The sequence below is a fragment of the Mercenaria mercenaria genome, unplaced genomic scaffold, assembly GCF_021730395.1.
Source record: "Mercenaria mercenaria strain notata unplaced genomic scaffold, MADL_Memer_1 contig_3076, whole genome shotgun sequence".
NCBI lineage: Eukaryota > Metazoa > Mollusca > Bivalvia > Venerida > Veneridae > Mercenaria > Mercenaria mercenaria.
In genome coordinates this window covers 2,264-74,352 of record NW_026461182.1, presented here as the reverse complement: position 1 = coordinate 74,352, position 72,089 = coordinate 2,264, and the positions used below count along the sequence as shown (strand labels likewise).

Below are 72,089 nucleotides of genomic sequence, written 5' to 3'. Positions count from 1 at the left end.
ATTATCGATCCCGGTCACAAAAATAAATGATATATGAAGGTCTAATAAAACATACTCTATTAATGACAACTGAAAGGGAAATTTCTGTTACATTTTTATCTAAGTATTCATAAATACCATAAATGTTACTGAATTTTACATTTTTTACATTTTCATGCTGGCATATAACAAAATCTCCCACTTATGTGCACACCACCTGACTCGATGTTTTATTCAGAATGTTTATCTTACTTTCAAATTACGCTCTATTGACGTAAGTTCTTTCAAACAAGACATCTTGCACGAAATACGTTTCCAGAAGGCACAGACTTGGATCAGCTAGTAAATGAATATTCAAAAGGATTATCCTTACTGATAGATAAACATGTTCCCTTACGCACAAAAACTATCGTTCTTCGATCTAGCTGTCCGTAGTTTACAGACGAACTTCATGAGGCTAAACACTTAAAACGCAAGCTTGAGCGGAAATGGCGTAAATCTAAACTAACAATCGACCATCAACTTTATAGGGACCAATGTGCTACCGTGAATAAACGCGTAATTCAAGCCCGAACCGACTACTTCTCTGATAAGGTGAAGTTGTGTGGCACTGACCACAAAAGTTTGGCCAAGATAACCAAAAATCTACTAGGAGACAGCCATGATGCTTCCCGTCCCTCTAACTCATCATCAAATGAACTTGCGCAGAAGTTTAGTGACTTTTTCATCGAGAAAATAGAAAACATTAGGAATGACATTATTTCGCATAGCCAAACTGATTGTGATTCAGTAGACTTGCATTGTTCAGAACACCAGGAAGTAGCAAACTGTCTTATTGATCTGGCTCCTGCAACGATAGAAGAGGTAAAACAAATCATACAAAAATCTCCAAACACATCCTGAGAACTTGACCCTTTACCAACATGACTTTTGAAGAAATGTCTTGATGAGCTCTTGCCGTTGATAACAAAACATCATAAATACATCAATGGAATTAGGTTATGTACAAAAGAGTTTAAAAATGCTAGGATAAGACCCCTGCTTAAGAAACCAGGTCTTGAACCAAACATTCTCAAAAACTACAGGCCTGTGTCTAACCTCCATTTCATTTCAAAAATCTTAGAAAAGGTAGTAGATGCGCGTCTTGAGCGGCACTTGAGTGAAAATAAGCTACATGAGGGACTGCAGTCTGCTTACAGAAAGTTTCGTTTAACTGAGTCGGCTTTGATAAAGGCACAGAATGACATCCTCACATCTCTCGACCAAAATTCTGTAAAAGTCATCATATCTTAGTAACCGGTACCAAACTGTGTGCGTTGATGGTGAGTTGTCGACGCCTATGATGATGAAATACAGTGTGCCCAAGGGATCAGTGTTTGGTCCAAAGAACTATTTCATGTACTGTCAGAATAATTTGTATGTTTGATATATTGATAACGTAACACATTAAGCACAGATAATGCTTGACTCACTTTATATGCTATCATTGCTACAATTATTGTTGAATTGCTGTTAAATATAGAATTTGGGTCATTTATGGCTGATTTGGGTTCATTATATGGATAGCTGGGTCTCAGCATCACACATTATGTCATATACAAAAGTTAAAGGGAACCAGATATTTGATAGAGCAAGTACTCGTTGTAAAACGCTATGTTTAAATTTGGAACAATCAGAAACAAGTTCTAAAAATAGCACGTCTGCTGGGGTATAAATAGGTAGATGGATGACAGAGAGCTCATTCGGTGTCCAGCGGTCGAAGAAGACACATCGAGGATTCAACTAATAATTTATCCCAGTACCTTGATAAGGAGACTATTGCAGTTACCCTGTCAGGGCGGATAAATTATTAAAAAGAAGACTTTGGAAGTTCGTAGACTAAAGAAGAGTTGTAGAATTTCAACCAGGTTTCGAGCTATAGGGCCAGCGCATAAACGTTTTACCTTAAGGGTAGTTGAATGCTATATACGATAGCATATGTAGGCCGAGCATCGGGAAGCTGAGATAGAGACCCAACTTTTGGTAATCTACTGAGATAGAAAGAGAGTTCCAGCTTATAGACGGTTCAGCATTACTGGCGAAGTACAGCCAAGGCATCGGGGATATACCTATAGGGTAGTTGAATGCTACATATGATAGCATATAGTCGCTGAGCATCCAGGAGTCATATAGAGTTGAGAGGACAGAGGCCGAGCATCTATGCGATAGGACTCGTATGTTGTTGATTCAAAGACATTGTCTCAAGGGAACTGCAACAAAAAGACCAGTCAAGTATAGAGTCTCCAGCCTATAGGAGTTTGAGCTAATTGAAAATTGTAAGTTTGAAACATTTAGTGATTTGCCTGATCCCTGGAATTGTCTAGCTCATAATTAAAATCATGTACGAATCATTGGTACACAAATCATTTAGGCAAGGTAGCCAGAGGAAAATTCTATATATGAGATATTTGGTCTCACCAGCTCTACGTTTTAACAAAGGACATTCTACATCGTTTGTCAGTCAGTCTAAAATAGAAAAAGTAGAAACTTCACAGGTCGCTCAACACGACAAAAACGAAAATGTTGCAGGCTCGGTTTGATTGAGCCTGTTCATGGACGGTAGTGGAAATGCATGCTACCGTCCACGCCCTCTAGCCCCGGGTTGAGCAGAACTCAACATTTACACATGCTAAAAGTACAAAAAGCAATTTAGAGACATCCGCAGATGTATTTAAGACATGCCGATGACTCTCAATTAGACATTGTCGGTTTATGTGAAGTCTGACTGTGAACATCGAATACGGACTGTCTAGGGAGCGTTTCAAAACACATTTATTCATTTGTTGGTTTGTTTTGGTAAGCGCCGTTTTTTACAGTATTTCTGTTATGTAACGGCAGGCAGTTGGCCTAACCAGTGTTCCTGGATTGTTTACCGGTACAAGTTAACCTGTTCTCAGCAAGTAACTGTTGCTGTTTTTTTTTTTTCATGGAAAATGTTATGCCTAAAATGTACCAAGCAAACTATTTTTAAGTTGCTTTAACACAGTGACAAATCGCACCCATTAACTGTGCATACTGAAATTAGACTGATCGGAGACCATGTTATTACAGTTTGGTGATCATCTGAAGTTCACTTTAAGCTAGTGTTGAAATTTTTAAACTCTCACTTTTTATAAATGTGTATCCATAGTTGATGAAACTGGTAGAAGCCGTGCATTTCATTTTCATGTGCTTAAAGTGCGCAATCCTAAACAAATTATCCTCTTTTTTACATTATTTTCTCGATAGTCTCTTATACATGAAAGTGCTCTTCCATATATAATCATGCTTGAGAGATATTTCATAAACGATTTTTCTCTCTTGCTGAGAAAATAAAACGGGGAAAGTAATGTTAACTTCCCAACAATGAAACATATACTGTAAGGGCGTAGCAAGCGGTGAGAAGGGAGGGGTGCGACGGGTGCGATCGCACTCCTTTTTCGGCAAAGCTTCCATTTTTCATTATATCAAAATATCCTTGGATGTCCATTCTTTTTTATTCGGCTCGCTACGCTCGCCAACTTGCCTATATTTACTATTATTGACGCTGTAACCTTTATATAAAGTTTGATGATGATTCTTTATATTATAGAATATGATTTTTAGAAAGGTCAGAGCATTACTTTTATGCGAAACTGATTAATAATGTATAACTATTTACCTTTTCACAATAGCTGAATGAAATGTATATAAAATGACAGTTTACATTTACATTAAGTTTCTAAAAAACGATGTAAAATAAATAATGTAAACTTTGTAACTGAATACTGAATGAAATTTTTAACGGTGTTATGTGAACTTTAGTTCATATATCAGTGAAAAATTGTTTAGCGGCAGGACCCATACCTAGGTTTGCTACTCATTTTATTCAAAAATTATTTTAAGAGAAATAACTCCGCAAACAATATTTCGAGCGGACGTGCCAATGATATGCTCAACAAGGCTTTATACCAAGCACTTCCTACTATCATTGAAAGCTGGACTAGAATTTTGAAATGAAGCGTTGACAAAAATTTCTAGCAGGGCTTTTTCCCCTATAAATCTACCTCCAGTAAAAGGAGGTAATCCCAAAGCAAAGAAAGTATTTTTTCCACAATTCTGAATTTAGTATACCCAAATTAGTGTTCTGCTCAACCTGGGCTAGAGGGCGTGGACGGTAGCATGCATTTCCACTACCGTCCATGAACAGGCTCAATCAAACCGAGCCTGCAACATTTTCGTTTTTGTCGTGTTGAGCGACCTGTGAAGTTTCCACTTTTCTCTATTTTACCTTTCTGAAATGCAGTCCATTAATATTTTAAACAAAAATATCTTTACATAGATTTTGTTTATTTGCAAATTTTCTCAAATAAAACAATTTTCAAGAGGATTTTCCTAATTCCACTGGTGTTGATGACGTTCCCAAAATGATGAAAAAGGACCTGTCTACATAATTTTTATCTCTAATAATGAATTAATATTAATTCGTCAAATCATTCAACGTACAATCCATAACTGATGAATAATATAGACCCGCAACTATCATTCCTAAGACGTTTCAGTCAAATCATACAAACAGTATAATAGGAGTAGTCCGAACATTTTTTTCCAGTAAAATGAATAATGCACATAAGTCCGAGAAAATATTTAGAGCAGTATGTACCAACGATATGCACATCTTATTTCAATAAATCCCTTAGGCTTCAATGAAATTTGGAGATGAATTACAGAAAAAATCTCTTCATAGACTTATGTATGATAATCAAATGGCCATTACTCAGTACAAGATCATTTAAATATGAACCTCGTGATACATGCTCAGCTAGAATTTGTACGGATCATTCCTATGAAATTTGTTTCAAATCCTGCTAATTATAAAGCAGTTTGGACAAATTTCATTCAAAAACTACTTTTAAGGGACCCTTACTCCACAAAAAACCGAGGATACGCACAACAAGGCTTCATAATATCATTTCTGTGAAGTTTAAATCCTAGCAGAGGATTTTGAGAAGCTAGATCAGGCTATATGAAGACGGACAAACGGACTTACATATGACGAAGGCAGAAACGAAATGTATCAAATGAAATGGGAAACACAGTGTATGGAACTTTTGTAGAATTATTATCTTTTTTTTAAAGAAATCTTATTCTAAGTACATGTACATTTTGGAGAGCTCTTGATAAAACACTTTACTCATGCTTGGTTAAAGCAACTCTTCTAATGTCTTATGAGAACATTCCTTTACTAACATTCATTTATATTGTCCCAAATTTAATTACTTCCTATACAAACATAGAACATAACCAAGACTCAGTTCCATTCAGTCTGTTTATATAATACTTGAAGACGTTCTGTCATGAACAATGTCAGCTAATGTAAGTTACTAACAGTGAATGAAATATTAGTATGCCTTGAGAAGACCCCGAGTATTTACAGCACATTCACAGTTCATTGTCCACATCAACTTAAGCCGACAATATCTATTATACCTATCATTTAAGCCGATAGAGACTGTGGCTAGAAGTGAGGCTTTGCGCCGCATTAAGAGCTGTCTGGCTGAAACTGCCCCGTGGATGCATTGCAACATGCTGAAGGTCAATGCTGATAAAACGGAGGTAATGCTATTCACATCGAAGCGTAACTCCAAGTACATTGATGACGTATCTGTGAAGGTCGGTGACTCTGTGATAAAATCCACAAAATGTGTTAGGAATCTTGTTTCAGTATTTGACAACAGTATGGATATGGAACAACACGTCAACTCTGTGTGCCGGGCTGGATATGCACAACTACGCAGAATAGGTCACATCAGACGGTATCTTACCAGTGATGCCACAAAGACCCTTATCAACAGCCTGGTTACTTCACGGTTAGACTACTGTAATGCCTTGTTAATTGGTATTCCAAACAGCACACTAAACAAGTTTCAACATGTCCAGAACACTAATCTGACACTTACATGTCATCACTAAGACGCCCCGTCGCAGTTCTGAAGGAGCTTCATTGGTTGCCAGTAAAAGACATGGTAGAGTACAAGGTTCTGACACATACTTTTAAGGCTTTACACAATCAGTTCCCTGCCTATATTAGGGATATGATAGAAGTATATAAACCGGTCAGAAGCCTAAGATCACAAGACACGCTGTCACTGGTTATGCCAAAAACTAAAACCATGATGAAAGGCAATCGCAGCTTTTCGTCCAAAGCTTTGGAACTCCCTTCCCGTCAAGATCAGGGAAGCTCACACGCTAGCTGCTTTCAAAAGCCTGCTAAAATCCCACTTGTTTGTACAATATTTCGTTAACTGACCGATACATTGATGATTGTTTTCTCTTCTTCATAAAACAGCGTAGAACAGTATTTTATCCTAGGGTCACTTAAATATTGTATGTTTGTCTTCTTTTATCTATATGTTTTACATTCATGATTTTTGCTAATGTGGAATGCATTATTTTTGTATGCGTATTTATTTGAATTGTTTGCAATTTATTCTGTAAAGCACTTTTGAACGCGTACATGTGCATGAAAAGAGTGCTATATAAATGTGGTGTAATAATAATAATAATATATATTCTTTATAACATTTACACTCTCCTGAGAGATGTCAAACATACATTTAAAGAAACAATTACTAGCCTTATGTAGAGCTTATGTATCTTGTAAAGGACATTTTTGTCTGACAGGTCAACACTATGGAACATCTTTAAAGCTGACAGTTAAAATATGGTTATGAACACATATGTTATCATTGATTCCACGTAAGACTGTCTAGCTCCAAAATGCACTTTGGTGAAAAATCATCTTGTATGTTGTTTAATATTACTGTGCTGTGTTGAAAGTACAAAGCCTCTAAGAGGTAAAAATCTACATGGGTGCACTATGCTAATTGAAAGTACATTTTTAAATGATGTTATTTAACGGTTCTGAAATTTCCAAAACCAGATACGTTACTATCAAGCTCTTTGTAATACGGGGAAGTTATTTTAGTATCATCTATAACTGAAATAAAACTTTATATTTGTCATAATACAGATTTTTCAAACTGTGTAGGCATGTCTTACTTTTCCATTTCTAGTTAACCTTATGTTTACTAAGCTCTCAGATTAAAGGAAAAATTAAATTATTGAAGTCTATTGCAGGCCAAAAAAGTTTTGTCAAATAAGAGTAGTGGATTCTAAACAAAAGTAGCACCTTTAACATCATTATATAGTATTATCATTATCACAGTTCAAGTTCAATTATGCCTGATGTGAATTCGTGAACTATGGGTGCGCACATCAATAAATTAGGTATTTAGTAACGTATCTGACACTATTCAAAACGGATTTACGTACTGCATAAAAATGTTAATAATTAAAATCATGTGTTTTGGAAACCATATGTAACCGCTAAAAAAGTAAAAATTCAAAAAAGTTTTGGTTAAAAACTTCGATATAGAATCCAAAGGTAACGTATTTGGTTATTTCTCAAACATATTATTAATGGTTTCAATTTGTTCATTTACAGTTATGTATGATATGTACGATCTTTTCAACAGTAAACTTGATCTCATTTAGGCAAGCCAGTTCAGTTAGTTTAAGGATTCTAGTTTTGATTCACATTTTTCCTCTGGGCTTATTTCAGCCGTTCAGAAAAGTAAGTACCAGAAAAATATTTTTTTTATATTGTAAGATGATATTTAATCAGATATGTTATTTTGAAGTCATTGCTCTTCAAACACATTTATGATAAATAACATGAAAAATTAAACTATCTATTTTATACAAATTCTTAAAGTTACATTTCAATTTAATTCTCAATTCTCAAATTACCTTTTATCAATGATTTATCTATTATTGCCTATCAATTGTAAATGGTAGGCAGGTAAAGATGTAAATATAAGTGAATACACTTTTGTTGATATTGTGGGATGTAATGTTATTTTTTTTTATTTGGTATCGGGTTCCGTGTTTTCTATCATTGGAGATTTTTTCATTGATAATATAGCAGACTGTACGCATTTACCAGTAGTGTGTTCTTTAAAAGTGCCTATTATGCCTGCGGAAGTTTTAAGAGAGAAACCTAACTGGCAGGAAGAAAAAGTACCTTATAAATTTTCTGGGTACGAGGATGAATTGAAATTTAGAGAGAATATACGGAATAGCATTTTCAATGGTGACTTTGATGAATTGGAAAACCATATACAAAACCCTTCGGCAGATGTAAATGTTACAATTAACATATTTGAAAATTTAATATTAGAATGTTCTAAAGAAGTAAAAAAGTTCATTGTGAAGCGAAAGCACAAAATTAATCATCGTAAATGGTTTGATAGCAGTTGTAAACAGATGAAGCTAAACAGAAATAGAACATTAAGAAAGTTTAGACAAACAAGAAAACTTAGTGACCTTGACTCTTATTTAGCTGTTAAAAAGGAGTTTAACCATAAGTGCAGAATGAAAGAACGAGAATATAATAGACGAGTGTTAAATTCAATATCTGAAAGTGTACATGATCAAAAACAATTTTGGAAAAAAGTAAATAGTTCACAACAAAACCATAAAGATATAAACAATATAGCTACATCAGACTGGTATGAACATTTTAAAAACGTTTTCCAACAGGGTGAAATCGAAGACGTGCATTATCCTCAAGAAAATGACCTTGAAGAAAGGGAAACTCAAAATATAGAAAATATGACTGAACTAGAAAGTATTTTACCAAATGACCCTATAACCGATGATGAAATATTGAATACAGTTAAAGAATTAAAAAAAGGAAAAGCGTGTTCAGGGAGCCTAATATAAGAGCATATTATTTACACTGTTGATATTTTGTTGCCGTATTTACGTAAATTTTACAACAGAATTTTTGTCGACGGAGTTTTTCCTGACAAATGGTCTCTTGCAGTTCTTACACATGTACATAAGAAAGGTTCTCTGAATAATCCGGATAATTGCAGAGGAATAGCATTATTAGATATTTTAAGCAAAATTTATGTTAGTATTTTAAATAAACGTTTAACTTTTTATGCAGATGTGTTTAGTAAAATCACGGAAGCCAAAGGTGGATTCAGGTCAGGTTATTCTACGATTGATAATGGTTTTATTCTATACTCTATTGTTAAGAAATACTTATGTCAGAAGCGCAGAAAATTGTACGTAGCATTTATAGATTTCAAAAAAGCCTTTGATAGTGTCGACAGAGTAAAACTGTATTCTGCACTTTTTCGTCATGGAGTTCAGGGTAATTTGAAAATGATTATATGACGTTATTGCACAAAGTAATATACATAGTATACAGTTGACACCTGACATTGTTGAAATTTTCTTGCTTATGTTTGCTGATGATGTAGCGTTAACCTCAGATACTATTAATGGTTTACAGAGACAGCTTGATATACTATGTAACTATTGTAGAGAGTGGAAGCTAACACTCAATGTCCAAAAATCTAAAATTGTGGTTTTTTAAAAATGGTGGACAACTTTCGAAACATGAGAAGTGGTTTTATAAGGGTAATAAACTTGAAGTGGTAAATGGCTTCAACTATGTTGGACTTTTTTTCGGCGACGCCGTCTAAATTCGTTTTCGTTACCTATGCCACGTGACTTCAGTTTGCAAATCAAACTACTTGATAACGCATTATAGATAATTTATCAAAATGGAAGATTTATGCAACACTCTGCCTGATTGGACGAGAGTGTCAATTTCTTTCACTCTGTTGATTGTGCTACGCTGAGTGAAATGTAGACAAAGCGTTTATCCTAAACGACGCTGTTCACAGTTTTAAAGCTAACTTTGGCTTAGTATATTTAGCAAGAATATTGATATATCTCAAAATGATAAGTAAGTTTAATAAATATGATAAAAACCTGTTCAAATACCTACATATATCAAATTAAAGAAAGAGCTGAATACGGTCTGCGTATCACATGAATAAGGGTGTGATAAGAGTCTTTTATGTAGAGAAGTGCTTTTTAAAAGATTTTCCTTGTTACAATTGTCGTCTATATGAAAAGGTTTCTTGCTTTTGTGACTTATTCAGATTGCATATTAAAATGAGTGCTTGTTTGCTTTGATATATTTGTTATAAATTATTTAACTGATTTATTATATATGAATATTTTTCTTTAGTATGTTATGCAAATATTGAACTCAGCTGAAATCTGTTTTATTATATATATGCTATATAATGACTGAATCTCATTACACTGAAATGAAGGTACGCTGCATACAGTTTATCTATGTGATATGACTACGGTCAAACTTTAGTTTAAACAGTATTTATTTCAATCAATTAAGTACACACTACATAAACATCATTGTAACAAATACAGTTATGATTAGGAAAAAAGTTACAAGGTAACTTATATGAATCCATTTCCTAATACATACAAATAAATTTTTGTTATGACAGGTTGCAACAAGATTAATACTGTTAAATGATTAACGTCGTAGAAAAATGAACTTAGAAGAAAATTGAAGTAGAAACTGGTAAAAACTGAGCAATTTTTCAACCTAATGTAGACGGATGAAAAAAATACGAAAATAGAAGAAAGTAATGTAAAATATATATATATTCAGCTACTCGGGGACCCCCACTCATCAACCGTTGTGACTCGGATCAAAACGACCTGTCGCTGCTATGAACTGCTGAGCTTTGATTATGACATGCTTATTTTGTTCAAAAGACAGATGCTCGTTGCCGAACAGAAGGTTCTCAATCGTAGCGGGACACGGGAGGTTAGTCAAAAGATTTTGCCTTTGCTGGGTGTAGTTGGGGTAGGATAAATAGAAATGACTAACAGTTTCGACTAAGCCACAACTACACAATGGAGAGTCAATTAGTGAACGCCGATGGAGATCAAAGTTGAATGAACTACAACCCAGTCTTAGGCGAGTATGAAGCATCTGGAGCTTGCGCTGACCAATTTTAAACAGAGCGTTGGGTTTCAGATTGCTTCTATCATTTAAAGCATTTGTGAAAGAATGGATGGTCGTTTGGTCTGTAATAGAAGCTAGTAAACTGTTCCATTCCCGTATAGCAGAGGGTAAGAAAGATGTTCTATAGAACTCTGTTCTACATTGTATCAACGGTAACCTTTGAGAGTGTCTTAGTTCAAACCTATGATCAACTCTGGGAGGAATCAAATTGCATAAGTAGCTCGGCACTAGTTCATTTTTCATTTTAAATAAAAGGGAAAGTTTATGTTTTCTACGTCTCTTAACTAAGGGCTCAATACTGGATTCGTTGTAAAGTTTATTTAAGTTACAATATTTAGTTGCTCCCGTTATTATTCTTAATGCTTCAATTTGAACGGACTCTAATTCTGATTTTAAGTAGTCGGAACAATTGTCCCAGACGACATCGCCGTATTCAAGTAGAGGACGAATAAACGAGACATATAGTCGTTCAAGATTCTGCCTAGTTAAAAGGTATTTAAAGGAACGTAGAAGTGCAAGCCGTTGCCAGGCTTTATTGACTGTGTTTGTGATATGTGCATTCCACTTGCAGTCTTCCGACAATGTTAGACCTAGATGTTTGTGTGTACTTACAGGATTTAACAAGACATTATCAAAATATAGGTCAGGATGTACAGGTTTTGTCGTTTTTCTAGAGAAGGTGAGAGTCTCAGTTCTGGAAGGATTAAAAGTGACAGCCAAGTCCTAGACCATTTCCGAACTGTCTCGAGATCTTGGTTTAAGGATGCTGCCGACGTAGCAGGACATACTAGTGTCGTCAGCGAACAACCTCACATTTGAACGTAAATTGAGAATAATGTCGTTTATGTAGACAAGAAATAGAGCAGGTCCGAGGATTGAGCCTTGAGGGACACCAGCATTGATGGATGACCAATCAGACGAGGTATTGGCAAATACCACTCTTTGCTTTCGAAGAGTGAGATACGATCTGAACCACTGAAGTAGGTTACCACAGACACCAATTGTAGACAATTTAAAAAGAAGACCTTTATGCCATACTCGGTCAAAGGCTTTGGAGATGTCGCAAAATACTACTCTTACTTCTTTACCGTCATCCATAGCCTTGCAAATGTCATTGTAGATATACACAAGCTGATTAATTGTGGAATCACCACGTATAAATTCTGATTGATAAATACTGAGTATTTTATTTTGTGTAAGAAAATTGAAAAAATGTTTGTGTATACATCGTTCCATAAGCTTCCCAACACAGCTAAGAAGAGATATTGGTCGGTAGTTTTGAGGGTCTGATGGATTAGACTTTTTGTAAATTGGAGTAACATTTGCTGTCTTCCAGACTGAGGGGAAGTACGACTTGGTAATTAGTTTATTAAAAAATATAGCAAGCGGTGCAGCTAGGACGGAGGAGCCTTCTTTTAGAAGCCTTGGACTGACCATGTCCGGACCACAGGATTTAGATGGATTAATAGTCGATATTGCATCTGTAACATCTTGTTGTGAGATATGAATAGATGACATAATATGGGATGGTTGTTCTGGGCTAGCAGGTAGTGAGTGGTTGCTGTCGTTAATGTTTGATTGTTCGCAGAAATACGAATTAAGAATATTGACCTTGTCTGTGTCTTCAGACGCTCTCCTACCATTGTAAGACAATACAGGTAAAACAGTTGACTTGGATTTATTGGTAATTTTCTTAGAAAGTTTGAAACATTTTTAGTATCAAAATTTTCTTGATTAATTTTCTCAATGATTTTATTTTTAAAGTCGCTTTTGGCTTTTCTTAGTTTTCGGTCAAACTTTGCTTATGAAACAGAAATATTGAAATAATTACAATTGTATGTTTTGCTTGACCTTCACTTTTTTATAGGTGTGACGTCATTGTCCAAAGATTCATGAATAGCGAATATGCTATTTGTTAAAGCGGGATCAGTTGGCCTATTTTAGAAATAAATAAAAATAATAAATAAAAAAATCCTTTAATTGATTTTTGCTCATGTATTCTAATCAAACTTGATTTGTAGCATCTTTATTAGGCCCGCAGGCAACTTTGTTCAGCTGGGACATTTGACCCCTTTTAGGGGCAGCTAGAGGTAAAACTAGAAATGCCTTTATACAGCGTCTCATGAACAGCTTGGTGGATCTTTGTCATACTTGGTCTAGAGCATCATTATAAAATCTGGAAAGTAGATCCCTCGGAAGCACCGAGAACAAGGCAAACAGTGAAAATTGCAGAATCGGTTTGATTGAGTCTGTTCATGAGCAGTAATGTAAAATGCAACACTGCCAACGCCCTCTAGCACCGGCTTAAGCAGTATTCAATCTTCAAATCTAAATGAGTTGAAATAAGGTCCTCTTCCAAATTTATTTATATAGGAACTTGGGCCCTATTAGGGACCACTATAGCTAAAAGTAGATGTGCCTTTCTTCGCATTAACCACTAAAATGTAATGGATTTTTATCAAACTCGATGTATAACAATATCGTAAGGTCTCCTGCTATTTTGTTACAAATGGGGATAGGGACCAATTTAGCTAAAATATAAACACGATTAATGACCTCTTCTCATGAACCGCTTCATGAATCTTCATCAAACTACTGCTGTAATTATTCGTCTAAGGATAAACGAAACAAAATTGCAACCCTACGAAACCTTTGCGAAAAATTAAAAGAGAACCATTTAAATTGTTAAAGTGCGGTGTTTAGTTTTGTAATTTGAAAAATGTTAGATGAAAGATGAATGTTAGATGAAAAATTCATAAACTTCTTTCCTTATTACAATTCGCCGACCATCATTTTTAAAGATATTTCTTGTTCACAAGTAAAATGTCATTGTTTAAAATGTCAGAGAGTATGGCTGTGAAAGCTAAGAGGGTTTTGATACCACTATTGTCCTCTTTAAATCACCTGATGCCTATGCCAAGACATGTGTTTTTAAATTGTTTGATGTAAAAATTGTACCGATTTTATTATACGGATCCGAAATATGGGAAGTTCACCGTATGGAACATACTGAAAGAGTTCAAACATATGCTTGTAAACGATTTATGTCAGCTCCTCTTCGAGCATGTAATGCTGCAGTTATGGGCGATTGTGAAAGATATCCGAATATCCGATGCAAATTATTGCTGCTAAACGTTGTATCAAGTATAAGCTTAGAATTGTGACTTTGCCTCCAGACAGATATGTTAGAAAATGCTATAATATGTTTTATATTATGATAGTATTGGCTACAAAAACTGGGTAACAGACGTAAAACTCTATTTGTATAAAAATGGATTTGGCTATATATGGGAGAATCAGTGTGCTCCAAATGAAAACTTGTTTTTATATCAGTATGTTCAAAGACTAAAAGAACAGTATATCCAATTATGGAACAATGAATGCAGTAATAGTTCAAAACTCATGTCTTATAGATATTTTAAGACCTCTTTTAATTATGAAAAGTATCTTGACGTGTTAGATAATAAAAAATTTAGATATCAATTTGTTGCATTTCGGACATCATCTCGTACACTAATGATTGAGAAGGGTAGGCATATTGGCATAGAAAGAGAGCAACGGTACTGTTTCTATTGTGAAAATATTGTAGAAAATGAATACCACTTCTTATTGGTTTGTCCGTTTTATACTTATAAAATCTGTACTCATTCATCATTATCTCATAATATTTATCTGCAAATATATATAATCGAAATTCTAATTATGAAATATACATTTTGGTAAATGGTACTTTACTAGAATTTGTTTTATCTCATGTTTGTTATATACTGTGTACAGTCACACACACATTTGTGTTTATTATTTATGATTGTATTGTATATGTGTATGGGCTGGAGCCCTTTAACGCAATAAACTAGTTTGAGTTTGAGTTTGAGTTTGAGTTTATCTAAATAATCAAATTCTTGTTATTTATATATAAAATAATATGACTATGTTATTTACAGTGCAAGTAGATGTTCCTTCTGTCTATTCTAGCATATTTTTTTTTCAAATGTTGACTTTGAGATAAAATTTAATTAGTTATTTCTAAATAAGATTTGTAACAGTTTAACTGATGTCAAAAAAAAACAAAGACAAATATCAAACAGGGAATGCCACGTACCAAAATCGCAGCCTCCCTAAAACGAAACCTACAGCACGCAGACGTGCACACCACACACACACACACATACACGCACACACACACACAAAGTCAACACACGAGGATAAAACGAACAAACAAAGGAACACACACACAAACACGCGCACACGCACAAAGCCTACACAAGAGGACAAAACGAACAAACAAAGGAACACAGTGGGGCACCGCCTTGGAACGGTCAGTGGCAAAAACACCACTGGGGAGCTTAAACCGGTTTATGGTGCGCACCCAACCTCACTCTTACCCCCACCATGTTCCAAAGACACGGGACAGTGTAAATAAAAGTAATCCCCTCCAGGTGAATCTCTAACACACGTAATGGAAACAAAAAGGCATGGCATGTAAAACACAAAAATGCTCGTGTATAAAAATATAAAAAGCAAACCTTTAGAACCAAAAACGTAAGTACTCAATGCCTTTTCAGAAGACAGAGCAACAAGAGTCACACCCTTAAGGGCCCGACGAAACAGGCCAGAAGACAGATATCAAAACAGTTCAGTCCTGGTAGGATTTAAAAACTGCTTATCATAGAGTCCTCCCCCTCTTCCGTCAGACACAATCAAAGAGGGAAGCGTAGTGTCCAACTGTAAACGGGTTGAACACTAAACATGCGGTATGTCTCAAAACAGTTGGGTCGTAACCTCTTTTAATAAAACGTTTTATAAGTTTACCAAATACATTTGGAAAATTACCATGACCCAAGATTTTACGAAGTTTGTAAGTTTACTTGAGTAGCATGTTTCTTGAGATGTCAGATACGTATAATAGTAGTTAAATCATGAATCTTACACTATTTGCGTAACATAAACAACTGGTAACAATTAAAACCTAAATAGGTTTGAGGAATTCTCATAAATAGATTAGAAATCTGATAGGTGTTGTTAGATTTTGACCAAGAATGCATTTATTTGAACCAGATCCTAAAATTGCATGTAAAATTAAGAGATGTCATTTTCTTGTACACTACCCGTTTCTGAAACATTTATTGTATCCCTTCAGTGAATATCTGATATTAAGTCCATCACTTAAATATTCCTAAAGGACAGAATACATTCCGAATTTAAAATATCGGTAATGTATCTGGTCATCGTGTATCTGGTTTCACCATCTAAATTCTTTTTTCTTTTTCATTCCATTTACTTAAAGATACAGTTAGTGATAGTATATAGGCAATTCTCCACTCCAGTTCTATGAGAGAAAATAAAAAACTCGATTGCTGATTGTGAAGTTATTCAGCAATCATTCAGTAATGTATTTGGCTTTTGTTATCGTAACATACTGTTGTCAAAATTTAAAATCATATCATAAATGTTGTCTGTAATGGGCGACAGTAATATTTTATTTTTTAACTTCAGTAGACTCATATCTTTCAAAAAGATGATTTTCACATTTGTTTTACTTTTTAGTAATTTAACAAAAGATGGCAACGAAACTGATGAAGACTTTGGCGGCTAAATATTATTGAATGCACGGGCAAAACAGTTATGTGCCAATGAATGCAGTATATTTTAATCAATGTTTGAGTTGTACAAAGTGAAGTAAGTTGAAAATATAACAATTAAGTATTGCAGCGACTGGAAAATTATCATCACTTCTTGAACCACTCAAAATGTGACATACTAATATTACTATTTCAGCATAATTTTGCTCATCACACAGCTAATTACATAATGCAATTGATGATTTATTAAGAATTGTGGTAAGTCATGCACACAGTTTAAAAATATTACCGGAAGATTCGTTATACTGTGTAACAAAAAATTAGGCAATTTTAACACTCTTACGTGGAATCAATGTAATAAGGTTCAATTACATTTCTGTTAATGCAAAATGTCTCCTTGAAAATGCTACCAAAATGTCAAGTATATGTCCACAATGATGTAAAAACAGGAAGGAACTAGCTTACAGATAAAAAATATAAATGACACTTTAACTGGGGAAAAAGATATTTTTTCTTTTTGTCATTTTGTGACTAGCCCAAAAGTGTTGCTTGATTACCTATTTAGTACTTAAATACCTTTAACGAACTGCAACACTAAAACGCTTAAAACGACTCCTTATTATATAGAAGATTAGAATTACTTGCTATATACACAATCTACTAAATTTATTGGACACAATGTGACCATGACATAATGTGACAATTCAGACATGTATCCTTGGAACACTGTAGAAATCACGCATAAACATTTACAAGTCACGTGTGAAGCAATATAAATAATCGCAGTGTATTTTCCGTAAATTTCTACAACAACAGACCTGTTTAAATACATAAATGTCTTATTTCGAACCTTGGACTCAATGTGACCACACTATAATATTTCAACAACAAAAAATCACCTCTTCAAAAATCTATGCAGGGTAAAGGGGAAAACGACAACAGTCACACTGCAAAATAATACATCGAAGGAACCGTAAACTTGTTGGCTGGAACATGGTCGGTAAAATTTTTTAAATATGATAAGAAATAGCAGAAAAATAGGGAGTACTCTCTACTCCATGTTAGCAGCCATTGAAGTGGACACAATGTGATCATAAACAAAGGTCATGTGATCACCCTACCTGATACATGTATATTATATTGAAAAATAGTTTAATCCTAACAAAGTTGAAGGACATTAAAATGGTAGCCAAAGAGGTACGGAATTTAGTCGTAATTGTAAAATTAGAGTAGAAAAGATAACAACAATAATAACAAGTGAATGAAGTATTGCCATGCAATACAAAGTCCCTTACTGGAAGGCACCTAATTTTCTCTATTGCAGTATAAGATAATGAACTGATATCTGTCAATGATGTATAAACAATATTGTACTATACTAAGTATATACAATATATTATGACAACACACTTGGATTAAAATGTGCATATAAATAAAAACCCACAGTTGTTTTCATATTGAATTTTTTCGGCCGATTATAAAGAAGTTATCATGTAAGTTATTTATAGTAATAAACAAAGGGAAATTAATCCTAATTTTTTTTTTTTTTGTTAAAAATCAAAAAAAATCTATATAATATAAGTCCACAAGAAACTCTTTACCAGGTAGAGATAGGTCAAAATACACCTAAAATTGGATGTAACGTGCATGTTCTACCACAGGAAAGTGGTCTCGATTTTTCTCTACGGCCAGTAATAAAAAAGTTACAATATAATCCATTTATAGTAACAACAAAGGGACATATTTCTAAAAACAAGGCCTCATGGTGGTGAACATTTGGTCCAAGTACATCAAAATCCCTCCATGTATGAAGAAGAAATGCTCCCAACAAAGTCATTCTTGAATTTGACGTTTGGCGTCTTGTGCATGACAATTCGTCTTATGTTGGTGAACATTTGTGCCAAGTTACATCAAAATTCCTCCATGCATGAGAGGAAATGTTCCAGACAAAGTCATTCTGGTGTCTGACCTTTGGTCTCTAAGTGTGACCTTGACATTAGACCTTGGGCCCGGGTTTTGCGCGTGACATGTTGTCTCATCCATGGAAATATTTGTGCCAACTGATATTTAAATCCTGTTTTGCATGACAAAGTTATAGACCGGACAGGAAGAAAATTATATTGACCTTTGTGTGACCTTGACCTTTAAGTTAGGGTTCTTGGTGTTGCGCATGGTCCGTCGTCTCATCATGGTGAACATTTATCCCAAGTAATATTGTAATCCCTTCATGGATGACAGAGTTCTGGATCGGACAGGAAAAAAACCTTACTGACCTTCGACCTCCAATTGTGACCTTGACTTATGAGCTAAGCGGGTTTTGTGCATGACACATTGTCTCATCATGGGGAACATTTAAGCCATGTAATATTAAAATCCCTTCACGGATGGCAGAGTTATGGACCGGACAGGAAAAAAACTCTGTTGACCTTCGACCCCCAATTGTGACCTTGATCTTTGAGCTAGGGGTCCGGGATTTGTGCATGATATGTCGTCTTATGCCGGGTAATATTAAAATCCCTTAATGAATGTCTGAGATATGGACTGGACACGAAACAGACCCTGTTCATGCTATGTTAACATTTGACTGCTAAGTGTGACCTTGACCTTTGAGCTAGGGGTCTGAAAGTTGTGCATGACACATCGTCTTATTATGAGGTACATTTGTGCCAATTTATATTAAAATCCCTTCATGGATGGGAGAGTTATGGACCGGACAGGAAAAAAAACATGTTGACCTTTGACCTCCAATTGTGACCTTGACCTTTAAGCTACGGGTCCGTCTCATCATGGGGAACATTTGTGCCAAGTAATATTAAAATCCATTCATGGATGACAGAGTTATGGACCGGACGGACAGACGGAATGACGGAAAAGCGCATTCCTATAGTCCCCGAAACTGGTTTTCAATCAGTAGGGGACTAATAATGATAATAATTATAATAGTTATAATAATGATAATAAAAACAACAAAAATAATAAAAATAATAAATAATGATAATAATTTTATTAGAAAAGCTAGATCCAAAGTGAACGAATTAAATCAATATGATTGCAACAGTTATGAAAGGGAAAGACATATATTAACTCTAATTCATTCTAACTAGTTTTCAATCAATAACAACACTTTTTCAATAAATACCTTAATAAAAAGGTACATAATTTCATCAAAATAATCGCAAGAGTTATGTCATGCTGATGTGATGATGAAGACAACATGTGTGAAGTTTGAAACATCTTTAATGAATAAGAACACATACATGAGTTGTTTTAAATCGTTTACAAAAGCTGAAATTCAAAAACCCATCCTTTCAATATGGATTTGAAAATGTTTGAAGGGAGCTTTGATAGAAAATTAGAAAAAAATAAGGCTATGGAAAATAATGAATTATTGCCTAACAAACGTTAAATGTAAATAAAAAAATTCAAAGAAATGCAGTTTCAAAGGTTAGCAGAAAACACTCAATGATCTGGCAACGAACCAGTCGCAGACATGTTGATCCGAAAATAAGAAATCAAAGTGAAAATAGCTGAAACATATGAAGAACAATTTAGATATTTACTTGCTGGTAATGATATCATTTTAGATGTTCAAGTGAAGTAAAAATAAGACATGATAATTTTGATAGTCACAGTGTAAATGAGTTTAATAACGATTTATTAATGGAAGTAGTTGAACTAGCTATAAATTCATCACTTAAAAAAGTTAAAAGTGGAGGAAATAATTTAACTTGAATGTAAATAATTATTGATACTGGAGTGTTATTGATTATTCCGTTTTAAATGTATTCGTATAGTATATATTTTTCAGGTTGGACACAAGGAATGGTTGTACCAGTCCCTTAAAGTGTGAGTTTTTGTTGGGTTTAACGTCACAACGACTCATTTATGGGACATGACAATTTTCCTGCTTTTGATGGTGTAGGAAGACCCCGGTGCCCATCTTGGCATTATTTCATCACGAGCAGGTACCTGGATAGAACCATCGACTTTACGTAAGCCACATTGATTTCGTCCTCACATGAAAGAATTTTACACCACAAATGAGCCTTTTATACTTACCAAAGATAATAGATAAGGGTAGATTTCAAACAAGGGGGTCATTTTAATTTTGGTATTGTAAATTTACCCCATTCGGCTGGGGATGTACCCCAGGTAACATCTTATAGGATATATATTTATCAATTGATTCGGTTTGCAGGAGCATGTAATCATGTTGAGGATTTCAAAACGTAATCAATGTATTACAAATAAGCTTCTTCAAATAAGGCTACCGTTATTATAAATTACGTAATTTCTTTGCTAAATTCCACTATCGTGATTCAGATTTTAATCCTTAAAATATAGTAGTGCCCGCCATTGCCTGTAATAATGCCATGAGAGGCACTTGGGGTCTTCCTCCATCATCAAGTAATGGAAAGTCGCCAAATGACCTATATTTGTGCCGTTGTGACGTTAAACCGAACAATAACAAAAAATGAACCAGGTGTTGAATTTATAGTGTACAATAAAAATGGGGTGGTTTTATGTTTGTTGAATAATGAAAAATATTTAGGCATGTTATGGCGGCTATATTTTGATTTATCTTCTAGCCTGTTTCGTCGGGTCCTTAAGAGTGTTTCCCTTGTTGTATTCTACAAAAGCAATGAGTACATGCGTTTTAAGTTCTTAAGGATTTCTATAAATATTCAAGAGCAAATTTGTGTTTTACATAACATGCCTTCTGCTGTCATTGTGTATGTTAGGGTTTCACATGGCGGGAATAATTACACTGTCCTTAGACTTTGGAACATGGTGGGGGTAAGAGCACTATAAACCGGTTTTAGCTCCCCAGTGGTGGTTTTGCCGCTGACCGTTCCAAGGCGGTGCCCCACTGTGCTCCTTTATTTGTTTGTTTTGTCCTACCGTTTGCTTTGTGTAAGTGTATTTGTTCGTCGTATGCACGTCTGCGTGCTTGAATAATGTTTGGGCAGGCTGCGTATTTGGAACGTGGATTTCCCTGCTGGATATTTAATCCTTGTTTTTACCCACTATACTGTTCAGGGTCAACAAAAGGAGGCATATTATAAATCATGGGGTATAACTGTAAACATAGATAAAACTGTTGTTACACTATATAAACGATGCAATAGAATTTAAACAAGAGGGCCATAAATGGCATGTATAGCTCACCTTATATTATTCTTATCCACAGATAACCTTGTACCTGATTATATCTGGATTCCATTAAAACAAACATTCCGCCCAAGTTTACCTGTATACAAATGTATCCTAGATCTAACATAGACATATATCTTGACCTAATGTTATAAAGGTCAGGTAGAAAATGTTGTCTCTTCAGTTTTAACAAGGTTTTTCTATGATTTTTATGATGATCAGATGCAAGATATGGCCTCTAAAGTGTTAAAAATGTGTTTCTATTATTTGACATAGTGAACTAGTTTTTGTTTTGACTTTATATAATCCAGTTTCAAACTATTTAGATTTTACAGACACAAAAAATCTACCAAAGTCTTATAAATCAAGTGGAAAATATGGCCTCTGTGTTTCTATTGTGGCAGTCTTGATTTTAAGGCTTTGGATTAAGTAGTTGTTTTAGCTAAGTTATCTCCCTTTAACCATAGTTGTAGTTTGTGTCCAGTCAGGTGTATTGACCTTAGGTCAATTTGTTCACTCTAAAAGACTGTGTTCTGATTGGTTTAGGCATCAGTGATCAATATCTCACTACCTGGAAAACTTTAATACTGTGTACATGTATTTGGTAGAAGTCATTTTAAATCTGTAATGTATTAGTTTTAAATGGATGGAATTATTAGTCAGAGGTTAGTTAATTTCATTTATAAGGTTCCTATCAGTTTTGCTGGTCTTATAAAGTGATAGATAATGATCTTAACCTTTACAGTTTTGGACTTTTCTGATTTAGACAGATTAGTATATTTTGAGTAAAATCATGTTTCATAAATGGCAGTCTTCTCACATATCTCTGTCTCATTCTTTAATTACACATTTAACAATTTAATCATTTGCAGACCATTAACCTGAATCACAGTGTGATAGAGCAGATGAGTTGTTGTGGTGCAGCTGGTGATGTTTTCTATAGTGATGATGCATTTAAGTCCACAACTTGGTAAGCATACATTTGTTTTGTTATGTACATGTGTAATATGTAATTGTATACTTTTAATGTATATGTAAGTTTACATATAATTCAAGTATATGTACTAAGTATTATGTTTAATGACTGCAAGGTGCCACTACACACAACTATATGTTTTAACCTGTATTACTATATGAATAAGATATTTATGCATTTATTATAATATGTATGGTATTCTGATGTATCTATTATGTGTATTACCTGATTGTAAGTTTTGTTAATGTTATGTACTTTCAGGATGCTTAGTTTACCAACCAATAAATTGATAAAGATACTAAGAGCTTGTTTCCTACACATGGCCTCCAGATGGACCTACTCCTCAACCGCCACTAGCAGTTATACTTCCTTATAATTTACAAAGGGACTTTAAGTAAAACTAGCCAAGTGACAAATGGCGCCCAACGTGATATTGTGTATACAAGCCAGACACACCAGTGAAGAACATCAGCCAGCAACAGCAGATTAGTAGATATATACATGAACGCTCATTTGTACACTTTAAAAACAGTGATTCACGTGAAAATTTATATGGATTTTTATTGGTGTAAATACGGTAATCAGATTTTTGATTCTGATACTACTACAGAACTGGATGTTTAAGTTATGTTCTACTTCAGAACATTTTTGGAATTTAAACACAAATCCGAGGAGAACTATTATTTACGGTGTCAACGAAGAGTTTGAACAGTTAATTTATAAACAGTGACAGTGGATTTATTTAGAACAGTGACGAACAGTGAGATTAATTTTTTGGATTTTAAGTGAAAAGTATTTATCACTTTTCATTTTGACTACGGGAAGAAAGTACAGTGGAGAACAGTGATTTACAGTAATTTGAACAGTGATTTAGTCCCTAACACCAGGAACTAAGTGTTATTTTCAAAGCAAACAGTTTAAGACAGTGACAGTGTTGTGTGTATAAGTGGCATAATAGGACATTATCCATTTTACAAGAATTTTACAGTAGAACAGTTTTAAAGTACAGAACACTCAGTTATCAACTGTTGGTGAGTTAAATGAATTTTCTATACTTAAATTGCAGTTAGTCTGTAATTGTTAAAGTCAGTGTTGCCATTTCAACACATTTTCATATTTTACACAGCTATATTGTCTGTGGTTTTTCATGAATAACTGCAGTTTTTGTATATGTACATTATGAAGTGCTTATTGTAAGTGAGAGAGTTGTCACATTGCATATATAACTTAACTTTCTTGGTAGAGGTACTCTCAATTTAATAATTCTTCTCTCCTAGTCTACTATTTCTAGTATTCTTATAACAGTCTAACTAATATCGTAATTAATTTTAAAACTGCCATTTAGAGACATTTCTGAAAAATATCCAAATTCAGTAATGTAAACACTTTTGAGACCGGTTGAACTAAATTTTGACCTTAGTTGACATTGTGTAGTGGAACTTATTTAACGTAGTGATCTAGGTTTAAACCTCAGGTTAAACATTTGAAGCACAACATAGACTTTATAAAGGCACATATTCTGACAGACACATACAGAGTGCTAATAGTGTTCTTATATTATTTGACATAGTTATAAAGTCTCAGACCTCGGGCAACCCAGTTTTAAATCAAACTTGGATATCGTAAGGACAAACTTTCTGGCAAATGTTTGCAAAGAGAAAACAGAAAATGTGGCTACTAGAATATTAATATTTTTTTCTATAATTGACTTAGTAACCAAGATTTAATAGCTTTTCTATAATTTAATCTATTGACTTAGTTTTTTTATCTCATGTAACTCAGTTTGAACATGACCTTGATTTTATAAAAACAAATATTCTGACGGAGTATATGAAGATCAGACAGAAACTGTAGCTATTAAAGTGTTAACAAAGTTTTCTTATAATTTGACCTAAATGACCAAGTTTCACGGAGGGTCAAAGGACGAGTATCACTGTAAATCACATTCAGTACTTTGTGCCCAGATAAGCTAAACTGATATATTCTATGGTGTATGGAGAACTAGGTAGATTCCCTTTACACATCTATAAAAGACTAGAGCATTTGTACTCGGAGGACCCTGCCAAATTAAAACATTTTCAACGTGTAATTGTTGTATATTAGCCTAGTGCAGTTGAAGACATCGCGTATACTATGCTATCGGAGGAACTGATGGTTGCACACCGACAAGATTTTGTCAAGTGGTGAAATGACCACTTTTAAGAATATGTACAAAATAACTTTTTAAAAAGCCATACAAGGTAATCGTTCTTGTGCACTGTATTCCCATTTATTAATTCTTATCTATGCTTCAAAATTTATTGAAATGTCTTCTGTACTCTGGACCAGAAAGTAAGTACTAAAAGGGAGATAATTTGAAAATATCCAATCTGAGTTATGGTTCTGGGGCACCGCACTTCCTCTAATTGTTAACTATCTTTCATTGAAATTTCTTCAGCACTTCTAGAATTTTGCTACGGGCAATCAAATTGCAAAAATGGAAATAATTTGACAACTATTCAACACAGAGTTATGGTTCTTCTGCATTACTCTCTCTCACCCTCTCTTTCCCCAGCCGCCCCCCCCCCACCCCCACCCCACTCTCCCCCACCTCTCTCTCTCTCTCTCTTTCATTGGTATCGATCTAGTATTTATTTTCACTGAAATGTCTCCTACACTTTTGGAATTGTGCTTTGTACAAGGAAATCTAAGTGCATTAAGGGGTATAATTTAAAAATGGTTTAACATGGTGTTACGGTTCTTGTGAACTGCAATTGATCTTAATGTCCTGTTTTTCGTATGTAGTTTGAAAAAAACATCCTTCAGCGGCCAGGACCACTGACACTAGACCAGAAAGAAAATGCAATAGGAAAGTTCATCCAAGATTATTGACGAAAAGATGAAAAAACGCTGAGTGTCTCTGTGATAAAAAATATTAAGACAATGGAAATGGTGCACAAAGGAAGATAAATTACCACTTGTTCAATATGCATAACACACTTTTACCGAACTGCGATATGTAGGTGAGAAATGGGTGATTGAAATGGGTAAGTATAGTAAGTATATTTTCCCATTCTTGACCATAGCATACCTAGGTGTAGGGTATAATATGTACAAAGGCATTTTCTTTTGTTGTGGTGTCAGGGCCAGGACAACTTAATTTGACACCGTGTATGATAGTTCCAAATAGTGCCGGTAGTGTTTATGAAATTCAAACAAATTTAACAGTTTTCGGAGAAACAGGTAGGAGGAATATGGGCTTCAATTTTTATTGTCGAATATTTACGCATTAAATCAAGACATCTTTACTTATGTTATTTCAGGGAAATTTTCAGCTGTTTATTTAGTTCGTATTTATCCAGGCACAGCCAGGTGCATGCGGATTGGCTAGCTGAAAATCTAACTCGGGTCTACTCGAGCGTTACAAATCAATTTGAAATGCGGGCCACTCAATACGTTTTACTGTAGATGACAGCAAGTACTCTGATTAAAATTGAAACATGTTTTTGGTAAACTTAAAGCTTTAACAATGAATGATGTCATTTACGGTACATATTCCCTGAAAATGCTTGACAGAATAATAAAGTCCCGGCATGTCAACTTCGTGTTGATGATGTATGCCGAGTTTCATTTCAAATAGGTGATGATTATAGGAAACGTTGAGTACACAATGTTCAGATGTAGTCGTAATGTTTCAAAGTCCAGAAAAATGGCCATTACTCCAAAACAACTATCAGATAACTAAGTCCCGGCTATATGCGCATGTTCGCTACGTTTTGATGATGTATTCAAAGTTTTATTTCAATTGAAAGGAAGCCCAATGCTCTGATGTAGTTTTTTTTTCTTTCAAAGTCAAAAAAAAGACAACAACTTCGAAAACATTGTATGTCCAAATGTTTATAACGTAAACCAAATTTCAGTTCAATTGGGTGAAAAATATAGGAATTTAGTACACGAACAGACTGACGGACAGACGGAATATGCCTCTCTCCTTCGACACAAACGGTATAATAATGCATAACTATGTACATAATATACCTCTCACACTATAACAATATAAAGTTTGAAATATTTGTGATACAAAAGTTATTTATATCAATCAACAATCAATCAATATGAGGTATTCCGAATCTCCATAAAAAATTTTCTGCTCTGGGGGTGGGGGGGGGGTGAGTTGGGTTTTACGGCGAATAGACACAAAATGGTCATATATCGCCGAGAAGTCTTAACCAGATAGTTACTTGTGCCTCACTATTCTTTCATCACTCTAACATATTCATTGAAAAAAGCCTGAAGTCCTGAAGACTAGTCATTAGTTAGTCAGAACTATTTTACATGCTTCTATGTGCTACATTGAATAAAAAATTGTTGAATCTCTGCAGTTATATCACTAAAGCATTTTATCCTTCTTTATTGTGTCATTTTTATCTAAATGTATTATTTTATGCGATTCGAAAAATTACAGTTGACAAAAAAAAACAGGCCAAAAGTATTACAGGAAAAGCCACATTTAAAGAACGCAGCCGCTCATAAATCTCTCCACATGGAAATATGTGTACGTGCAACTGTATACAACACACAATTACTGAACACATGTTCACAGTAACACGAACAAACGCATAAATAACAAAAAAGTAACAAACACACAACAATAGGGTCATGATGATCCTATATCGCTCACCCGTTAAACTTGGCCTTGGAATCATCAAGATAAACATTCTGATCAAGTTTCATGAAGACAGGTCATAAATGTGGCCTCTACAGTGTTAACAAGCTGTTCCTTTGATTTGAGTGGTAACCTAGTTTTTGACTCCAAATAACCCAGTTTCGGACTGTAATCATCAAGATAAACCTTTTTACCAAGTTTCATGAAAATAGGATCAACGATATGGCCTTCTAAAGCGTTAACAAGCATTTTCATGGATTTCAGCGGGTGACCTAGTTTTTGACCCCACAAATCCCAGTTTGGAACATGGCCTAGAAATCATCCAGATGAACATTCTGACCAAGTTTAATGAAGATAGGTTCACAAATGTGGACTCAAGTATGTTAACAAGCTTTTCTTTTGAGTTGACCTGATGACCTAGTTTCTGACCCTATATGACCTAATTTTGAACTTGGCATAGAAATCATCAAGATAAACTCTCTAACTAAGTTTCATGAAGATAGTGTCATAAATATGGCCTCTATAGTGTTAACAAGCACTTCCTTTGATTTTGCCTGGTGACCTAGTTTTTGACCCCACATGACCCAGTTTCGAACTTGTCCTAAGAATCATCAAGTTAACATTCTGACCAAGTTTCATGAAGATAGGGTCATAAATGTGGCCTCTAGGGTGTTAACAAGCTTTTCATTTGATTTGGCCTGGTGACCAAGTATTTTACCACACATGACCCAGTTTCGAACTTAGCCCAGAGATCACCAAGATTAACATTATGTGCAAGTTTGTATCAAATCAAAGCATAAATGAAACCTCTATATGGCTGAAAGGGCCAATATAGAAAATGTTGCCCCTTTCAGGGGCAGTAACTCTAGAACCCGGAATTTGGCCGGTTTTCTAAAGGAACCGAGATAACATTGTGACTTAAGTTATTTGTAAGTCTGGTTAAAATCGAATGTAAAATGTCACTTCTATCGTGTTTACAAGGTAAAATTAACAAATTTTGGCTCTTTCTGGGGTCAATCAGGCGCCGTAACTCCAGACCCTATGATTGGATCTGCCGGATTCATCATGGAATACAAGATTTTTTTTGGTTAAAGATATTTTGCAAGTTTGTATCAAATCAAACCATAAAAATGAAGTCTCTATATGGCTACAAAAGCCAAAATAGCAATTTTTGGCCCTTCAATGGGCCATAACGCTGGAACCCATGATGGGATCTGGCCAGTTTTCGAAAGGAACCGAAATATTATGCAAGTATTATTAAAATCAATTGCAAAATGTGGTCTCTATCTTGTTCACAAGTCAAAAATATCAAATCTTGGCCCTTTAAAGGGCCATAACTCTAAAACCGATGATGGGATCTGGCCAGGTTTCGATTGGGTCCAAGGTATTATGCCACTTCAAGTCGTGTGCAAGTTTTATTAAAATCAATTGCGAGTTGTGGTCTCTATCGTGTTTACAAGCCTAAAATAGCAAATTTTGGCCCTTTAAGGGGCCATAACTCTGGTACCCATGATAGGATCTGGCCAGTATTCGGACGCAGGGCGATCACAAAAGCTCACCTTGTCATTACGTGACAGGTGAGCTAAAAATATACATAAAATTGTTCCCCGCCAGCTGGATCCCTAACACACGAAACGGTACCCACAGGGAAACACCGTAAAACACAAAATATGCTCATGTAAAGATAAATAAATCAAAATCCATGGAACCATAAACATATTAACTCAATGAATTAGCAGAAGCCAGAGCGAGCACATAGGGAAACACCATTTAGGGCACGACGAAGCAGGGCAGGGGACAAATATCAAACCAGTCCGTCCCAAGAGGGGCATTTAAGAGCTAGCTACCATGGAGTCCCACACCTGTCCCGTCAGCGCACAATCAAAAAAGGAAAGCGTACTGACCAACTGTAAAAGGGTTAACACTAAACATGCAGTGTGTCTCGGAACAATACGGTCATAGCATCTGGGATAAAAACGTTTGATAATTGTAATAGTCTAGTCCGATTTTGCAGACATAAGCTTATTTAAGAAGTTACAAGCATTTTGTTTGTATTTGGTCCAACATATTTTTTTAAATATTTTGGGTATGCTGAATCCAAAAATATATTTTGGCCATCTGGCAAATGCCTTTGAAAGGGTTAAAATTAGCGGCAAAAATGACCACTATTTTTTTATTTTTTATTTATTTTCAATGATATTATTTTATAATACAAATGTTTAAGTTAAGATATGTTTGAACAAATTATTTCATATTATTAGTATAATTAAGTAAATATTTATCAATAAAATATATCACAAGGTTCAAAAAGGGGAATTTGAAGACGATTAAAAACAATCCAGTGTCATTCATAGAAGTTAAAATAAAAAAATGAGACTAAATATTAGATTCAAAACTTCTGCTGGAATTTTAATGTCAAAAAGAAAATGAGATTAAAACTTAATTAACAAGACATTGTCTATAATGAACAGAATACTATGTATAACATATTTATCCTGGCAAGATCATTTTATTGAATAATCCACATTTTAATACGTAAGCATAATAATAATTGGTGAACATTAACACACTCTTCCATGATCATTCAGGTTTCAGTGGACTTTTTCCTTTTTTTGCAAATGGGTCGTCAATTTTCAGCATTTTCTAATGATTTGAAAATACCTAGGCTTTAGCACGACATGTCAGCCTTTCTTATACGAAAACAATATTTGAACTTGAAATAAACACAAGTCCCACAGGGGTCCGTAACGGAGCATGGGTATATGGAAGTTTATTAAATCGTTCAAAAGGTCATTTTTGATGTTGTCTGAGTGTCATACAAGCACCAGCCAATGATATCGACACATTAAGACCAATTCTCTGTAAGAACCAAAAAAAGTTGGAAACTCATAGTCATAGATTTCCTTTAAATCGATGTTTTCTTGAAGTGGATGCAAAATTAAGAAAATCCTGTTTTTCATTTTTTCAATATATGTCCCGGTTACCTTGGAAACGAGGATGCAAATCCCCAACTTGCTTAATTTTCAATAAATCAGGGGTGCATGCCTATTTTGTTATCTGGAAAATACTAGAAAGTGTCCTTTATTTTCGTACTTGCAAATTTTAAAGGGAAGTGAACAAGGTTTCATACCAAACTAATATTTCCAAATATTTATTTGATTCTTGTATGATCTAGACTTTCATCTGCAAGAAAAAATATATTTATGGAGCAAAACAAGTTTATGTTGTGTTCTACATCTTGAAAAGAAGCACAGGTCTCGGCAGAAAATTATATTTGTTTGTGTAAAGGGAAGATGATATTTAAAAAAGAAATATAAATTGAAGTGGGTCATCCAGACACATTCTTGTAGATTTGGGCCAAAGTGTATGATTTGGGGTATTTTTCCTATTTTTATTACCTCTCATTGATGCTCTTCAAAGAGCTTAACTAAGTTTACGTCCTGGATTATGCTGAAATCAGATTTCTACTCGGATTTCGAAAAATTTTAATATATTAATACAATGACAGTCAAAGATTATATGCTAAATGGGCATGTGATGCTTGGATGTGTTCCTTCAAACTTTGCTGAATAGAACGTTGTTTGGGAAAACTTCTCTTGCAGAAATGAATCTAAACTGTGGATAGAAATCTGTCTGTGTATCTCCATAAGTGAAGTTTGTATCAACTGATTGAAGGATCAATGTTAAAAGATAACACTACAATAAAAACAGGTGAGTCTCAGAACATTTAGTGTTTTAATCCGACATGTAAAAATTTCTAGCTATGCAAGATATATGGTCACCTCCTTCAACAGATTTAAACACCATACAGAGGTTATTTTCTTAAACATTGGACAGACTTTTCTTACAATATAAATGGATTTACATTTCAGGAATTGATCAAACAGAATAAATGTTGTTTTAATAACCTAAACAACCTAAATATACATAAAAATTTGCAAAACCATTTTAAAACATCAGACACCCATATAAGGTAAAACACATTTGGGAATTTCAAATTCAGAATTGTGAAAAAACATACTTTTTTCTTTGGGATTACCCACTTTCATGGGAGGTAGATCTATAGGGGGAAAACCCTGATTTTAGTTGTAAATGACCATTAGCATGTTTTTTTATGTAATTTGTAAAAAGCAGATAAAGACACATAAAGACAGCCAGCCTTCTCAAGATTCTGTATCAAATGAAAATAACACTTTCTATAACTTGCAAATGTGCAGTCTTTGACTTAACTGTCTGATCCAGGTAGTTTAGTGTTGACAAGATGACATTTCATCTCTAAAGTAGAGGCCACAAGTTTGAAGTGCAGTATATCACTGTGAAGGCAAAATATTTTAAGAAAAAAGTGTTTTCCAAATAGAGAGGCTGAAAGTGGGGAATCATCAATTAGTGTTTTTGGAATAAGTTATGGACATCTGAACAGTGAAGATCTGTCCATTTGTTTTTGGATTACCACAGACCAAAAGAATGATTGGTTTGTTGACATAAATAAAATAACTCACATTGTACACCCTGGAAATGGAATTATGTTGTTTGCATTAATGTTTCTTTTTCAGATTTATGGAAAAAATCAGAATGTCATTTCTTGAAAATGTTGATACTTGTTTAACCAAAGGCCCTTTAATTGAAAAATATTTTAACTCTTGAAAAATTCTGATATTGCTTGATTACTTTTGCTTGCAGTACATTAAATTTGTTATATTTAAATTTGATAAAAAAAATTAATGTATTTTTTATAAGATAAAAAAGATGCACTTGAACATATCTAAATTGAATAAACACATGGCAGTCTTTGAATATTTGTAAAATTGCGCATGTTTTGCAGTTCTCATTAGATTTGGTTACCAATTTACAATATAATTATACATCGAGGCTTATTACTCACAAACATATGCAGATCTAATTGTATATTTTCTACCATAGATAATTTTATTTTATATGGATTTTTTAAATCTTTAAAAAGTACTGAGATAATATAGCAAAATAATGGTTGAATTAGTAGTAAACTTAATTTTGTGAGACTATTGAATTATTACAATTCTTTTTCACTCTTAAGACTGTATCATAAAATCATATTTTCTGATAAAATTTATTTTTTAAAAAAATGTCTGCCATGTAGATTTTAATGAAAATTCATACATTTGTAAAGTTACCTACATTGTGTTAGGTATTTACTTAAGCCTATATATACTAATTGGCCAATGATAAAAGAGAACATCTGAGTTCCTAGCTGACTTTCTGACTATTTTAAGACCTCATTCATGTAACAACATCTATCAATCTTCAGAAATTCAATAAAGTTGTCATCTGTAAAACAGGTTTCATTGTAAGATATACAAGGCATATAACATCCTATTTTACCAGCATGTATTTACTTTAATACATAAAATAGATTTATTTTCATTATTCAGCCAAAATCCTTGATGGAGTTATGTGCTCTTGCCTATAAATGGTCATGGTGATGGTAAACAAGTGTTGAAAGTTTCAAAGCTTTATCTTAAAAGACTTTGTCAAAATGTGGACTGGTACAAAAAACTTAACCAAGGTGTGGCGCCGACGCCATGGTGAGTAGGATAGCTCTACTTATTCTTCGAATAGTCGAGCTAAAAATAAATGCAGTTGTCGAAAACTAACTGTTTTGTATCAGTGTCATATCAATAAATATTTTAATATTAAGAGTTTGTAAAATAACAGAAAATATTTGCATGCAATTAAACCTCAGGCAGAGGACGCGTACAACTAACTTATCGCATTTTCCAGATAAATACTTTGTCATAATAAAATAAAAATATGCTTCAAACATAGCTGTAGAATATTTTCCGTATGTCTAAAGGACGTCGAAAATACGTTATTGCTTTCGAAACACTATACATTTTGGGATAGCATTAACAAAAGAAATCTGCCGCGACAGTGATGTTATTTTAATGAATGATATATCTTTTCAAAACTAGGGCATGATTGAAACTACAGTGCTACATTTATCGAAGTATTGATATCTGATTTGTTAACGTTCTATATAGTATCAAGGTACAACTTACCACACTCGGTTCCTCGTGATTTCAGAGTTTCTAATATATGCCGATGGACGGATGGATAGAACGGTCCAACTTCTAGATCAATACCCTTAAGTCCGTGATTTTGTTTTGATAAAATAGATCCCAAAGCTTAAACAGAAAAACAACAGATATTTGAACTGTACCAGTGTTTATCTTACAACTTATACAAACAAGGTCCCATGCCATCCATCCGAGCTAAATTTTATCCAGATGGCTCAGTTACCAATTTGACCTAAATCCCACCATGAGAAAAATTCTGACCATGTTTTATGTAGATCGGATGGAACATATTGCCTCTGTTGTGTTTCTAGGGTATTTCTGTGATAAGGCCAAGTGATCTAATCTTGCCCCAGATGACCTAGATTCAAACTTGACTTACACTTTATACAAACAAAGATTTTAATCAAGTTTCATGCCGATCGGGTAGAAATTGTTACGTCTAGAGTGTTAAGTTTTTCTATGATTTGACCTTTTCTATTTTAGATAACCCAGTTTCGAATTAAACCTTGATTTCATAAAATCAAATACTTTGACAAAGTTTCATGAAGATCAGAAAGAATAATGTGCATCTACAGTGTTCAATTTCTTTCTATTATTTGCCTTATAGACCAGAGTTGACGGCGCAAGATGAACATAATGACGGTTGATTATATCAGATCACCTTGAATACAAAGTGCTCGAAGCTAGAATAATAACCGGAAATTATACAGAGAAAGACCACAAGAAACCGGAAGATATATAATCGAGAAAAGAACAAAACATTACATCCTTACGTTAAGAGTGTAAGAGCATGAAATTCTTCCCATGATTGGACAACTGACTTTATATGTAATATTCTGACAACCGCAGTAAGCAACGGGCAACTGGGGAAATTTATTTCTATTAAGAGCCACTTTAAACTGGTATAAAAAAAGAGAAAGAGTTACTTAAACAATGACCAACCTTGCCCATTTTCTATCGTAATAACTGCATACTTCTTTTCCTCAATAGTGCCTAGTTCCACCGGCTCGACCACTGTGCCCTCAATGCCTCCTGATTTCCCACTTTCAAAATACAGCTGAAGAAGTTCATCGCTTACACCTGCAGGTACCTGTGGTATAAAGACGCCTGTGGGACTTCCCAGTAACTCCAAGGTAGGGTAACAGCCACCTACAGGCCTACTGAATGCCTTCTCTTGCCATTTCTGTATCCTTGTGTCTACAATAGTAAAATAACGTTCGTAATGACAGCCTTGAAAACAACAACTTTAGATCACAACATATTTGATTTTTAAGTGGTAATGTAATGATGAACGTTTCTATTCTAGAGATAGCCAAAGACTCAGCGAGATAATCTTTAATTCTGCTTGTTTTGATATGCCTTTCCTCTCATTGTATTTTAAAAAGAATGTTTAGTACTAATGATATTAATTAAATTTATTATGAAAAGCGATAAACATTTCAGTTATTCAATTATATAATTGGAAGACTGTACCATATACAATGTCATCAAAAATAGCAACTGCAACGTCACAACGCGCGGCAGGAATACACACGGCGTTGACGTCGGCTCTGGTTATAACTTCCAGGTAATTTTGCACGTCTGTCTCGTGCCATTCTGCTGGGAAATGCTGTAAGTAAAACAGAAAATAGCTAACTCGTACATTATTTAACAATAATTTAATTCAATATGTCCTTCTCTCTACACAGAATGTGAGAATATGTAATAAGCGTGTAAATGGGAAATGAACAATACTTTTCTAGTCTTTATTAAGGTATTAGATCACTAATAGAGAACCCCCTTTTTGAAGAGTATTCAATTCCTACCATAAGCCTACTTTTACTGCAAATCTTAGGGGGGCGTAGGTTCAAGCCCTACTGGGACCAATTCTTTTCCCTTATTTTCCTTTTTTTCTAGTAAGTTTTTACTTCTTTCAAGACTTATTATTGATTTCTTGTACAGAAATGGAAAAAGATTAATCTTATAAGCAATTTCTTGGTGTTGAAAGTGAATTTACTACTTAAACAGCAGGGGTAGAGTTACACATCTTTAAAAATATTGAGTTACACGCGGTGAAAGTTTTCTATTTTGCTTTCACTCTTAGATTATAAGTAGTATATAACAATGAGTTTCACAGAGTTGGGGCATTGGGGCATTGGTGCATTTTAATCCGACTTAATCCCTAAGCCCACATAATCCCTAATCCAGTTTAATCTCCTCCTATTCGGGGCATTGGGGCAGCAGCGGCTGTTGAGCAGCGGGATTTACTTAAGTAGGACATAACTGATACGTCACCTTATACAATAAAATGCTAACAAAGTAATGTTATCCACTATGATTCATTTTAGGGAGATTAAAATTATCTACGAGCGTTCTTAATTTCATGTTCAGTTCTGATTTGTGTGAAGACCGCGCGCGGTCTTAAAAATTATTTAAAAATTAGAAAAAATACATTTTTTTCTATATAATAAAAACGAAAGCGGTTAGCGCATTTTACTTGATTATTATTTACACGTTTATCATTATCTTATTTATTTCCCATTATTTTAAGTGACTGAAAAGAACTTACCTCCGACGGGCCGTCTGAAATTTTTTTTAGGATTCCTTGTCTAAGAATCTATAAAATCTAACATAAAGTTACAAAGTCATTTACTGCATAATATAGTACAAACAAAAGCAGTCAAAAATAAAAAAAATAAACCACAATATGTAACCTTAGAAGACGAAAACATTTAGTTATAGCGATAAAGGGAGGTAATCACAAATAATAAATTCACCAAAATTTTCCACTATGTAAACAACATTAAAATCTTTGGCAGCTTCTTCAGATAAGTAAAAATGTTGGTGGTCTGTTCCGTTCCGTTAAATACCTTTACCTATATGAAATCTTTAGTCTTCAATGTTATGTTACAATCAACCGAAGCATTTTAAAAATTAATTTGAAAGTTAAATGTTGAAAAATCAGATAAATCAAATGTCTATTTAGATGTTATACATAATTACACGAACAGAAAATCTCTACCTTCAATATCACATATGAACTTTTTAGTTATAGCGATAAAGGGAGGTAATCACAAACAATAAATTCACTAATATTTTCCTCTATGTAAACAACATTCAAATCTTTGGCTGCTTCATCAGAAAAGTAAACATTTGACTTTCCATGTACATATTTTTCATTATTTTCAACCAGCACTTTATTGATCTTTCTGTGGCTATAGTAGACAACGGAAATCTTCCTAATTCACCATAAACTGCACAAGTCGGTCGCCTCATGCATATTTGCAAAATCCTATATGTAGTTTAACAAAATCTTTATGACTATAGATACCCAATATCTCAGATCCGTACAATAATAAGGAAACATCCAGATAGACAAACAATAAAAGTTTTGTTTTCATATTCAGTTTTATAAATACTAGGGATTTTGTTTTATTTGCATTTAATTCAAGATACTTAATCCCCTTTAATGCGCAATCGTTGACAATCGGGATCACACCCTATTACCTGATGTCCACCACGCCGAGGGATGCGGCTGCCACAGAGGTAGGAAATCAATAACGGTGAGTAGTGGTGTTAGTTTTTTCAGCTGTATTTTTTTTATTTTGGCTTTCCATGAAAATATTCTGGTACAGGTATACGTGTACATGTCTAAACATATTATATGATTAATCCTGGTCGCCAACTTTGCGAAATAAAGAAGTATTCAGCTGTTTAAATTGGACGTTTATTAAAATTGATGCGAAAATCATATTCAACGGCCCAATTCAAAGTGTTTACGAAATAATTTGATCGAGTTTACCTCACACGTCAAACGACCAATCATCTGGGGATAATCCTGGCAAGTTTCAGGTCTGTCCGTACGTCTACACCGGCGTTCTGACCCTCCAAAGGGACCCGGGTATAGTGACGTATGATAAACTTTACCGCAGAGGGCATTTTTAAATGATGCCCATCCCGCCGAGGAGTCAAAATATAGGATATCGTTTACGACAGAGGGAAATTTGGTGTGAAAACGTCTGTTTTGGCTGTTTGTTTTGCTTTTGAGACCTGGGAAGTCATGGAATTGTTTGCAGTATGTATTGTTTATACTTGTGTTTAATAATGGGCGATTTTCAATGGCGATCACCGCTGTAACACGGTGTTAATCAGTCTAGATTGAACTTCTATCTATCTCCGACGTTGTTTTGCTACTATAAGTCTTTGTTTTGTAAACTCAATTTTGTTTCATTTTCTTTTATCATGAAATATACAGAAATAATGATACCGTAAGTCCTGCTGGTATCGGCACTTGCGTTCTTGCTGGATTCAGTGTTGAATTTACGGTTTATATTAAATGATAAATCGTTTTGCAATCAGTACTAGATTGTTTTAATATATATCTCCTACATTGCATACAATCTGATACTGTACATGTATAGAGTTGTTTTGCCACTGAAAGTCTTCGTTTTGTAAAATCATTCATGTTTCTTTTTTATCATAATATACAGACATTTGCTGCCAGCAATGAAATCCTAAGTCCTGGTACTTGATGGATTCAGTGTTGAATATAGGTTAATATTAAATATCAAATTGTTTTGGATTATCGCCATTGAAAATCGCCCATTAAGAAACATAAGTATAAACAATGCATACTGCAAATGATTCCATGACCTCCCAAGTCTTAAAAGCAAAACAAACAGCCAAAATAGACGTCTTTGCACCAAATTTCCCTCTGCCGTAAACGGTATCCTATATTTGGACTCCTCGGCGGGATGGGCATCATTTAAAAATGCCCTCTGCGGTAAAGTTTATCATACGTCACTATACCCGGGTCCCTTTGGAGGGTCAGAACGCCGATGTAGACGTACGGACAGACTTGAAACTTGCCAGGAATATCCCCAGATGATTGATCGTTTGACGTGTGTGGTAAATCCGATAAAAATATTTTGTAAACACTCGAATTGGGCCGATGAAGTGATTTTCGCATAAATTTTTAATTTAAACGTCCAATTAAACAGCTGAATTCTTCTTTATTTCGCAAAGTTGGCGACCAGGATTAATTATATAATATGTTAAGGCATTTACACGTATGTTTGCACCAGAATATTTTCATGGAAAGTCGAAATGAAAATATACAGCTCAAAAGACTAACACCACTACTCATCGTTATTGATTTCTGACCTCTGTGGCAGCCGCATCCCTCGGCGTGGTGGACATCAGGTAATAGGGTGTGGGGATTAAAGTAAAAAACGCCACCGAAGTACCGAAAACTAATCTCTATTGTAGAAAAACAATAAGTGGCATTCTGTATATACCTCTGTTGTAACGTTAATCGTAAAGAATAACACAGATATATATGAGAGAAAAGTGTAAAGATAAGTAAAAAACATTACAAAGTTGTTACTGTAGAACGAAATTATGTATTAGTATTATAATAAACAAAACGAAAATTTTTAATAATAAAAGCGTTGAAGGGTACTAAATTAACGAAAATTTTTAATACGCTAAAAAACTAAAGCGCTAAACGTACTGAAGAAATTTTAAAAGGGTACGTTAAAATTAATGTTTTTAAAATTGTAAAACTAAAACGTTGGCTGGTTGTAATCAAAGCGTTGAAAGCAACTAGTTTTTCTTCAAACTGCATAGCTTGAAAACCTGGGACTACTTCATTTGCTTTTTCAACATAATCAATCTTAAGTCTTCAAATAGTGAACATTCTAGAATAACATGTATTCATCATCTAAAATCTGACAAAATGGACACAACCTGGTCTCAGGTAGATCTTCATATTTTCCCCGGTCTCAAGTCTGATTGGTGCCACACCACATCTAAATTTACAAAAGGTTGAACGTTTGTTTTTTAATGGCAAAAGCATAGTACAATATTTCTCTACACCATACTCTTCTTTAAAGGTACAATATGTTCTAAGCTTATTACCTCCCCTACGCGAGTGACCAGTAACAGAAATGATTTTCAACAACCATTCATTTTTAAATTGGTCTAACAAACACTGTTAACTGACTTAACAAGTAACACTTTAGACATAGGCCTGTCAATATAAAGAATACATATCGAGACCAATATCTTTCAATTGTTTTCTATCACTAAAGTACCAAATTTTTAAGAGTGTTAATCCGGTATTTTTGGGTGAGTCAGGGGAGTAGTTATTATCCGATTAGTTAATACTCATCACAAGTAATTACAACGATATTGATAATTATTTACATATATGTACGTATTTCAATTATTTTCTAACAGTTTTTATTATGTTTTGAAAAGGGTCATAAGTATACAAAAATATAAATAGCCCAAGGAGTGATCTCCTATAAAAAAAAAGGAATAAAAACATTGGGTCTAAAGAAAGACTTGTCAAATATAGGCTGTAAAAAGGATATGTAAAATACACCGCTGTCTATCCATTCAAATTAATAATTTAGGTAAAGAATACGGTAAAGCGTGGTTTGCAATAGTCACTAAAGACTGAAAATGTTATACGTTAAAAAATCAAAGCGCAAAAACGTACTGAAGTAATTTAAAGATGAAACGGGTTTAAATTTTAAATTTTAATCATTTATAAAGTGGAAAGTTTAGTATAAAAGCGTTTAAAGTATTTTTATTTTTTCCCGTCGGAGAACACATTCCTCGTTTTTTAAAGGGGAAGATCATTATTACAACTCGGTGCCCTTCTAACGCGTATAAAACAGGTAATGAAAATAGTCAAAATAAAGTCGAAAAGTGATGGAAATTATTCACTAAGGGAAGAAACCTTGATGAAAAGTAAATTTTGTTAGTCGTTTTTTTTAAAAATAGTTTCTCTATTTATTCTGACCACATCCGTCTTTGGTTTTTATTATTTTTGAGAAGGGTCATAAAATACAAAAATATAAATTGCCTCAGGAGTGATCTCCTATAAAAAAAAAACAACAAACAAACAAAAAGACATTGGGTCTGAAGAAAGACTAGTCAAATATAGGCTCTAAAAGAATATGTAAAATACTCCGCTGTCTGTCTATTCAAATTCAATATTTTAGGTAAAAGAATACGGTGAAAGCGTGGTTTGCGATAGTCACACTAAAGGCTAAAAATGTTATGCGTTAAAAAATCAAAGCGCTAAACGTACTGAACCAATTCAAAGGTGAATACGTATGATGTGTACCAATTAATAAATGCGTTATCGTACTCTATCAATTGTAGTATTAAATAACTATTTATCTCTTAATTTAAAATACGAACGTATATTATAATGGACGAAGCAATGTTTTGTCTCGACAACAACAAAGTGTGTGTATACTCGAGTTCTCTTTACAATTAAGTATGCTAGGTACGTCGTAGATACGCTAGAATCTGTCGCATTTCATCACACTTGTCTCGGGTGTGGCGTCACAAAGGGATCATACTTGTTTGAATAATAAACCGAGCGTGCAAGCCAAAAACGCTTATATCGATAACAAAATTGTACTCAGAAGAGAGTAAGTAAGCTGTTTAAATTTTTATGGCCCATATCATAGACGGTATTGACGACGAAAAGCTGTTGTTTGACTGTGGGACGGGAAAAGAAAGGTTTTGGACAGGGATGCACGAGCATTTTAGACATGTCAAGTTTTCAAGTGAAATGTAAAGGACTATCGAGAATCTCGCATGAAAAATAATCCCGCCTGGAGGAGAAACTTTTGAGGGCAGCCAGAAGCATTCTAACGCAGACGCATGCAAAAATAAACGAACACGTAATTAACTAACATGTTGACAATTTCTTTCCTCACTGGCAAAATGACGGAGGAACTTCAGTTTAAAAGTAGAAAAATTGATCAACCCATCTACGAAGTTTAAAAACGAAGATTGTCATTTATAGAACCATGTAATTGTACTTGGAAAATGAAAAGCTGTTGTTTGCCTGGCAGACGGAAATGAAAGGTTTTGGACATGTATGCACGAGCATTATAGGCATGTTCATGTTACAAGTGAAATGCAAAGACTATCGAGAAACCGCATGAAAAACAATCAATCCCGCCTGGAGGAGAAGCGTTTTTAGGGTAGCCAGAAGCGTTCTAACGCAGCACGCATGCTTAAAATAGACGAATACGTAAATAAACTAATACGTAGACAAATTTTTTTCTCTCACTGGGAAAAATGACGGAGAAACTTCAGTTTAAAAAAAGAAAGAGTGATCACCACACGGAGGAAAAAAGAGATCTATCAAGTAGAACCTTTTACCTAACAATTCAGGGCAGACCCTCCAACAATTTTTTTTTTATCCAATATGGTCTTTTACCTTCATTCATACTAGATACATCATTTACCCTTTTTCCCTATAAACGCATTTACTTGAACATGAAGATACAACTGTGTCTTTCTATCAATATATCTGTAACGAAATTTGAATTATAGCCCAGATTTTTATAGAGTTACATATGCATGTGTAGTTAAATGATACTGAAAAAAAAAATATAAAATAAGTGTCGATCTAAATATCAGATAGATCTAATAAAACCTGTTCGTTCTAATGTAGCGATTATTTTGGGTCGTTAATGTTAAAAGTACTTTCAACTTATTTTCTTTTTGTGCAAAATTTATATAAAAAACAAGTAAATAGTTTTTTAATTTAGGATCGCTAAACAGCTTTCTGTAATATTTTAATGAACCGTATTTCTTTAACTGGACATTCATGGTTGACAAAATGCGCAAGCTAATTCTATATTGTAAATAAGCCAACACTTCATTTTCTATCCCCATGTCTTTATACATTTTTATTTGGATATTAGTATTGCTATAGCTGAAAACCCTCTACCACTTTCGTTTTCGCTTGAATAGATTATTATTGGCGCCGTGGCTATCTTTCAAAATCTGGAAGGCGTTTAGCAAAAAAAGAAAAAAAAACTTAGCTGAGTGCAACAAAATATGCCATTACCTTTAACAAAAAATTTCTTTTTGTGGCTATATCATTAGTATCAATAATATTATTAGTCTTTACAAAAACTTACTTAGGTTATACAAAAAGTTGATTAGCGTTTACAAAAACTTACCCGGATGCATCAAATTATGCCATTACCTTTAACAAAAACTTCCTGAGAGTTTACAAAAACTGACTCGATTAATACAAAAAATCGATCGACAATGACAAAAACTTACCCGAATGCAACAAAAAACACGTTTTTTACACTATATAATTTAACGGGATTTAACATTTTTTAGGCTGTTCGCGCAAAAATAGCATTAGTCTTTACAAAAACTTACTAACTCTATACAAAAAGTTGATTAGCGTTTACAAAAACTTACCCGAATGCATCAAAATATGCCATTACCTTTAACAAAACCTTCCTGAGAATTTATAAAAACTGACTCGATTAATACAAAAAATCGATCGACATTGACAAAAACTTACTAGAATGCAACAAAAACTCGATTTTTTACACTATATAATTTAACGGGATTTAACATTTTTTGAGGCTGTTCGCGCAAAAATATCATTAGTCGTTACAAAAACTTACTTAAGTTATACAAAAAGTTGATTAGCATTTACAAAAACTTACCCGAATGCAACAAAATATGCCATTACCTTTAACAAAAACTTCCTGAGAGTTTACAAAAACTGACTCGATTAATACAAAAAATTGATCGACATTGGCAAAAACTTACCAGAAATGCAACTAAACTCGATTTTTTACACTATAAATTTAACGGGTTTTAAACATTTTTTGAGGCTGTTCGCGCAAAACATCATTAGTACTTACAAAACTTCTTAGGTTATAAAAAAAGGGTTGATTAGCGTTTACAAAAATTTACCCAAATGCCAACAAAATATGCCATTACCATTAACAAAAACTTCCTGAATTTACAAAAACTGACTCGTTTAAATACAAAAAATCATCGACATTAAACCAAAAACTTACCCGAATCCCAACAAAAACTTGATTTTTTACACTATATATTTAACGGGTTTTTAACATTTTTGAGTCTGTTCGCGCAAAAACATCATTAGTCCAAACAAAACTTACTTAGGTTATACAAAAAAGTTGATTAGCGTTTACAAAAACTTACCCGAAGCAAAACAAAATATGCCCATTCCCTTTTAAACAAAAATTCCTGAAGTTTACAAAACTGAATCGATTAAACCCGAAAAATCGATCGACATTGACAAAACTTACTCGAATGCAACAAAAACTCGATTTTTACAAATATGATTTAAGGGGATTTAACATTTTTTGAGGCTGTTCGTGCAAAAACATCATTAGTCTTTACAAAAACTTACAAAACTCCATACAAAAGTGATTACGTTTACAAAACTTCCCCGAATGCAACAAATTGCCATTACCTTTACAAAACTCCTGAGAGTTTACAAAAACTGATTTCGATAAACAAAAAATCGATCGACATGACAAAAACTTACCCGAATGCAACAAAATTTGTTTTTTTTACACACATAATTTAAGGGGATTTAACTATTTAGTCTGTTCGCGCAAAAACACATTAGCCCTTACAAAAACTTAGTTGGGTTATACAAAAAGTGGTTTAAGCGTTTACAAGAAACTACCCGAATGCAACAAAATATCCCATTGCCTTGGCTCCACTATGGTCTACGAGTTGCGTCCTCTTCCCTCTCTTGGAACTGCCGTCTAAACCAAACAAGCGCCCTGGTGGTGAACATTCAACCATAACCCTACTGTGACAGGGCGCTTGTATCACATATTTAACAGAAATATTTTATCAATCAGCTTGCCGTCTGTTCATAAATTCTATATATCATGTCCTTACTACAAAAAAATTGATAAGAAATGCGAAAATAATAAGCGAAGCTATTTAAAATACGTTTAACAAACCCCTTGAAGATTTAACTGCTCTTTAAAGTTTCATATAAAATGTTTAGCTGAATTAATGTTTGCACGTATAAATGTTTTTAAATTTAATTTATATTTTTTGTGGGATTTTGTTATATTATATAATTATGTATTTGTATGTCTTGACCATATTGAAAAAACATATTGTAAATGGTCAAAGGGCCTTTGTAATGCCGATTTGCCAATAAATGAAATGAAATGAAATGAAAAAACCCGGGCCCGAGGTTTTTATTTTTTGGGTAACTTTCTAAAAAACTGAAAAAATCGTACGTAATTCCCTTGAACAACGAAAATATAAAATTTTTTCCCGTCTTCTAATTTTTACAGATTGTTGTTTAATTTAAATTTCTTTTTAAATTGCTTTTGTTTTTACATATTATGCAGTAAAAAATTTGAATTTTTGGGTTTTTAGTTTTTATAAGTTTTTAAGACAAGGAAACCCAAAAAGAAAAGAAATCGCAAACCGGCCCCAATGGGAGGTAATTTCTTTTCAGCATTTAAAAAAATAATGGGAAAAAAAATAAGTAATGATAAAGGGTAAAAAAAATAATAAAAACTTGTCATAGACTTCGGGGAACCAAAACCTAACCCAAGTACGGTTTTTGGGATGAAAATTGTTAAATTAGTAAAACTTCGGGAAGTTTAAACTTTAAAACTTTTAAACCATAAAATTTGAACTTTAATTCGCCCATATTGGGTTGGGTGTTATTCTTTAGGGTTTAATGTTAAAATTTGGAGGGGGGGTGTATCACCTTATAATAAAATTTTCCACTTATTGTTTCTCAAAATAGAGATTAGTTTTTCTTTGTAAATTGGGTTGGGTTTTTTATTTTAACCCCCGTTTGTCAACAAAGGGCGCTTTGAAGGGGGATTAAGTATTTTGAAATAAATGAAAATAAAACAAAAACCCTGTTTTTAAAAAACTGAATATGAAAAAAAAAATTTTTAAATCGTTTGTCTATCTGGATGTTTCCTTATTTTTGTAGGGATCTGAGATTTTGGGTATCCAAAGTCAAAAAAGATTTTTTAAAATTTAATCAACAAAATTTCAGCAAAAAGCTATTTCTTTTTAAAAAAAATTTAAAATTAAAAAAATAAATTTTTTAAATTTAAAACAGAAATAGTTTGGGTTGTAAAATTGTTTGATTAAATTTTTAACAGAATTTTATGACTATGATACCCCAAAATCTCAGTTTCCGTACAAAAATTTAAGGAACATCCCAGAAGAAAACGAAAAAAAGTTTTTTTTCCCATTTTTCATTTTTATAAAACAAGGGTTTTTCTTTTTTTGAATTCATTTCAAGATACTTAACCCCCTTTCAACGCGCAATCGTTGAAACGGGATTAAATTTAAAAACGCCCCCAAATTAGTACCGAAAAACTAATCTCTTTTGTAAAAAACCCAAAACCCATAATTTAAATTTTTGTTTTGCCCAAAAACGATAAATCTTTGGTTGAGGGATTGGTGTACACAAAAAAATAATCGTATTCTTTTTGGGTTTTTTAAATAAAAAACGATAAAAGAATACGATTTTTTTTAATTTTCAACATCTTTTTAACAAATTATATCATGTTTTTCCCAATAAGCGTCTCTAAAAGTTAAAAATAAAGAATTCCCATCAAGGGATATCTACAGTTTTCGTAAGCAAAAAAGTTTTGGGGGGGGGGTTTATTCCTTCTCTAAGACTGGAAAAAAAAAATTATTTTGAAGTTTTTGGGAAACCAAATTCGATCCCAAAATCTTGAAAAAAAAGGGGTTTAATTTCCTCATTCTCAGGAATAAAGTCTCCAGTCATTTTCCCACTGTTTGGGCCTCAATATTAAAAATTCATTTTTATAAAAAAAGGGAAATAAATTTTTTCCAAAGTGTCTTTAAAAGATATAAAAGTGCTCTTTTTCTTAAGCCAGGTTTTATGTTTTCCGTTGGGAAAAAATGTTGGGTCGTTTTTTTTGCCGGGTCCATTTATTACGGTTCATACCCCAAACAGAAATTTAAAACCCGGTATGTAGGGTTCTTTCAACACAGTCAAAAAAAATATTTTTCCACATAGACCAATGCAAAAAACACCCAAACATTTATATTTTTTTTTAAAACTGACCCTTTCGGCGGTTTTTTAATACAAACTGGGGGGATTTGAGAACACAAATCACCCAAAAAAGCAAATTTCTGTTTAAAAAAATTTAAGTTTCTTCCTTTAAACGAAACCTAAAATAACACGATAGTAGGTGTGAATGGCTCAATCCCTTTACTTCCCCAGTGCTCCCTTTAAAATAATCATTAATAAATACTTTTAATAAAATCGTACATAGAAACGGAAGGAGTATTTTTAAAGTTTAAAAGGGGAAAACGTGGCCATTTTTTCCCCAATATTTCTGAGTAAGTTAAAAAAATTTTCAAATTTATAACTTTGATAAGGGTTAGAAAACTTTTGTTAGCATTTCTAAAATCAAAACGCGTTTAATTGGTCCTTTCCAGTCTGAGGTTTGGCTGTGCAATGAAGGGGGGGTTGTGGTCACTTGAAACACGAATCCAGATAAAGGAAAAATCATTTTTAAAAAAATACATGAATTTTTAATAAAACAGTTTTTTCATATTTACATTTAACAGTCAGAGATAAATAGTTCTTTACAATTTCCGTTTTCCCCCCAAATTTAAAAAAAAAGGGGTGATCACGTAGGGCACCCCCCATTCCCGCAAACGAGATAGAAAAATAAAAAAGTAAAAAAAGCCCAAACCCAAAAAAAACAATTCACTGGTGATCCCTATTTTCTTTTCGGGGGTTTTTTTCCAGAGAATCCGAAATTGTATTTTTTCCCCCGAATTCTTTGACAATTTTGCACGATGTTTGATTTAATTTGTTGTCTTTTCAGGGAAAACAAAAACATGAGGGGATAAAACAATCAGCTGTTGAAAAAACTTGACGCTAAAAAAAAATTTTTAAAAAGCCTTAAATAAGCCAACACTTTCATTTTCTACCCCCCATGCCCTTTATCCCTTTTTTTGGGATATTAGTTTTCCCTAAGCAAAAAAACCCTCTACCATTTTCGTTTTCGTTTGAATAGATTTTTATTGGCGCCGTGGCTATTTTTTCCAAAAATCTGGAAGGGTTAGAAAAAAAAAAAAAAAATTATCTGATGCAACAAAAAAGGCCATTACCTTTAAAAAAAAAACTTCTTTTTGTGGCTTTTATCATTAGTATATTAATATCTTTAGCCCTTTTACAAAAATTTATTTAGGTTATAAAAAAAAGTTATTACGTTTACAAAAATTTCCCCCGGATCCCATAAAAATATCCCTTTAAACCTTTAAAAAAATTTCCCTGGAGTTTACAAAAACTAACCCCGTTTAAATTAAAAAAAAAATCGTGGGCCCATTTGCCCAAAAACTTCCCCAAAGAAAAAAAAACTCGATTTTTTTAAAATTTTTTAATTTAACGGGATTTAAATTTTTTTGGGGCTGTTCCGAAAAAAACATCTTTAAAATTTTTTAAACAAAAACTTACTTGGGTTTATACAAAAATTTGATTAGGTTTAAAAAAATTCCCCGAATGAAAAAAAAAATATGCCATTAAATTTAACAAAAACTTCCTGAGAGTTTAAAAAAAGGGGGACCCTTTTAATACAAAAAAATCGATCGACATTTAAAAAATCTTCCTCAAAATTCAAAAAAAAACTCGTTTTTTTTACATTTATAGGGTTTTTTACGGGATTTAACTTTTTTTTGAGGCGGTTTTTTTTTTTTTTTTTTTTTTTTGCAAAAACATTTTAGTCTTTAAAAAAACTTACTAACCCCCAAAAAACAAATTTTGTTTAGCGTTTAAAAAAAACTTACCCAAATTCAAAAAAATTTGGCCAAAAAATTTAAACGAAAACTTCCAAAAAGTTTACAAAAACTGACTCAAAAACCCCCAAAAAAATCGATCGACTTTGACAAAATCTTACACAAATGAAAAAAAAAAACGATTTTTTCCCACTATATAATTTAAACCGGGATTTAACTTTTTTTTTGTGACTTTTCCCCCGCAAAAAAAAATCTTTATTTCTTACAAAAAATAAAACTCTATACAAAATTGGATTAGGTTTAAAAAATTTTTACCCGAATGCAAAAAAATATGCCTTTCCCCCTTGGCTACACTAGGGGTACGATTGCGTCAACTTTCCCTCTTTTGGGAAATCCCTTCGGTCAAGGCACCAGCAAGGCCCGGGGTGTAAACATTCACCCCAATAAGCACTTTTACCAGGGGGGCTTTCGGTCCCTTGCCCGAAGCATTTCCCAAAAGAGAGGGAAAATTTTGACCCCCCAACTCGTACCCAAAGGACCAAGGAAAGGGCATATACTTTTTGTATAAGTTAGAAATTTTTTTTGAAAAAGACTAATGAATTTTTTTTGGCGCAAAAATTCACAAAAAATTTTTAAATCCCTTTAAGTTATAATGAAAAAATCGACTTTTTTTGCATTCGGTAAGTTTTTGTCAATGTCGATCAAATTTTTGTATTAATCGAGTCTTTTTTTTAAACTCTCGGGAAAAGTTTTCTTTTAAAGTGTATGGCATTTTTTGTTGCATTCGGGTAAGTTTTTGAAATGCAAGCAATTTTGTTTTGGAGGTAATTTTTTGGAAAAAAACTAATGAGTTTTTGCACGAACAGCCTAAAAAAAATTTTAAACCCCCTTTTAAAATCATATAGTGAAAAAAAATTCGATTTTTTTGTTCATTGGGAAAAAGGATTTTTAAAGGGTTCGATCGTTTTTTCGTTTTTAAACGGCCTTTTTTGGTAAACTCCGGAAGTTTTGTTAAATGAAGGGCATATTTTTTTTTCTTTTCGGGAAAGGGGTTTTGAAACGTAATAAACTTTTTGTATAACCTAAGTAATTTTTGTAAAAACTATGATGTTTTTCCCGCGAACACCTAAAAAAAATGTTAAATCCCGTTAAATTAAATAGTTTTAAAAAAAAAATCGAGTTTTTGTTGCATTCGGGTTTTTTTTTGTCAATGCCGATCGTTTTTTTGTATTAATGGGAGTCATTTTTTGTAAATTTCGGGAAAGTTTTTTTTTAAAGGGGTAAGGGAAATTTTTTTTGGCATTCGGTAATTTTTTTAAAAATTTAAATTTTAAATTTTTTTTAAACCAAAGTAAGTTTTTGTAACGACTAATGATTTTTTTGCCGAACAGCCCCAAAAAATTTTAAAAACCCCTTTAAATTAATAGTGTAAAAAAATCGAGTTTTTTTGCATTCGGGTAATTTTTTGTCAATGCGTTTCAATTTTTTTTTTTAAAATCGAGTCGGGTTTTTGTAAACATGGGAAGGGGTTTTTGGGTTAAAAGGGAATGGAATTTTTTGTTGCACCCCCGGGTAAGTTTTTGTAAACGTCTAATAAAACTTTTTGTTTTTAGAGTTAGTAATTTTTTTGTAAAGATAATGCTTTTTTGCGCGAACAGCCTAAAAAAAATTTAAATCCCTTAAACCCAATATAGGGGGAAAAAAAAAAAACGATTTTTTGGGTTGCTTTTGGGGTTTAATTTTTTTGTCATTGTAAATCGATTTTTTGTTTTAATCGAGTCGTTTTTTGGAAACTCTCGGGAATTTTTTTCCCAGGAATGGCATATTTTGATGAAACCAAAAAATTTTTGTAAACGCAAAATCAACTTTTTGTATAGATTTAGTAATTTTTTGTAAAGACAAATGATTTTTTTGCGCAAATAGTCAAAAAAAAATTTTTAAAACCCTTTTAAATTATTTTAAGTGTAAAAAATCGAGTTTTTTTGTTGCTTTCCCGGGGTAATTTTTTAAATTCGATCGTTTTTTTTGTTTTAAAAAAAACGAATCATTTTTGTATACTCTCGGGAAAGTTTTTTTTAAAGGTAAGGGCAATTTTGTTGCTTTTGGGTAAGTTTTGTAAACCTAATCAACTTTTTGTATAGATTTAGAAAATTTTTTTAAGACTAATAAATTTTTTTTTGCGCGAATATAAAAAAAAGTTAAATCCTTTTTAAATTATTAGGTAAAAAATCGATTTTGTTGCATTGGGGAAGGTTTTTTGTAATGTCAAACGTTTTTTTATTAATCGAACCCTTTTTTGAAATACTCTCAGGAAGTTTTTTTTAAAAGGTAATGGAAAAATTTTGTTGTTTTGGGGTAATTTTTTTGAAAAACGCTAATAAACTTTTTGATAGAGTTAGTAATTTTTGGGGAAAAACCCCAAAGATTTTTTTTGCGCGAATAGTACAAAAATGTTAAATCCCTTTTAAAATTATTTATTTGAAAAAAATCGGGGTTTTTGTTGCTTTGGGGGAAAGTTTTTGTCAATGTGATCGTTTTTTTGTTTTAAATTGGGTTATTTTTTGAAAATCTCAGGAAGTTTTTTTTAAAAGGTAATGGCATATTTTGATGACCCGGGGTAAGTTTTGTAAACGCTAATAAATTTTTTGTAAACCTAAGAATTTTTGTAAAGACTAATGATATTATGATACAAATGTTTTATAGCCACAAAAAGAAGTTTTTTGTTAAAGGAATGGCTTTTTTGGTTGCACTCAGGTAATTTTTTTTTTTTCTTTTTTGCTAAACCCCTTCCCCAGTTTTTTGAAAGATGGGCCAGGGGCGCCAATAATAATCTATTAAAGCGAAAACGAAAGTGGTAAAAAGGGTTTTTCAGCTATAGCAATACTAATACCCAAAAAAAAAGGGTAAAAAAGACATGGGGATAGAAAATGAAGTGTTGGCTTTTTTAAAAGGCATTTAAATTTTTCCCTTTTAGCGTCGAATGTTTCTAAACAGCTCATTGTTTAAATACACTCATGTTTTTTTTCAGAAAAGACGAGACAAACTTAAATCAAACTCGTCCCAATTTGTCATAGAATTCGGGCCCAAAATAGCAAGTACGGATTCCATAAAAAAATACCCCACAAAAAAAAAACCTAGGGATCCCCAGTGAAGTTTTATTGTTTTGTTTTTTTAAATTTTTTTTTCAATCCCCTAGCGGTAAAATGCTTGCCTTTAACTTATCACCCTTTTTTTTTAATTCGGGGAAATCGGAAATTGTAAAGAACTATTTTTTCTCGGGACATTTTTAAATTAACTTTTGAAAAACACTGTATTTTTAAAATATTCAGTTTTTTTTAAAGATGATTACCCCTCATTGGATTCGTTTTTCAAGTGACCCCACAAGTCATTTCCCCAGCAATCCTCAGACTGGGAAAGGGCCAGATTAATCGCGTTTTTAAATAGAAATAAGCTAAAATAAAATGTCTAACATTATTAAAAATTTTAAATTGAATTTTTTTACTTAAAATTACTTCTTAGAAATATTGGAAAACAAAGGGCCACGTTTCCCTTTTAAACTAACAATACAGTCCTTCCGATGCATGTTCGATTTTTTTAATGTTTTAAATTTAAAATGATTTTTAAAACGCACTGGGTAAGTAAATGCAATGAGCCAAATTAATACCCACAAAAGTTTTAAATTTTAGGTTTCGTTTTAAAGGAAAATATCTTAATTTTATTTAAAAAAGAAATAGCTTTTTGCGATTTGTTTCATCAATTTCACGCAGTTTGTAGAAAAAAGGCCCAAGAGGGGGAGTTTTTTAAAAATATAAATGATTTGGGTGTGTTTGCATTTGGGCTATGTTGGGAAAAAAAATTTCTGACTGTGTTGAAAGACCATACATACCGTTATATTTCGTGTTGGACTATGAGCCTTTTAAACTGGCCCTTGGGAAAATAAAAGAAACAAAAAATTTTCCCACGGAAGAAAAACGTTTTCTTTTAAAAAAAAAGCACTTTTTTATCTTTTTAAAAACTTTGATCGATATGAAATTTTTTTCAAAGATGGGAATTTTAATATTGAGGGAAGCAGTTTAAAGTGGCCCGGTGACTTTATTCCTGAGAAAAGTAAAAAAAGGGCCCTTTAAAGTCAAAGAGTGATACGAAATGGGGGCCAAGAACCAAAAAAAATTGGTTTCCCCCTCCCTTTGAGAAGGAAATAAACAAAATCGTATTCTGCTTTCGAAAACTGTAGATATCGTTTTATTCCAAAATTTTTATTTTGAACTGTTTGGACCTTTTGAAAACATTTATATCAATTTGTAAAACCGGGGTTTTAAAAAAATAAAATAGATAAAAGGGAAAACGATTATTTTTTTTTGTGTAAAACCAATACTCAAAACCCAAAAATTTACGTTTTTTGTCAAACAAATTCAAATTTTGGGTTTTTTAAAAACAAAAGGGAATTAAGTTCTTAAAAAAAAAGAAAGATCTCCGCGACTGAAAAAAATAAAAAAAAAAAAAAAGTAAATTTTAACGCTTTTTGGGTTAAAAACCTTCAAACTTTTTCAGATATGTTTGAATATAGAATTTGCTTGCGCATTTTGTCAACCATGAATGTCCAGGGTTTGAGAAATCGGTTCATTAAAATATTAAAAGAAAGCTGTTTTATGCGATCCTAAATTCAAACATTTACTTTTTTTCTTATATAATTTTGCCCTTAAAAGAAAATAAGTTTAAAATAATTTTTTAAAATTAACGGGCCAAAAATATATCCCCTACATTAGAAGAACAGGTCCTAAAATAATTTTATCTGATATTTAGACCGACAAATATTTTTTAAAATTTTTTTCCAGTATCATTTTAAATACACATGCCAAAAGTAAAACTATTTTAAAAAACGGGCTATAATTCAAATTTCGTTCAGTATATTGATAAAGAAAATTTTTATCTTATGTTCAAGTAAATGCGTTTAATTTGGGAAAATGTAAATGATGTAAATGAATGAAGGTAAAAACCAAAATTTTGGGTAAAAAGTTTCCTTTTTTTGGAGGGGTCTGCCCGAATTGTTAGGTAAAAGGTTTTTACTTGATAGATCCCCCTTCTTCCGCCGTGTGGTGATCACCCTTTTTATTTTAAAAATGAAGTTTCTCCTTTATTTTGCCAGTGAGAAAAAAAAAAAACAAAGTGTTAGTTTATTTACTATTCGTCTATTTTTAAACAGCGGCTGCATTAGAAAAAGCTTCTGGCTAACCCTCAAAACGCTTCTCCCCCAGGCGGGATTGGTTTTTTTTAATCGAGATTTTGATAGTTTTTTAAAAATTTTAATTTTAAAATGAAAAGGGCTATAAAGCTGTGCAACATGTCCAAAAACCTTTTATTTCCCTTTTCCCCCGGGAAAAACAGCTTTTAATTTTTCCCAAAACAATTAAAAGGTTTAAAATTTGTAGATGGGGGGATCAAAATTTTTTTACTTTTTAAAAAATGAAGTTTTCCCCGCAAATTTTTGCCAGTGAGGAAAGAAAATTGTCCAAAAGTTAGTTAATTTTGTGTTGGGTTTTTTTTTTAGCATTTCGGGGCTGCTTTTTGAATGTTCTGGCCTGCCCCCAAAAAAAAGTTTCTCCCCCAGGCGGAATTATTTTTCCCGCGAGGGTTTTCGATAGTCTTACATTTCACTTTTAAAAATGAACATGTCTATAATGCTCGTGCATACATGTTTCCCAAAACCCTTTTATTTCCGCCCCCGTCAACAAAAGCTTTTCGTCGTCAAAAACCGACTTGGGAAACGCCATAATAAGTAAACCGCTTACTTTCTTTCTTCTGAGGGACAAAATTTTGGGTTTTTCGATATAAGCGTTTTGGGGTGGGACGCTCGGTTTATTATTCAAAAAAAGTATTATCCCTTTGGACAGCCAACTTTGCTACACCCCCAGACAAGTTTTTGGGTGAAATGCCGAACCCCGATTCTTGGGTATCTACACGAACCCAGCATACTTTAATTGTAAAAAAACTCGAGTAACACACACTTTGGTTTTTGTCGAGACAAAACATTTTTCTTCGTCCCTTATAATATACGTTTCGGATTTTAAATTAAGAGAAAATATTTTTTATTTTTATACACAATTGATAGAGTACGATTTAAAGCATTTATTGATTGGTACATCAAAGGTTTTTCCCCCTTTTTATTGGGTTCAGTAAAGTTTAAAACCCCTTTGATTTTTTTTTTAAAGCATAAATTTTTTGCCTTTAGTGTGGGCTATCGCAAAAAACGCCTTTTTACCGTTTTTTTTACCTAAAATATTTAATTTTAAAAGAAAGACAGCGGGGAGGGATTTTACATATCCTTTTTAGGCCTAATTTGACTAAATCTTTCCCTTTAGACCCAATGTCTTTTTTTTTGTTTTTGCTTTATTTTTTTTAGGAGATCACTCCCGAGGCTGCCTATAATTTTACTATCTTTCTTCGACCCAATGTCTTTTTGTTTGTTTGGTTTTCTTTTTTTTTTATAGGAGATCACTCCTGAGGAAAATTTTTTATTTTTTTTATTCTTTTGAACCCTTTCTCAAAACATAAAAAAACCAAAGACGGAGGGGGTAAAAATAATATGAGAAAAATATTTTTTTTTTAAAAAAAGACTAACAAATTGACTTTTCATCAAGGTTTCCCTTCCCCTTAGTGAATACTTTTCCCCTCACTTTTCGACTTTATTTTTGACTATTTTTAATTCCTGTTTTTTTCGCGTTTTAAAAAGGGGCCGGGGTTTTCTAATAATGATCTTATATTTTGTAACTTATGACCCTTTTCAAAACCCTAAAAAAAAAACGTTAGAAAATAATTTAAATACGTACAATTTTATGTAAAAAAAATTTTTTAAAAAATCCCTTGTAATTACTTTGAGAATATTTAAATAATCGGAAAAAATAACTAATCCCCTGACTCACCCAAAAATACCGGAAAAACAACACTATTTAAAAAATTTGGGAATTTAGTGATAAAAACAATTAAAGATAAATGGTTCGATATGAATTTTTTATATTGGGCAGGCCTATGTCCCAAAATGTTATTGTTAAGTCCGGGGTTTGAACAGTGTTTTTTTAGACCAATTTAAAAAAAAAAGGTTGTTGAAAATCATTTCTGTTTAAGGGGTTTTCCCCGCGTAGGGGGGGGTAAAAAGGGTTAGAACATTTGTACCTTTAAAGGGAAAAGTATGGTGTAAAAAAGAAATATTGTACGGGGCTTTTTCCCTTAAAACATCGTTTAAACCTTTTTTAAATTTTGATGTGGTGTGGGCACCAATCAGGCTTTAGACCGGAAATATGAAGATCACCTGTAGATCAGCGCTTGTGCCATTTTTTCGTTTTTTGATATTTAAAGACATGTTATTCTAGAATGTTCACTTTTGAAGACTTTAAGGGGTTTATTTTTTTTGAAAAAAACAAATTAAGTAGTCCCAGGTTTTCAAGCTTTCAGTTTGACAAAAAAAACTAGTTGTTTTAAAGCTTTTTGGGTTAAAAGCCAACGTTTTTTGTTTTAAAAATTTTAAGAAAAATTAATTTTAAAAGTTTCCTTTAAATTATTTTGTACGTTTGCGTTTAAATTTTTTTGCGTTTTAACATTTTTTAGTTTATTTAGTAACCCCTTTTTACGCTTTTTTATTTTAAAAAATTTTTTTTGTTTTTATTTTTAATACTAAACATTAAATTTTGGTTTCCACATAACAACTTGTAAGGTTTTTTTCTTATCTTTAAAACTTTTTTTCTCCCTAAATACGGTTTTATTCTTTTCGATTAAAGTTAAAAACAGAGGTAGGGTAAATCCTATATAACAGAAAGCCACTTTTTTTTTTTTCTACAATAGAGATTAGTTTTTTTGTTTTCCGGGGGCACTTTTTACTTTAAATCCCAAAATTTTCAAAAAGGGGGCGCATTGAAGTGGATTTAAAATCTTTGAATAAAAACAAAAAAAACAAAAATCTGTGTATAAGTAAAATTGGAAAAATAAAAAACCAAAAAATTAATTGTTTGACTCTTTTGGTTTCCCACTATTTTACGAAACTGAGGAAAATTTTTGGTATCCCCTTTAAAAAATAAAGAGGGTTTTTAAACTAATTTAAGATTTTTTTAAATATGTTAAAGGGGGCCCGGGAAAATATAATATTTTTTAAAAAAGGGAGGGTGGTTTTTATTTTTTGGTTTAAACTTTTTAAAAACTGAAAATATCGTAAAGTAAAATTAAATTGAACAAAGAAAATAAAATGTTTTTGTCTTCCCAATGTTTAAAATTTTTGTTTTATTTCTTTCATTTCATTGTTTTTACTATATTATTCAGTAAAAAGACTTTTTTTTAATTTTGGGGTTAGGGTTTTTAAGTTCTTAGACAGGAAAACCAAAAAAAAAAGAAATCGCAGACCCGGGCCCCTGGAGGTTTAAATTCTTTTCCCGTCACTTAAAAAAAAATGGGGAAAAAAATAAGATAATATAAAAGGGGTAAATAATAATCAAAAATTGCTAGAAATTTGGGGGCCAACTAGCAAGTACGGATTCTCATGACAGTTGTTAAAAATGTTGTAAAAACCAAAAAGTTTTACATAAAACATTTAACCCCTAAATTTCACTTTTTTCGCCCATAAAAGTCGGGGGTTTTCTTTTCGATTAATTTTTACAAAGAGGTAGTGTATCATCCTTTTAAAAAGAAGCCCCTTTTTTTTTTTACAATAGAGATTTGTTTTTTGGTACTAAAATTTGGGGGGTTTTTTACTTTAAATCCCGATTTTAACGATTTTCGGGTTTTAAGGGGATTAAGGTTTTCTTGAAAGAATGCAAAAAAAAAGAAAAAACCCCTTTTATTTATAAAAAATGAAAAATGAAAACAAAAATTTTTTTCGTTTGGCCCATCGGGTGTTTTTTTATTTTTGAAAGGATCTGAGATACTGGGGTTTTCCCAACAAAAGATTCCCCGTTAAATTAAACAAAAACAAATTTAGCAACAAGCTTTTTTTGTTTAAATTTAAAATTTAAGATATTTAAAAAAGGGGATTTTTATTAACCTGTTTAAAGGGGCTATATTTTACGTTCGTGCGTTTTGAAATTTAATATTCGGCCCCCAAAATTCGGTGTTATTCCTTTGTTTTTTCCCGAAAAATAAATTTTGGCGAGTGTTTTAAAAAAATCATTAAAAGTATTGGAAAAGAAATGAAAAATAAGTCCCTTGGGAAAATCCAAAAGGTTTTTCTTTTTTTTTGAGAAGCAGCCAAAGATTTGAATTTTTTACATAGTGGAAAATTTTTGTGAATTTTTTGGTTTTTTGATTACCTGAACAGCCAAAGATTTGAAGGGTTTTTTACATAGTGGAAACCCAAAATTCGGGAAAAAAAAAAAAAATTTTTTTTGTGATTACCTCCCTTTAAACGCTTAAAAACTAAATGGGGTTTTCTTTTAAATTTAAAAACATTGTGGGTTTTTTAAATTTTTTTTTGCTGCTTTTTTGTACTGTTTATGCAGTTTAAAAGACTTTGTAATTTGTTTTAGAATTTTTTTAAATTTTAGCAGGAAAAACCCAAAAAAAAAAATCGCAGACGGGCCCGTCGGAGGGTTTAAATTTTTCATCATTTAATTCATAAGGGGACGAAATTTTTATTTTAAAATTAAAAAAATTTGAAAAAAAAAGGGGCCCCACACCCTAGGTTTTAGTTTAGACAATTTTGGCCCTGAATTAAACATATTGTAATTTTTGCTATAAAATCTTTAAAATTTTTGGGCCACACTCCACAACGTTTTTTTCATTGAAGGGGGGTGATTAAACCCCATTAATTTCTGCCCCCGCTGCCCCAATTTTTCGAGGGGATTTAAGGGGCCGGGTTAGGGATTATATCGGGTAGGGATTTTAAATTTTGGGTTAAAAAGCCCCCAAAAGCCCCCAAAAGCCCCAATGCCCCAATCTCCCAACTCATTTTATCTTTCTAAATATTATATATTGTAAAAGAAATTTTTGAAGTTTTTTTCGTCTGCCCCAAAGGGGTTTTTTTTAAAAGGGTAAGCAAAATTCAAAATTTGTACACAGCCTTCGACCCTTTTTTTTTCAATGTTTGGGAAATATGAAAACGTCTCATTAAAAACCGTTTACTTTAAGGCACCAATTTGAAAAATGTATTGACATTTTTTTTTTTGGTTTTTTTTAATTGTTTACCAATAGTTTGATGTTTCTTTTTTTTAATTATTGGTAAAATGAGTTCTCTGCAAACGTTTTGGATAGTGGCTATCATTTTGAAATTTGTCTCTACTTGAGCTTGATGAGATACCATAAGTTATACAAAATTTATAAAAAACGGCACGGTAAAAGTTGTTTAAAAATTGCAAAATAGAGCAAAACACGGTTACCATTCAGAATATACCAAGCAAAGGCCATTTTGTAATCTTTACTATTAGTGATCTGATACCGTAAGAAGATTCACGAATAGAACAAGTTCTTATAGTCGGGTGGGTAGGAAAAAACACGACCGTGAATAACCGAAAGAGATACGGACAATTAAAACGCCACCTTCGGACGGTCAGTTACCTTGAATAAGGGAACTAGGGTTCAAATTGAGTTAATTGGACTACAGTGTGCAACTAAAAGTATTCCTCGACGGGCTTAGCTCTCACAAAAGTGACCAAACTTATTGTTTAAGATTTACAGATTTAGCAAAAGTATGAAAAACACTGTCTGGCCAAGTTAAGAGTCGTGAATTCTAGTTAACGCCCCTCCAACTGAAATGTGTTAACATGCGGAAAAGGGTCCCGTGTATGAAACCGTTATATTTAAAGTACTAAAGAACTTGGGAAGCTTCTTGAATCGGAGCTTCTTCTTCTGTATCTTGCACTACCGACTAATATAATAAACAATGTTCAGTGGCCGCCGGCCGGTGGCGACTATAAATTTGCTGAGATGAAACGAATGGTTTCTTAACAGCCTCAAGTTTTTTTACATCCCTCCCGCCCTAACCCCAACCCCAGCAACTCGCGCCCCTTTTTAGCTCACCTGAGCACAAAGTGCTCAGGGTGAGGTATTGTGATCGCTCACCGTCCGGCGTCCGTCCGTCCGTCCGTCCGTTGTACGTCCGTCCGTTGTACGTCCGTCCACCACTTTCCTTTAAACAACATCTCCTCCTAAACCAACAGGCCAATTTTGATGAAACTTCACAGGGATGTCCTTGGATGGCCCCCTTTCAAAGTTGTTCAAAGAATTGAATTCCATGCAGAACACTGGTTGCCATGGCAACCGAAAGGAAAAACTTTAAAAATCTTCTTCTCAAAAACCAGAAGCCCTAGAGCTTAGATATTTGGTGTGAAGCATTGCCTATTGGACCTCTACCAAGTTTGTTCAAATCATGACCCGGGGTCAAAATTGACCCGCCCAGGGGTCACTTGATTTTACATAAGAAATCTTAAAAAATCTTCTTCTCAAAACCAGACGCCTTAGAGCTTAGATATTTGACATGTAGCATTGCCTAGTGAACCTCTACTAAAATTGTTCAAATCATGACCCCGGGTCAAAATTGACCCCGCCCCAGGGGTCACTTGATTTTACATAGGAAAATCTTCAAAAATTTCTAAAAATAAACCAGAAGGCCTAGAGCTTAGATATTTCACATGTAGCATTGCCTAGTGGACCTCTACAAAATTTGTTCAAATCATGGCCCCCGGGGTCAAAATTGACCCCGCCCCAGGGGTCACTTGATTTTACATAGGAAAATATTTAAAAATCTTCTTCTCAAAAACCAGAAGCCCTAGAGCTTAGATATTTGACATGTAGCATTGCCTAGTGGACCTCTACTAAAGTTGTTCAAATTTGACCCGGGGTCAAAATTGACCCCGCCCTAGGGGTCACTTGACTTTACATAGGAAAATTTTCAAATGTTTTCTAAATATAAACCAGAAGGCCTAGAGCTTAGATATTTGACATGTAGCATTACCTAGTGGACCTCTACAAAAAATTTTCATATCATGACCCCCTGGGTCAAATTGACCCCGCCCCAGGGGTCACTTGATTTTACATAGGAAAATCTTCAAAAATTTTTCTAAAATAAACTAGAAGGCCTAGAGACTCGATATTTGACATGTGGCATTGCCTAGTGGACCTCTACAAAATTTGTTCAAACCTTGTCCCCCGGGGTCAAATTGACTCCGCCTAGGGGTCACTTGATTTTACATAGGAAAATCTTAAAAAAAAATTCTAAAATAAACCAGAAGGCCTAGATCTTAGATATTTGACATGTAGCATTGCCTGTTAGACTTTTACAAAATTTATTCAAATCATGACCCTGGGGTCAAATTGACCCTGCCCCATGGGGTTACTTGATTATACATAGAAAAATCTTCAAAATTTTCTAAAAATAAACCAGAAGAGCTTAGATATTTGACATGTAGCATTGCCTAGTGGACCTCTACAAAAAGTTTTCAGATCTTGTTTTTAAAGTTACTTAAAGAAAATTTCAACTATATTTTCTCATAATTCTTTTGATTGATTTCTATTATGATCTTTTGACCTTGAAGACTTGTCCTTAAGTGCAATGATAACAGGTGAGCGATATAGGGCCATCATGGCCCTCTTGTTGTATTGATTTCCCTATCACAATATGTCTACGGGCGATCTTAAAGATACTGAAAATAGATACAGTTAAAACTCGAATTCGCTTATCTCAGAATTTCAGATGTCAAGTCCCCGTCCCATAAACAGGTGCACAAAATATCATTTTAACCAGAATTTCGGTTATCTCGAATAATGTAAAACAAAAGTTACTGCTACTACGCGGGTCGTAAATGCTTGCAATACGCTAAAGAATGGGTTGTGCGACTTCCAGTGCTGGTGTTGCGCATCAGGATACAATATCGAGGTAGGTATATTTTTGTTTTTGTTAATAATGACTCATTTACGAATGTTTTCAAAAAATGCAAAATATAAATGAATAAAGGTCATATGTGTCAAATATCTGCATTGTAATATAAGAACTGGGTCTGTTATCCTGAAACTATGCTTGCACTAACCGTGAAAAAAAGAGTAGAATTAAGAAAAAAAACGCAAATGTCCTACTTTCTGGAAATGTGACGCTTCTGATGATCAAACAAAATATTACACATATCCATTGGAATGGCGACCTATGCAATGTTTGCAACAAGATACAATCAACGAGGACACTAGTTTGCTGTTCATATTGTCATGAGGTTAAAAACAAATGTAACATATGCCACAAGGAATTTGACTTTCAATGGTCTTAATCACCACAAGAGCAGGAAACACGGTGTTGGCGTTTTTAACGTTTGGGTTTAGCCCCGTTTTCCACTGTATTTCAGTTATGCTTGATGGGCCAATTAAATTAGCTTCTCCAATCTCCACATGAATCAGAAGTGGAGAACAAATAGTTTTGCAGTCACATACGTGGTACGAAAGTTTGACATTAAAATGTATACGAGTAACTTCATTCCCTATATTTTTTGTCAATTCTAAGCAGGATTTGAAGCAAATAATTGTGATATTCGGCACTGTGTTTGAGTGTAGTTGATTTATCATAAAAAGTGTTATTTAAATGATGTAATGACTAGAATGGGCTTTAGTTTCAGTTTAATATGTAGTCGCTGGCATTTTCAACATTTTAAGACTTTTTTCATCGGACAGCCTAAAATCTACGAGCCCCGAGGACGCTTAACATAACTTAAATTTGATGTGGCCTGAATATATACTGTTCTACAAGTTCATGATTACATATGTTGTAAAAGGAAATATCTAAGATTTTATCGTGAAGTGCCAAACACATTGTTCAAAAGTCTGTGGTATTTCAATATTGACATATCAGAAACTACTTTAAACATACAATCAGCAAAAAGATTATCATCATTGTTATTTTATCGGGTTACACAGTACGTATTAAGTGAATCCTTTAAGTGGGTGATTTAGTAGGCAAATATGAGCATTATGAATAATTACGTACAGTTTTTTTTTCGTGTTAGATAACCTTATAATGAATAAACTTTTATTAAGTTATTGTTTTCACTCCGCTGCGTTGCGTTACAACAAAAGAAGGTCAATAAATAATCTATAACATGTACTAAAAACGTGCTTTAATCACGGCATGGCACGCCCGTCTACTAGTTTATCTGTAATGTGACTATTAAGGAAGCTTTCATACATATTTAACTTCCTAAGATATGAATCAAGTATGGCCTAGCTTAATAGTATTTTACCACAACTATTACATCACTGACAACAAAATAATTTGTTCTATTATGTTTATATACAGCGCGAATGGGAAAAATAATAGCAGAATACGTACACTTATGAACATAAAAATGAGAAATTGAAATTTGAAAAGAAAGTGACAGATATGAAAAATGTCCCTCAACGATGCCGAACCCAGGAATAAATATCACGGGCGTTTGAAGCTCTATCAATTAATGTATGTATTATCATATCCCATCATGAAATGGTACTGGGTCTTTTTCACAGATCTACGATATCTTAAAGATATCTGACCAGCATATACATGTTTATTGATTCCCTTTTATAATAACGTCAAAGTTTACGAAATGTATTTAGAGGGAATAAAGGGATTAGATATTTAAGTCTTAATGCGCTTTCGTTTTGCATAGATTACACCTTTTAAAAGCGTAAACACTGCACTTTGGTAATGCGAACCATTTTCAGAAAACTAAAATGGGATTACTAAGTAATGCTTTGTCATGTACAAACTCGTGTTCAAGTATAATTGAATGACACTATGCGACCTATGAAATGTTGTTTACTTTGCCTAATATTTGAATTTCCCCGGACTATTTCGAGACATCTGAATCATTATATTGCTTTTATTCATCTCTGCCTGTATATATCTGTCTAATGAAATGGACTTCGGAATGCTATGTCAACATTATAATCGTTTACATTACACAAAACACAAAGTTTAGTCATATTAAAGCTGTAATCTTTATACTGATATTATTAGCTGTTATTTAATGTAACACGGAGTAGCATGTAAATGGTCAATACTAGCTGGCCAATAGTTCAAGGTTTCTTCTCAAATGAACTGGTAATATTTCGCACGAGGAAAGAGAATTAAAGGCATGAGTTGTAAATGTGCCGTTATAGTGTATAGAATAGAACAAAGTCTAACAGAAAAAAAGATGGTGATTCGGAATACCCTATATCTAATGATTTTTGTAAATACAAACAACTTGGTCACAAATGTTTCAAAATGTATATACTTTATATTGATATTGTGTGATATGTACCCTATATTATGTACATAATATCTATGTAGTATTTTATTTCCTTACATCACCAGCGTATTTCGGTATATTTTAGGCAAATATTAGCATCTCGAGTCAATATACGATATTCTAAATATACTGCGCTTAACGCTTGAAGAAATAAGTAAATTTTATAGCCTTAGCTAGGTTGTTAAATGTGGACACATACTTAAAGATTACAAAAATATCGGTTTTCTAATTACTTGTCAAATATTTGTTTAGAGTGACCCACATACGCTACGGTCATTTTGATCAATACATGATATTAGAAATCCACTCCTAAACTTCATTATCACTTTCGGTAAGACATGAGAGATTAACGAAGGGTTTAAGTATGTTTGCTTATTTTCACTGTCATTCAATGATAATACACACTGTCGATGTTGAAATTGAAATATATTTCTGTCACGTAGATTCTAGTCATATCAATCATTCAATGCTACAAGACCAGAAGAAGTTTCAATACACTACTTTTTATAGATAATGTAATCTAAATTCAGACCGAGGAAATGAACTTAGAAGTTAGAAACGCCGCATAACACTAGAACAAAATCACAGGAAGTGAGCCATTACCAGTGCGATAATTATACAATTACTAAGTAAGAAAAGTTATAAAAAAATGAATAAAGTAGAATCTTACCTTAAAAACAAGGCCGTAGCAGAAATCTTCGTCTTTGTTGAAGACAGATAGAAGACTGTTAACCGCCATATTCCGATCGTCAATAGTATTGCACACGGAGATATTTATTATTCATACCGGGTTTTTCCAAAATCTGCTTTCGGTTTCGTTTTCAATTTTTTGAAAATCGTCTGAAATCCATCGCATAAAGTGAATGAATAACTTATTATAAACATTATATCTAATCCAGTTCATTGCATGAATTAATAATTTAAAAAAAATGTTTATGTATGTGTACAAACTCCTACGCATCAATGATCACCAATGAGAACGAAATCACTGTGTAGGAGTTGGTATGTGTGGTGAGGTTATTTCCCTTATAGTGTGCATCCAGCCGGCAGGGGCGTAGCTGAACTGGATTGAAGAAAACGCATGCTCCCTTGGGATCTTTTATAGCCGGAGGTTTGTTTTAGTGCATTTTTCGTCCATTCTACAGATAGAGGAGCAACTTGGACAGTAAAAATGTGCCCACATTTGATGTTTTTAAATATAATCAGAGTATACAAATTAAATATTTTAGTTAACTATCGACAATTGTTCGTTATTTCATTGATTTTGCAAATTAAGAAATGAAGTTATTTATATATTACGATTGATAAAATAAATTAATCTGTATGGGAAAATAACGCAATTCACACAAATATCAGTTGCTTTTCCTGCTATTGCTGCTACTCCTGCGACCGCTCACTGCAACTGCTGCTGTTTGTACTGCTGCTACTTGTACTTCTAATGTTCATTGTTACTGCTCACGTTAACTGCTTAGTACTGCTTTTGTTTATTTGCTTTTTATTTCCAGGAAACTTTAGGCTATTGAGATAGTATTCAGAAAAGTTCGAAAAATCAAGATAATTGCTCAAAGATTATTGATACTTGATACTGATATTGAGATACTAATGTAAATTTTCCAACAGTATTCATCCCCAACTATGAGCGTGAAATATACGAGAACCGCAACTCTTGTCGGTATTGATATTTTGTCTTGTTGTTTCCCTTTACACTGAAATATCGATAAACCTGCTGTTTGGCATATATAGGTAAAATCGGCTGCAACGCATCTTGGTCAGATAGAAGCAGAATATAACACATCTTTAAGCTACTGTAATTAATTGTATTTTATGGATTTGCCATGAGTTATAACGCTGTGTTGAAAACTGTCTCGTAGAAATCGTATCTTGGATGAACAGCAACATGTTGAAAATCAATGCCGATAAAACTGAAGTCATTGTATTTACCTCTCAAAGAAACGAAAAACATATTGAATCGGTTACTGTGAAAATTGGAGAAGAGAACATTAAACCATCTAAATGTGTAAGGAATCTTTGTGCTTTTCTAGACTCCAAAATGAGCATGGAAAAACATATTAACTCAGTTTGTAGATCAGGGTACGGACAGCTACGTCAAATAGGCCACATCAGGAAATATCTAAATACAGATGCTACAAAATCTGTAGTAAATTCACTCGTCACTTCACGCCTTGATTATTGCAATGCGCTCTTGTATGGTGTTCCGAAGGTCTTGCTGAGTAGACTTCAAAGTCTTCAGAACACTGCAGCTCGAATTATAACGAGAATATCGCGTTATGATCACATTACCATGCCATGAATATACTACCACTTTAGATTTCATACAGTTTGCCGGGTTGTAGTGATAAATATAGCCAGTCTATCCCTCTGATCCATGACATTCCGTGCAAAGCATGATTGCAAATTATCTAGATACATGTACACTGCTGACTAGTGTACAAAATTAACCAACTACAGTTAATGCGGTCTCAATCAAACTGAATTTGCAATATTCACTATTAGCCTTGTCATCAGTGCTTCCGAGGGATCCAATTTTCAGATTTTGATAATATATTTTGTTAGTATTACGTTAATTAGTATATATCTTTTTCAAGAATTTTACAAAAGCAGTTGATAATTTTAGGTTTTATTTATCAAAAACATTCTAACATTTTTATGCCCCCGAAGGGAGGCATATAGTTTTTGAACCGTCTGTCCGTCTGTCGGTCTGTCAGTCTGTCCGCAATTTTCGTGTCCGGTCCATATCTTTGTCATCGATGGATGGATTTTCAAATAACTTGGCATGAATGTGTACCACCTTAAGACGACGTGTCGCGCGCAAGACCCAGGTCCGTAGCTCAAAGTTCAAGGTCACAGACGTTAAAGGTCATTTTTCATGATAGTGCATTCGTGTCCGGTCCATATCTTTGTCATCCATGGATGGATTTTCAAATAACTTGGCATGAATGTGTACCACAGTAAGACGACGTGTCGCGCGCAAGACCCAGGTCCGTAGCTCAAAGGTCAAGGTCACACTTAGACGTTAAAGGTCATTTTTCATGATAGTGCATTCGTGTCCGGTCCATATCTTTGTCATCCATGGATGGATTTTCAAATAACTTGGCATGAATGTGTACGACAGTAAGACGACGTGTCACGCGCAAGACCCAGGTCCGTAGCTCAAAGGTCAAGGTCACACTTAGACGTTAAAGGTCATATTTCATGATAGTGCATTGATGGGCCTGTCCGGTCCATATCTTTGTCATTCATGCATGGATTTTAAAAGTATTGGGCATGAATGTGTACCACAGTAAGACGACGTGTCGCGCGCAAGACCCAGGTCCGTAGGTCAAAGGTCCTAAACTCTAACATCGGCCATAACTATTCATTCAAAGTGCCATCGGGGGTATGTGTCATCCTATGGAGACAGCTCTTGTTTAACGATATTTCAGCAAATAACTTCTTATTTACACTGCAGTATGATTTTTTTTATGCCTCGAAGATGGGCATATGAACTTCACATTGTCCGTCCGTCCGACTGTAATTTTGTAAATTCTTGTCCGGGAGGTAACTCGATCTGCTATCCATGAAGGAATTTTGAAATAGTTTGGCATAAATATAACCTTAAGGTATAGGTCCATGTTTCGGAGAAAAAAGTTCGAACGTCAGCAAATCATAGAAAGAAAGCATTGTTTTACATGAAAATTTAACAGCGTATAAAACATTTATATTATTCTACAAAACCATTGTCAATTTACTCATATATGTATTGAATTCCGGAAAGGGACTGCATGAAGGGGCCACACTTCTGGACAGTCCAGCGCCTTTAAAAACTCACCATTTTTTTTAAAAGCTGTTACAGGTCTTCGTTTTGATGCATTTGCAACATCGTGCGAGTGTTTAAACTTTACATAACTGGGTAAAACATCGTTTTGACAATTGTTTACATTTATTTCTTTACAAAGCCATTCTTATTCAAGCGCGTAGTGAAAATCTGGCAAACATACACACTTCAGATTGCTAATCTATGTCGTTTCAATACAAAGTCTATATAATCCAACAGAGATTGCTGCATATACAGTCATTGCTTACTTCATATTCTGTTTTTAAAAAAGTGGAATGGCGAACTCAATGGGACATGCAAAATGTGATCGTTAAAAATATATAATACATGTTCCTTACCAGTAGGACAATTTTTGTATAGGTTTGAAATTTATTTCATTATCCTTTTATTTGATTACTTATTTTGTAATAATCCTGAACATGTGAAATATTACAATCTTACAATTTTAAAGAGGCGAACTTGTATAATAAAATTTTAACACAATGTCAAAAAAAAAATGAAACAAATTTTGGTCTTCAAGTCTAAAAGAGATTTCGAATATGATATTTTTGTAATAGTACAGACATAATTTTCGTACATAATAATTATTAAGTTATTTTCAGACGTCACAGAATATTTGCTATGTCTAATAATTGTACTTAAATGTATACAATTATCAATTAGTCCATGGTCACATTGTTGTAGAAAATAAAATCCTATAGAAATCAAATAATTACGGTCGATTAAATCTTACGCTATTGCCCCACAAGTCGTAGGATACTATTGTGACATCCAGTTCACAGCGAGATAAATATCGTCTTTCTTTTATAATTGGTGGTTATATATTTTTAATGGCCTATTACTAACTGAATTATATATATTATATTTCAGAAGACCTTAAACTACATTCAGATCAAGATTTCAGTGCAATACTTAGTTTTAGATGTTGTTCAGATATATCAACGAATCAATATGTTATTACAATGTCTACCCAATGCTAATGTTAAAGCCTCGTATAAAACTTCTGAAAAAAAAAAAAACAACCTTTTTTTGGTTCGCTATATCTTAATATGTGTTATTTCAATGTATATATATTTTAACATTGGGGCATGGAAATATGTTCTTTACAAACCATGTTTGTTTTCATAGATCAAATAAGAGCTAAAATAGGGACATTTTCAATTACATTTTACCGAAAATTAAATAAATCAGTGTTCGTTTTAGTTGAAATTAACTGTTTATATTATTTCGCTATCGTGAAATCACAATGACGAAGCACGAAATCACAATGGCGAAGCGCGAAATAGTGAATTTTTCGGAATTTCGCGCTTCACAATTGCGCTTCGAAATCGTAATATTGCGTTTTGTGCTTCTCCATCATGCGCAGGTGATGAGGGAAGCGTTGGATCCGATCAATGACGGCAAAGAGCGAGATCACAAGCGCAAAATAGCGAAATTTTCTCAAAGTCGCACTTCGCCATTGTGATTTAACATATGACGACGAATTACGGAATTTAGCGATTTCGCAATTCGCCGCCGTGACCTCGAACGAGATCACGATAACTAAGCATGAAATCGAGAGTTTTTAGCAGTTTTTAGCAGTTTGCCACCGGTGGCACTTTGCAATCATGATCTAGCTCTTCGCCATCGTCATTTCACTGCGCAGGTGATACATGAAGCGAGGAATCATGAAGGCAAATCTACACTTACAGTAAAATTCATTTTACTATCGTATATTTACCTACAGACATATCCCTTGAATGATATATCCAATTATAATAATATTTCGAAAGTTTGTTACCACGAAACATCTGTTTTGAACAAATATTTTTAGCTTCAAAAATATCAGGAGGATACCCCGACCCCCACATACCTCTGCGTACTATGAAAATGCCCCAGCTACGTGCCTGTTATTTAAAGGGTGACAACTTATTTAGAATATTTTAAATATCCAACTCTGTGGGAAAGAACAGTAAAACATGTATTGGACAGGTATGTTGTGTGTCAAGATGCTGTTCATTTACTAAAAAAATATGTTGTTTTGTGATATACTGCTAAACCTTAATGAGACGACGTTTCGTGTGTAATACTCAGACCCCTAGCTACAAGGTCAAGGTCACACTTAGAAGTCAAACGTTAATAGGGTTTGTTTCGTGTCCGGTTCGTAACTTTGCCATTCATCAAGAGGTTTTGAAATTACTTAGCATAAATGTTTATCTTTATCAGACGACATGTCATGGGCAAGACTCAGACCCCTAGCTCCAAGGTCAAGGTCAGACTTAGAGTTCAAATGTTAACAGGATCTGTTTTTGTGTCCGGTCCATATTTCTACTATCGATGAAGGGATTTTGAAATTCCTTAGCATAAATGGTAACCATAATCAGACAATGTGTCATGCGCAAGACCCAGATCCCTTGCTCTAATGTCAAGGTCATACTTAGAAGTCATAGGTTAATAGGATCTTTTTCGTGTCCGGTATATAACTCTGTTATCCATGAAGGGATTTTGGAACAACTTGGCATAAATGTTTACTATAATGAGGCAATGTGTTACGCTCAAGACCCAGACCTCTAACTCCAAGTTTACACTTAGAAGTCAAGTCAAAGTTTTATAGGGTTTGTTTCATGTCCGGTTCGTTACTATGTCATTCATCAAAGAATTTCGAAATTACTTGGCATAAATATTCCCTATAACGAGAAAACTTGTTATGCATAACAAACAGACCACTAGCTCCAAAGTCAAGGTCACATTCAGAGGTTGACAGTTTACATGGTGTGTTTCTTGTCCGTTCCATAACTCTTCCATCGATTAAGAGATTTTAAAATTACATGGCATAAACGTTCCCTATATCAAAATGACGTGTCAGACACAAGCCCAAGACCCCTAGCTCAAGGTCAAAGTCACACTTAGACTTTGTATCCTTCTTGTGCAGTCAATAACTCTGCCATTCATCAGAAATTTCTTGTCACAATTTTTCCCTATGATGAACTGGTGTGTCATGCTCAAAACCTAGACCCTAGCTCCAAGGTCAAGGTTACCTTCGGAGAACTTGTTTAATCTGGTCGCAAAATGAATCATACCTAAACTATGCTGGCATATCTTGCACAGACAACTAGCATTTTTGTTCACACTTCGTGACTTCGGGGGCGTTAGTCACTAATAGTGCCAGCTCTTATTTGAGCTTTAGTTTTAAATACTTAGTATATTTTGAGAGTTGTATATACTTGTATTTTCCCTATAAAATGTCAAGGTCAGTAGTGGCTATTGTTAAGTTACCTTTAAGACACACCACAAAATAACTATAATATTTTGTATTTCCATGATGGTAATTATACATTTTTTGTATGAAGAAATGAGAAATAACAAGTACACGGCTACTAAACGCTAGCGCCAGCACCAAATTGTGGTGATAAGGAAAAGAGCTATCGACATTTCCGTGGTGCAGCTATCGCCCATTTCTACTTGTAAACACGTGAGTAAAATTTATATTTTATCTTATATTTTTATTGATAGAACTTTTTTCGAAAATCGGAGAATGTAGTTCCGTGTAACAACACTTTTACTACAGGTTGGCTGTAATTTCATTAAAATAATATGCAAATTGTGGTGTCAGGAGCTTTTCTCCCGAATCTGACAGTGGAACATTTTCATATCGGCCAGTATTCGAACACCATTCCGATGAATAAACACACTGTAAGAACATACCTTCGCATGCAAATGGTGTAGAAATGATAAATAATTATATACGCACACACCATGAATAATAGAATCTCGGGTTAGAAGAAATATACAAGGATTTTTAAAAGTGGTGGCGCTATAAGTCTAGTGATGGCGCTATACTGTAGTGGTGGCGCTGTTACGGCATTCACTAATACGAACTGCGAGGGTCATAAATAGATAGGGAATCCCTGTAATACATTATTCCTGGAACTGCTGACGCATCCGGAACAAAACAAACACCAATATTCTCTAACTGATAATTTTCCTGCAAGGAATTATGTTATTACAGAAAGAAAAGCACGATCATAGTTTATTTACCTTTATGAAACATTTTCTATCCAAGAAAAAAAGAGCAAAATACTCACAGACCCTTGGGACTCTTGTAGTCAAAGTAAATATTTTCCCTTGTTTAAAATGTTAATGTAGAATTATTTCAAACCTTTAAATATTCTACTTAAATACAAACGTAAGTAAATTCAGGTCAAGAAAAATAGTAGCAATACATTTATTTCAAACAAATATTTGTGTCCAGGAAATAATTTGAAGATACTGTAGAATTTATTTTTTTAAATTAAGATTCTGAAAGTTACTTCCCCTTGTTTTTATACATCGTTTGCATGTCATTGTAAAGAAAAGACCTTACTTTCACAATTCTTTCTGAAAAGTGAGTACAGTGCATTTTCAATTCCAATCGATTAAATACGATTATCAATAGAGCTTAGATGTACAATCTGAATCCAAATGCATGTAGATTATTTTACGATCATGTAGAGGTTACTACATGTATTTTGTATTTTTGTTGAGTAACGTAATTTGGGTATAGTGTGGGAAAGATTGATAACATCGATTATTGTAGAAATTTCCGTGGCTTGCAGACAGACATTTTCATATATATATAAATTGAATATATTACCCACTTATCATATACAACAGCGCCACCACTACTGTATAGCGCCACCACTAGAGTTATAGCGCCACCACTTTCAAAAATAGTCGTGTTTTAACTTTTTACTGTGTTTTCCTAATTCTTTGGTGTATGGGAATACGTGCAATTCATTTCTACACCATTTGTATGCGAAGGTATGTTCTTACAATGTGTCTATTCATCGGAATGGTGTTTGGAACTGGCCGATATGAAAATATGCCACTGTCAGGTTCGGGAGAAAAGCTCCTGGCACCACAATTTGCATATTATTTTAATGAAATTACAGCCAAACTGAAGTAAAAGTGTTGTTACACGGAACTACATTCTCCGATTTTCGAAAAAAGTTCTATCAATAAAAATATAAGATAAAATATAAATTTTACTCACGTGTTTACAAGTAGAAATGGGCGATAGCTGCACCACGGAAATGTCGATAGCTCTTTTCCTTATCACCACAATTTGGTGGTGGCGCTAGCGTTTAGTAGCCGTGAAGTATCTAGTTACAATTTGACAGTTACAGAT

At 33.4% G+C, this 72,089-nt stretch overlaps 1 protein-coding gene across 1 annotated transcript; it reads right to left on the bottom strand.

The window, feature by feature from the left end:
* Nucleotides 1–32,496: 32,496 nt before the first annotated feature.
* LOC128552712 (uncharacterized) lies at nt 32,497–64,115 on the bottom strand. Its single transcript, XM_053533759.1, has 5 exons — nt 63,779–64,115; nt 34,784–34,919; nt 34,253–34,507; nt 33,293–33,418; nt 32,497–32,561 (listed from the first exon to the last, which is right to left on the bottom strand). The coding sequence occupies exons 1-5, from the start codon at nt 63,845–63,847 to the stop codon at nt 32,497–32,499; spliced, it is 651 nt and encodes a 216-aa protein (XP_053389734.1). The 5' UTR covers nt 63,848–64,115.
* Between the last annotated feature and the right edge of the window lie 7,974 nt (nt 64,116–72,089).

Coding starts and splice junctions, on each gene's coding strand:
- LOC128552712 (XM_053533759.1), bottom strand. CDS start 63,847: ATGGCGGTTAACAGTCTTCTATCTGTCTTCAACAAAGACGAAGATTTC. Junction 34,920..63,778: donor GCTACGGCCTTGTTTTTAAG/GTAAGATTCTAC, acceptor TTTTACTTACAG/CATTTCCCAGCAGAATGGCA. Junction 32,562..33,292: donor ATCACGAGGAACCGAGTGTG/GTAAGTTGTACC, acceptor CCTGTTTTACAG/ATGACAACTTTATTGAATTT.